Below are 72089 nucleotides of genomic sequence, written 5' to 3' on the forward strand. Positions count from 1 at the left end.
CGACTCCCAAGTAATGCAAGCATCCTGATGACTTGACTTATTTCTCAAAAATATTTCGCAATGACTTATACTCGAATTCAACTATGAAATACCATAAGCAATTAGAGGTGGGCTTGCAGTGGATTCGGAATTCGCATTTGACATTTGACAAGTGCACTTGGAGCATTGAAAAATATGGCACTATTTTTGTGTGTATACAAGGGGGCCCCCTCAAAAATTATATTGCCATAGAGAAACAAACAAATTTGACCCTATGCTAATCTTCACAAGTGATCCCCCTAGGTGAGAGACTCTTGTCTATCAACACTCAAGCCGTGAGGACATTGAAGCATTTCTTGTCAGTCACTCATTGGCTTTAGATGTGAATAGCCAATTCATATCTATTGTCTAGGATGTTTTCAGGGATGAGTACATGTCAGCAAACTTAACATTAATAAGAAAGCTTTTAGCACTTGCAAGCTTAACATTAATAAGGAAGCTTTAGCACTTGAACTAGAATTGTAAGCCCCGCATCAATACTCATTCTGATTCCATTTCCCATTGAATAGAATTTCCTCCTCCACAATACTAGTGATCTGCATTGAAGAAGCACCCACGCAATTCTCATTGTGTATCATAATGCGGTCCCTGAAAAATGGAACTCTTTGTAGATACCCTATGGATGAAACCATGAGGTGGGGACAAAGAATACACAAATTGTCAACCATCTATTGGCTGTTAGGCATGGACAGCCACTTTACATCAAACTTATTGAATGTGCCAATTGGCATCAAACTTCTTGGAGAAGTATTAGGAATCAACATGTCAGCAAACTCCACAATATCACCACTCTACTCAGTTGAGACATGCACAAGATCCATGCAATTGAGCAAGATATCAAAGACAAAGATTTCCTCCTGCAGCAAACCACTTGCTCAAAGGAGGCCAACTATAGAGCTGATTTTGTCAAATAACATTGTTCCAACAAACCACTACCCACTTCTCTCAAATGATGCATAACAAAGAGAGTCATCACTTTGACCTGATCCAGTCCTGAACGGTACCGAGTGCTAAACATCCTGCCTAGCACGTGCTGGCCTCTATATATCAACCCTTCTAGTATTGAAAACAGCTATTAAGAAGCATATGATATTTGTAAACCGAGACAAAAAGTTCAGCCGCGAGCAATGCAAAGTAAACCGGTCGGAAGATGCAGACCAGCCCATGACGTAGCTTCTTGGCTGCGAATGGTATTTGGGCTTCGACATGCACTGCCTCTATTACATGATGATAGCAAAAAGGATGTGTGCAGATTTTTGGGGCACACCACTCAACCAAATGTATTGCCGGCTTTTTGCTGTTTGAGCTTTAACGCCCGTTCTCGCCAAGATCCCTGTTGAAATGCTGAGATCTGCTCCAAACATATAAAATACCACGATTATAAAAGAAATTAAAACCTGCTCTCCAAGTATCTTTCTACTAACACAGGACAAGAAACTTCTAGTACAGCTTGCTCCCAAGACTTGTACATGTGTGCAGTTAATGTCCTAACACGACTGGGCATACAGGCTTACGGCTACATCTTTCAAAATGCATATTCCTGACAGCTCACTTGTGCAGATGATTCATGGATTTACTAGATTTCTACTAGTGTTTTCCTTAGAATCCCAGCCTTATAACACATGGCAATCCAAATTCGTCTGAGAAGTATCTCCTAACAGTGTAGCCATAGTCACCAATTGTTGAAGTACAGGAAGACACGAGACATGTGGGATAGGAATTAGTGCAAAATGTAGAAAGTACTAATTATGTCCACAAACAGTGATGGAAGCATGTTTTGGAGGTCATCTCCTGGGTTTTCCCACTAAAATCCTATAATTTGAGGGCTTTATTGTGGCTGTGCCCGGTCTTGTGAGGCTTTTAAGAGTCTAGGAATCATGTATTCCCAGATTTTGTCCACTGTGCCACTTGTGGCCTTTTCCTATTTTTCTCTTTTTGACCCTTCATATTCCGGTTATTGAGATGTGGGTTGGGCATTATTGTTACTTCCCTTTGTATTGGTGTCACAAAGTGATGACGTGGCATGACCTAAAGGACAGACTCCCATAAGAGAGAGGTCGGAGCCCCATTGAAAGATGCAAACGAAGTTGTGACAACTTGCAGAACCAATCCCACAGGCCAAAAATAGAAGGACGCCCAAATTTTTTAAGTTGTACCAACTTATGTTGGCTTATGTTGGTTTTGGATGCGTAGTCGAGGGCAATTACATTTCTTTCAAGAAGGGGGTTATGTCACAAATGATGACGTGGCATGACCTAAAGGACAGACTCCAAACAGAGAGAGGTCACAGCCCCACTGAAAGATGCAGAAGAAGTTGTGACAACTTGCAAAACCAATCCGAGAGGCCAAAAATGAAAGGACACCCAATTTTATAAGTTGTACCCCATAAGTTGGTACCCAATGGGGCACAAATGAACAAAAGATGCGTAAAAGGTTGATGACATGGCAGTTGTACGACCTCCCACAAATTGCACTACTGACGTGGCTGCCATACGGACCTCCGCAAATTGCGCTACTGATGTGGCACTTGTAAGGATTTACGACAAATCACATTGGCTGCCCAGCGCTAGCTTTTTGGGACCCAGATGCTTTTAGACTTGAAGCTTTTCCTATGAACTGCTTTTGGAAGGCCTAGAACCTATAAATAAACTGTCAGGGCCTCAGTCTCAGGCAGATAAGCTTGAGATGAGGACCCTCGGACATTGTACTTTGTGAAGCATTAATAACAAAGAAATAACCAAAAAGGGCACCAGTCTTTGAGGCCAATCTCTTTTGGGCGCGGAACTTCACCGTGCCGTGTCGTCTCTCTCAATTTTGTTCAGTTCTTTCAGTTTTCTCACGTGTGTTGTGATAGATTCTCGACTTGGAGTGTCCAAGTCTGTTACAATTGGTGTTCTTTTTTTGGGGGCGGCATTGTGACCCTTGTTCTCTCTTTTGTGAAGTAAATTTTGCCCTTGCGGGACTCTCTCTCTCTCTCTCTCTCTCTCTCTCTCTCTCTCTCTCTCTCTCATCACCACACCTTCCGCTACACAACATTGACATGGTATCAACGTGTCATGAGGACGTGGCAACTGCTAACCTTAGTTATTGGTTTCTTTCTGACACAAACTGCTGACCTTGGCCATAAATGATGAGGTGGCAGAATTTACAGAAATGTTGACATGGTTGGCTGCCGGCAGGAATGACACGTGGCAGCAGTACGGACGTCCACGATTTAGGGCGCGTTTTGCGGGCTGTCAGCGGCAGTTTTTGATTTCAGCTTTTGGACTTGCTTTTCCTACGCAAGTTGAGAAAGAGAGAGAAGCTTTTTGCTTTATTTTACTAGGCAAGAATGAAAGAGAAAGAGTCGCTTGCTTTAATTTTCAAGAAGCTTTTACTTGAAGCTTTTGAAGCTTTTGATTGAAGCTTTTGGGGCTCTGCTTTTAGCAAGCTATCCTGATCTGATGATATCCACTCTTCAAGTCAATCCTGCTAAAGCACGAGGATCCCTGTAACCTGTCGAGTATATCATCGATCCTAGGAATCGGAAATCTGACCTTGATGGTGATTTCGTTGAGAGTGCTATAGTCGATGCACATTCTCCAAGATCCGTCTTTCTTCAAAACCAACAACACTGGAGAGCAATACGATGAAGTACGAGGCTGGACAAGACCCTTTTCCAAGTCGTCTTTCACTTGGTTCATAATCTCTTCATTCTGTGCTCGGCTCACACGGTAGGGTGGCCGGTTCGGTGATGTGCTTCCAGGTATCAGATCAATGGTATGACCTTCAGGCCCTCTGAAAAGCAATCGGCATGAGTGTGGAGAAAAATCTTGGCGTTCTTTAGATCATTTCAAAACATATTCAACCTTTATCCACTTCCTGGGTTGTTTGGGTCGTCAGTCTACATTTGAAAAGGCAAAGAAACAAAAGAACCGTGTTCGATTTGAAGAGTATCCAGTTCTTCTTCTTCTTCTTCTGACAGTTCTTGTAGCTCATCTGACTCGAGCAAAGGAGACAGAAAATTTAAAAAGCGAAGCAAAAAGCAACGCTTTGAAAAGGGCAAGAAAAAGGCAAAGAAGTCTAAATCTCGCCCCGTGACTGACAGTTCTACTGAGGACTCGTCTACAGACAGTTCAGACTCTGATGACGATAACTTTTATGCAAAGAAGAAGAATTAATAAAGCCAACCAGTATGACTTTTTGGAAGATAAAAGCAAGAAAGTTCAAGAGTTTAAGGAAGGTGGACAGTCAATTAAATTTGACACTTTTTCGGGATATAAAGATGCTTCGAAGGCTTTGTCTTTTGTACATTAGTTTGACATCGCTTTCACGGGAGGACGTTACTAAGAGCACTCTAAAATTCGGAGAGCTGCCTCTTATTTTAAGGGGAATGCTCGAACTTGGTGGTCCACGCTTCTATTAAGTAAGACTGCGCCAATGAAATGGCTGAAATTCAAGAGGCTTTTTATTTCTTCTTGGCTGACTCGAGAGTATGAACATGATATACGAACTGCTTGGAACCATCTTCGGATGACCAAGAAGGATACAGTGGACGCTTATTGCAAGAGATTCTTGAGCTCTTTTCTACCCACCTCTTCATTTAAGAAGATCTCGTTCAAAGAGCAGATTGAGCGGTTTACCTTGGGTCTTCCTACAGAGATCCGAGATCACTGCTTGGAACAAAAGTCAGCTTCCATTCAGGAGTTGATGAGTCATGCGAAGCGGGGTTTTGCCATTCACTCTGACAGTCTGACCTACCCCACAAATGAGATCATGACGCAAAGAGCCGAACAGACTTCGAAAAATGAAAGTAGAAAGAGAAAGAGCAACCCAAAACAGAAAGAAAAGGATGCACGATCCAAGTTTACTCCTCAAGAGAGGGCTCTCTACATAAAGGAAGGGAAGTGCTTTGAATGCGAGGAAATTGGGCATATCTCCGTGAAGTGCCCTAACAAGGCACCGAATGAACAGGATGAAGAAAGGCTAGAAAGTTCCAAAGCAACTAAGGGACGTGGCAGAAAAGGCAAATAAAAAGCAGAACTGGTACCACATTGCGTGGGACTCAAACCGAATTAAATAAAGCAAAGTACAAACTTTGCCGTTTTTAGGCAAAGCGACAGATCAGGATGCTCTTTTGAAGGAGCCAAGGCCAACTTCTTTTGAATTGGCGGGTCGAATTGAAATTATGCCCGATATGCTGAGGCCACAGGCGGAGGTAGTTCGAGTGGCACCCCAGACAGGATGTTGCCATTACACCGAGCATTGGCAAACTTCGTTTGCAATGACAGGGGTGTTTAGGGAACAAGGAGTTCTACGTAATTCCTTGGAAGGTTGTGACGTTCTACTCGAAATCCCTTAGTACCACAAGAACAACGCCGTGGTTGACTACCGGGCCGAGAAAGCGACTTGGACAAATGAAGGGCTCAGAGATTATACTTGATGAACTTCAGTTTCTTTACTCACTTTTTTGGGAGAGAACTGAACGATGGATGAAGGTCGAATATGTTTTGACATGAACAAAAGAACGCCAAGATTTTCTCCACACTCATGCCGATTGCTTTTCTAAGGGCCTGCCAAGCGAGTTGCCACTAGTTCCACCTTAGGATCATTCCATTGATCTGATTCCTGGAAGCACACCATCGAACCGGCCACCTTACCGTGTGAGCCGAGCACAGAACGAAGAGATTATGAACCACGTGAAAGAACTCTTGGAAAAGGGTCTTGTCCAGCCTAGTACTTCACCGTATTGCTCTTCAATGTCGAAGAAAGACGGATCTTGGAGAATGTGCATCAATTATAGAGCTCTCAACAAAATCACCATCAAGAACAGATTTCCGATTCTTGGGATCGATGATATACTCGACAGATTACAGGGATCCTCGTGTTTTAGCAGGATTGATTTGAAGAGTGGATATCATCAGATCTGAATCGTGCCGGGAAACGTCTACAAGACAGCCTTTTGGACGACTTTTGGGTTATTTAAGTTTTTGGTGATGCCTTTCGGCTTAACCAATGCTCTTGTGACATTTAACCGGATGATGGACAGGATTTTTCGAAAGTACAAGCTACTTGTTGGCACTTTCTTTGACGATATCATTGTTTTCTCCAAGAATGAGGCAGAACATAGAGATCATCTGCTTCGGGTCTTTCAGGCATTACGAGATCACAAGTCAGTGATTAATGCGAAGAAAAGTGAATTTTTCCTACCAGAGATACACTTTTTGAGACACATTGTGTCAGCAGAAGGAGTGCAGATGGATCCAGCCAAGATAGAGACTATCCGTGATTGGCCCGATTTGAAGAATGTCCATGTAGTTAGAAGCTTCTTGGGATTGTGTTTGTACTACAGGCGGTTCATTCGAAAGTTTGCAGAGGTTGCTTCCCCTTTGCATATCTTGACACAGAAAGGAGTCCCTTTCTCATGGGGACCCACAGAGGTGACTGCCTTCGACTTTGAAAGAGGAATTGACTACGGGACCAGTTTTGACTTTGTCGAACTTGCAGACACAAGTATATTGTGATACTTGTGGTCGTAGTCTGGATGCGGCAAATGCCACTGTCCGCCTTTTACGGGTCACCGCGACATTGCTACCACCTTGAAAGGGGTAGAGAGAGACTTCTTTTGGCCGAGACTCAAGAAGGATGTGGACGAGTTTGTGCGCAATTGCTTGGTATGCCAAAAGGTCAAGTTTGACAAGCATAAAGCACAGGGATTGTTACAGCTTTTACCCATACCCACCCTTGGGAAAGTATTGCAATGGATTTCATCTTCCGAGAACACGGCATCGGCACGACTGTTTATTGCCCCAGTGTCAAATTACATGGCATGCCTGAGACGATTGTCCCCAACAGGGACCCAAGGTTCACGAGTTTGTTTCAGATGGCTATTTGGGAGAACATAGGCACGCGGTTGCAGTTCTCATCATCGTTCCACCTGTCACAAAGTGATGACGTGGCTGCCAAAGAAACTCTAATTCTGAAAACCCTAATTTCTGCCAAAAACCCTAATTCTGGAAACCCTAATTCTGCTGAAACCCTAAATCTGCCAGAAAACCCTAACCCTGGTCCGACACGTGGCAGCAATACGGACAGCCAGATTTTGCGGCGGAATTTGCGCTGGCTGTACGGCAGCTTTTGGACAGTGCTTTTTCCACGCAAATTTGAAAGAGAGAGAAGAGAACTCTTTTGCTTTAATTCTTAGGGCAAGAAAGAGAAAGAGAAGCTTTTCTGCTTTATTAAAGCTTGAGAGAGAGAAAGAAGCCTTGCTTTATTTTTATCAAGGCTTTTGATTTTTAGCTTTTGGGGCTCTGCTTTTGGCATCCCTTGTAACTCTTTATAAGTGAAGTTGGTCTCTCACTTCTCAGAGCATCTGGACGCAAAGTCTGAGAGTGAGACCCAACCACTGTTGTACTTAGAACTCAGATTAATACTAAAAGAAATACCGAAAGGGGCGCCAGTCTTTGGGGCAAATATCTAGGCACGGAACTCCGCTGGGCCAATGCAAATCTATTGTGAACTGTGAACTGTTTTGAAGTGGTTATTTGGTGTTGTCGCGGTCGATTCTTGACTTGGAGTGTCCAAGTTTGTTACAGTGGTATCAGAGCACGGCCGATTTCTCTTCTACGGGAGAACCGATCCCAAATTTTTTTCCCGCGGCACCTATGGCTTCAGGCAAGGATCAGCCGACTCTCTCTACATCCGGAGATGCGGGAAGTGATCACAACGAAGATTCCGGCAAGGAGTATGGCCCGCCTCGGCCTACTCAGGCGGAGCGTCGAAAGATGGAGCGTCGTCAATTGATCGACGATGCAACAAAGTGATGCTCAATTTTGCGAAGGACCCAAAATTTGCAAAACATACGAGGGGAGACTTTTTTCAAGAAGTGCACGAGCATGGCAGAAAACCACAGAACCACCCCCGAAACCCGCTCTCAAGAAACCTTCTACTCACAAGAAATATTCATAGAAGGAATTAGAAGAGGTGGTTGATGCATGGATTGCTCAGCTTTTTGACGCACAAAACAAAGCTAAAAAGCACGGCAAAAAGCAGAAGAAAGGCACTGACTTACCGGGTTATTTGGGTCGTCAGTCGACATTTGGAAAGGCAAAGAAACAGAAGAAGCGTGTTCGACTTGAAGGAGTACCCAGTTCTTTTTCTTCTTCTTCTTCTTCTTCTTCTTCTTCTTCTTCTTATGACAGTTCTTCTAGCTCATCTGACTCAAGCGAAGAAGACCGCAAAGGCAAAAAGCGAAGCAAGAAACAACCCTTCGGAAAGGGCAAGAAAAAGGCAAAGAAGTCTACATCTCGCCCAGTAAGTGACAGTTCTACAGAGGACTCGTCTACTACAGATAGTTCAGACTTTGACGACAGCAAGTTTTATGCAAAGAAGAAGAAGAATTTTTACAAAGCCAACCAGTATGACTTTCTGGAAGACAAAAACAAGAAAGTTCGAGAGTTTAAGGAAGGTGGACAGTCAATTAAATTTGACACGTTATCTGGTTATAGAGATGCTTCGAAGGCCTCGTCTTTTGTACAGCAGTTTGACATTGCTTTCGCGGGAGGGCATTACTCAGAGCACTCTAAGATTCGGAGAGCTGCCTCTTACTTTAAGGGCAATACTCGAACTTGGTGGTCCACGCTTCTATTAAACAAGACTGCGCCAGTTACATGGCTGAAATTCAAGAGGCTTTTTATTTCTTCTTGGCTGACTCGAGAGTATGAACGTGATATACGAACTGCTTGGAACCATCTTCAGATGACCAAGAAGGATAGAGTGGACGCTTATTGCGAGAGATTCTGGAGCTCTTTTCTACTCAACTCTTCATTTAAGAAGATCTCGTTCAAGGAACGGATTGAGCGGTTTACTTTGGGTCTACCTACAGAGATCCGAGATCACTGCTTGGAACAAAAGTCAGCTTCCATTCAGGAGTTGATGAGTCAAGCGAAACGGGGTTTTTCCATTCACTCTGGCAGTTTGACCTACCCCACAGATGAGCTCATCATGCAGAGAGCTGAACAGACTTCGACAAAGGAAAGTAGAAAGAGAAAGAGCAACCCAGAACAAAAAGAGAAAGATGCACGACCTAAGCTTACTCCTCAAGAGAGAGCTCGCTTCATCAGGGAGGGGAAGTGTTTTGGATGCGGGGAACCTGGACATATCTCCGCAATGTACCCTAACAAGGCACCGAATGAACAAGATGAAGAAAAGCCAGAAAGTTCTAAAGCAGCTGAGAGACGTGGCAAAAAAGGCAGATGAAAAAGCAGCACTGGTACCACATGGTGTGAGGCCTGAACCGAATCAAATGAATGAAAGTACAAACTTTGCCGCTCCTAGGGCAAAGTGAAAGATCAGGAAGCTCTTTTGAAGGAGCCAAGGCCAACTTCTTTTCACTTGGAATTGGCAGCTCGATTTGGAATTATGCCCGACAGGCTGAGGCCACACGGGCAGAGGTAGTTCGAGTGGCACCTGGACGGGATGTTGCCATTACACCGAGCATTGGCAAACTTCGTTTGCAATGACATGGGTGTTCAGGGCAGGCGAGTGAAGTTCTACTCGAAATCCCTTGGTACCACAAGAACTACTCCGTGGTTGACTACCGAGCCGAGAAAGCAACTTTGACAAATGAAGGTCTCAGAGATTGTACTTGATGAACTTCAGTTTCTTTACTCATTTTATTTTATTTTTTGGAAGAGAACTGAACGATTCATAAAGGTCGAATATGTTTTGACCTCAACAAAAGAACGCCAACTTTTTCTCCACACTCATGCCGATTGTTTTTTAGAGGGCTTGAGGATCATACCATTGATCGGATACCTGGAAGCACACCACCGAACCGGCCACCTTACCGTGTGAGCCGAGCACAGAATGAAGAGATTATGAGCCAAGTGAAAGACCTCTTGGAAAAGGGTCTTGTCCAGCCTAGTACTTCACCATATTGCTCTCCAGTGTTGTTGGTTTTGAAGAAAGACGGATCTTGGAGAATGTGCATCGATTATAGAGCTCTCAACAAAATCACCATCAAGAATAGATTTCCGATTCCTAGGATCGATGATATACTCGACAGATTACAGGGATCCTCGTGCTTTAGCCGGATTGATCTGAAGAGTGGATATCATCAGATCCGAATCGCGTCAGGAGACGTCTATGAGACAGCCTTTCGAACTACTTTTGGGTTATTTGAGTTTTTGGTGATGCCTTAACCAATGCTCCTGCGACATTTAACCGCATGATGGACAGGATTTTTCAAGAGTACAGACTATTTGTTGGCACTTTCTTTGACGATATCATTGTTTTCTCCAAGAATGAGGCAGAATATAGAAATCACCTGCTTCAGATCTTTCAGGCATTACAAGATCACAAGTTAGTGATTAATGCTAAGAAAAGTGAATTTTTCCTACCAGAGATACACTTTTTGGGACACATTGTGTCAACAACAGGAGTGCAAATATCCGGCCAAGATAGAGACTATCCGTGATTGGCCCGATTTGAAAAATGTCCATGAAGTTAGAAGCTTTTTGGGACTGTGTTCGTACTACAGGCGGTTCATTCGAAAGTTTGCAGAGGTTGCTTCCCCTTTGCATATCTTGACACAAAAAAGGAGTCCCTTTCAAGTGGCGACCCACAGAGGTGACTGCCTTTCAGACATTGAAAGAGAAATTGACTACGGGACCAGTCTTGACTTTGCCGGACTTGCAAAAGTCATTGGAGGTATATTGTGATGCTTGTGGTCGTAGTCTGGGTGCGGTCTTAAGGCAAGAAGGCCAAGTCATTGCTTACGAGAGCCGATTGTTCTCAAGGCCAGAAATGACAGCACAGATTTATGAGAAAGAGCTTTTGGCGGTTATCCATGCTCTTACTCAGTGGCGGCATTACCTACTCGGAGCGGATTTTATTGTCTTTTCAGACCATCAGAGTTTGCGCTACTTCTTGTCATCGGAAAAGCAGATGCGGTGGGCGATAATCTTGTCACAGTTTCACTTAGACAATGGACAGAAGAATGTGGTGGCAGATGCTTTGTCTCGAAAGCCGTTGGTTCTGGCTATTTCCGCGGTACATCATAGGAGCTTCGAGGATATGGTCGATCACTATGCCACAGATTCGGATTTTGCAGATGTTTTCACACGGATACGGGATGTGGAGACAGTAGCGGGATATTCCATTCGGCATGGCTACTTGATGAGAAAAACCATATTGTGCGTTACACAGCCGTTGAGGGAAAAGGTTATGACTGAATGCCACTGTCTATGGGTCACCGCGGCATCGCTACCACCATGAAAGGGGTAGAGCGATCCTTCTTTTGGCCGAGACTCAAGAAGGATGTGAAAGAGTTTGTGCGCAGTTGCTTGGTATGCCAGAAGGTCAAGTTTGACAGCATAAAGCACAGGGATTGTTACAGCCTTTGCCCATACCCACCCGCCCCTAGGAAAGTATTGCAATGGATTTCATTTTTGATCTCCCGAGAACACAAAGTGGTCACGATGGTATCTCGACTGTTATTGACGGATTTAGCAAGCAGGCTCATTTCATTCCAGTGAAGAAAACAGTCAAGCCGGATAACTTAGCGAGACTGTTTGTGGCCTTGATCTTCAGATTACATGGCATGCCTGAGACGATTGTCTCCGACAGGGACCCAAGATTTACGAGTTTGTTTTGGAAGGCAATTTGGGAGAACATTGGCACGCAGCTGCAGTTCTCGTCATCGTTCCACCTGCAGACTGATGGGCCATCTGAGATTTCCAATTCAGTGGCTTTAGATTTATTGAAGTCTTATATCTCGGATCAGAAGACTCAATGGAAAAAGTACTTACCTTTGGTGAAATTTGCCTACAATAACACGATACACTCTTCGACGGGGAAGGCGCCATTTGAGATTGTTGAAGGTGCTGCGAAGGTTCCACCCTTCCTAAGCATGAAAGATAAGATTTTTGAAGCGGATTAATATACGCGCGACTTAGACACGGCTTTTGCCAAGGTCCGCGAGGCTTTGCAAAAACCTCAAGAACGACAGAAAAAGGCAGCGGATCGCCATCGTCGCACTTGAAATTGAAGGAGGATGATCGGATGCTTTTGAGAAGGCACGCCTGAGAAAGAAAAAGGGAAAGGAGAGGCTTTTTCCAGATTGCTAGCTAGATTGCTGATAAATCATGGTCTAAGATCCGAATGAATGTTGAATGTCATGTGATGTCCTGTGATGTCGTGTGATATGACAGTCGATTGGTACTTGTGCTAGATGTGTGTTCCTAGTACGTAGGTACTAACAATCAGTGTCTCCTAAGACGGTTTATGGCCTCTGTCTGTTTTGCAAGCGTAATCGAGAGCGATTACAATCGTTCAAGAGGGGGGTATGTCACAAAGTGATGACGTGGCTGCCAAAGAAACCCTAATTCTGAAAACCCTAATTTCTGCCAAAGTCCTAATCTACAGAAACCCTAATTCTGTTGAAACCCTAAATCTGCCAGAAAACCCTAACCTTGGTATGACACGTGGCAGTAGCACGGACGGCCTGATTTTGCGGCGGAATTTGCGCTACCTGTACGGCAACTTTTGGACGGTGCTTTTTCCACGCAAATTTGAAAGAGAGAGAAGGGAACTCTTTTGCTTTAATTCTTAGGGCAAGAAAGAGAGACAGAAGCTTTTCTGCTTTATTAAAGCTTGAGAGAGAAAGAAAGAATCCTTGCTTTATTTTTATCAAGGCTTTTGATTTTTAGCTTTTGGGGCTCTGCTATTGGCATCCCTTGTAACTCTTTATAAGTGAAGTTGATCTCTCACTTCTCAAAGCATCTGGACGCAAGCTTGAGAGTGAGACCCAACCACTCTTGTACTTTGAACTCAAATTAATACTAAAAGAAATACCGAAAGGGGCGCCAGTCTTTGGGGCCAATATCTCTACGCATGGAACTCCGCCAGGCCAGTGCAAATCTATTGTGAATTGTGAACTGTTTTGAAGTGGTTATTTGGTCCTGTCGCGGTCGATTCTTGGCTTGGTGTCAAGTTCATGACACCACTCGCAGACTGACGGGCAATTAGAGATTGCTAATTCAGTGGTATTGGATTTGTTGAAGTTTTCTTTGTTGGATCAGAAGACTACTTCGGAAAGGTTTTTACCTTTGGTGGAATATGCCTACAGAAATACGATTAACTCTTTGATGGGGAAGGTGCCATTTGTGAGGATTCTAGATACTAATCCTTTACTAAGTACTTAAACTCATGATTAAGACTTAAGAAACGTGAATTGTACTCGAGACAAGACTTAGAAGACTCTGTGTTTGATTGATTGAAAGTGTGATACAAGGGCTCCTTATATAGGAGACGAAGAGACATAAATGAAAAGACACGTCTCTTAGTGAAGAGACACGACTTTAGACGTAAAGACACATCCTTTCGGCGAAGAGCTGCAACCATTGGGCGAAGAGTCGCACCCGTAGAGCGAAGGGGTGTGACCAGTCGTCGAAGGAGTGTGACTTTTGGCAAAGAGACACGTCCTTTGGGCGAAGGGGTGTGACCATCCAAGCGCAGGGGTCCTCCTTGGCATGGCACTTCGCGTATCTGCAACTAGGAGTAGATGTATTGTTGTTAACATAGTCACAATCGTGACATTCCCTCCCATTTAAAATGAGAGCCCGTGTCAAAGAAATGACTTCTGATGTTGATAGAACTCTGAAAAAGCATTGAATCTTCGAAAATCTTCAATCTTTGAGTTATCGGAAACCTTTGCTTCTTGCGAAACCTTTTTGCTTTGACTGCTAAGTCCCATATCATTGCATTATTCAAAGACTTTTTAGAGGAATCTGGTTTAATCAAGTTGACTGCAACAAGAGGTTGATCTTCAAAATCCTTCGTGTGATGTAAGATTTCTGGTTCAAAATCTTTCAGTAACTGCGAAATATTTGGGGAAGAGAAAATCTTCTCAAGGTACTCTTCAAATGGGGTAACTTCAACTTTAGTAATCACTGGAGAGGATTTTGACATGTGACTGTAATCATCTTCCAATAACGAATCCCAAAATCCTTCAGAATCATCTTCTGACACTGTAACTTCATGACTTGTAATTGGCATATCATCATCCAGTAAAGAATCAAAGAAAGCATAGTCGTCTTCAGGCTCGGAATCTGCAACTATATCTTTATCTTTGTCTTCATCAATTGATTCAGGAGAAGTTAATGAATTCAAAAATTCATCAATAATAATATCTGCATCTGTATCAAAAATCATATTCTCTTCATAATCCACTGTATCATATCGCTTGACTAGTACAGGTGAGGCTTGAATCACTCTTTCCGCATAAGAAAGCCCATGTAAAGTCAATTCACGTCCATCTTTGAACAAATTGATAGTATGTCCTCGAAACCTAATTGCTGGATCATATTGAAATAACCAATGTTAACCAAGAATCATGTCGTAATAAGATAAAGGTATGACTTCGAAATCCAATTGATCTGCATAAGTTTGAATCTCAAACTGCAACTGTCGAACTGTCTGATCACAAGTCAAAATTGATCCATCTGCTAATTCCACATCATATAAGTGAGATGTCTTCTGAGTTGGTAAGCCAAGCTGTTGAACTATCTGAGTGCTGACGAAATTATTCGAGCATCCGCTGTCCACCAAAATATTGATGTAGCGACCATTGAGTAGTCCAAGAAGGCTCAAAACTTGCTTTGAGAGAGGCTCCAAAACTGAAGAATTGCACTGAGCATGCTTCATAAGAATACTCGTATCCTCAAAGACACGAATCGTATTGACCACAGATTTTCCTTTATCCTTAGCAGAATCTGGTTGTTCAAAATTCGATGATGTTTTCGTGTTGGAATTTCTTTTCAAATTAGACGGATTTGGTCTCTTTGGACATTGATACCATCTATGGTCACCACTGCAAATTGTACATAATCCTTCCTTCTCTGAAGTCGAAGATGCATTTGACGAAGAGCCTTACTGAGTATTGGAATGCCGATCTTGAGAAAAATCACGTTCTTTACCACGATCAAGTGGAGGAACATGTGAAGAAGATCTGCTTTGAGATTGTCCATCTTGAGAATAGAACCTTGAAGTTGAATAAGGTTGCGTTGCTTGGTGTCTGAACTGAGACTGATGTTGCTGACTTTGGCTATAGTTGTTTTTGCAATTGCGCTCTGAAAAGAGAGCACTATTTGAAGATCTGTTACCAGGGAGAAAATTTCGTGTAGGGCGTCGATTATCGCCAAGACGCTCCACATAGGCAATTGCAGCATCCAAAGTGGTAGGGTTGTATTTGAGCACATCGTCCTTCAGGTTGGGTTCGAGTCCGTCGATAAAGCTGTGAAGTTTATCAGAGGGACTAAGGGTCTCTATCTCCAGAGTTAGTCTTTGGAACTCTGTGATGTACGCGGCCAAGGAACCTGTCTGGCTCAGGCGGCGAAGAGAGGACCGGGCATGAAAATCCGTATTGGCAGGTTCGAACGCCTTGCGAATAGCACGCCGGAATTTATCCCAAGAAGGTGTGTGTTTACCATCAACAACCCGTCGTTGCCACCAAAGAAATGTTGTGTCTTTGAGTAGAGAACTAGCAAGTGCAACTTTTTTACTCTCGACCAAGTCTGTGTTCGATAAGTAAATCTCCATTTTGAACAGCCATTGGTCCAGCACGCGCTTGTCGCGGCGACCATTATATGGTTCCGACAGTTTAACATCAAGCTTCTTCTTCTGTGCAGCATTAAAAATTTTATAAAGTAATTGAAGTTCGCGATTGTCTACCTCTTCAGTTGGATCTGGTTCGTTTGGTTCGTCCACTGAAGCTTCGGAAGAAGGTGTCGAAGATGCTGCATTTGTAGTTCGAGAAACAAAAGGTCGACTTCGAGAAGTGTTTTCCGTGTGTATCTCATCCAAGCGAGTGTGAAGTGATGCGAGGCTTGCGGAAAGTGTTGCCATCTGCTCCTTAATAAGAGTAAGGGCATCGTCAGATTAACCACCTCTGTCTTGAGAATTTGGCATGGTTACACCTTAAAGGGAACTCGAACAGGTGCTAGAGCAAGTTTTTGAAACGGTTACAGCTTTTGGGACGGGAGCGCCACATGCAGGAGAAGCACACCATGCCAGCGCTGGAGGATGGGGTAGGAGCAGCTTGCAAAAACTTAGATCGATGGTCTTTTACTCACGCAATATGAAGTTGTTTTTTTTTATAAAGTTAAGTGACTTCACACCTTTTTATTAAATTGGTCTTGGTCAACTTAAGGTGTCCGGTCAATTTAATAATGTGTAAAAGTATAGCCAGTAGCGTGAAAGTCCAGAATCGATGGCTGCGTAAGTAATTCCGTACACTACGTGAAGGGTTGGGCCAGTGAATAAGTAGCGCAAACATGAAGAGTTGCTACGCAATGAGTGCGCCAATAAAGGGGTAGCACCAAGGGGTGCCTACACCAGAACACTCAGTCTGCAAGGGGTGTGACCTTTCATAGGGGCACACATAGAGCAGCACCTATTCACGAAGGGGTGTTCACGATCGAAATTAATTGCTGAAGAGGTGCAGCCAGCAGCAAAAGACACTCTTCTGCTGAATTTCATCTCTGGTGCGGAAGGGTGCCTGCTAGCGAAGGGTTGCTACCTTTTTGGCACGAAGGGACAGCTTTTGGGTTGGGTGTAGCATGCGGAGGGTCACCAACGAAGAGGCACCGGAGAAGGGGTGCAAAGAAGCCCGCATAAAATTCAGCCCATCTGCAAGTCTCTTGGCGCCAAGGGCTACCGCCAAGGTGAAGATGTGTTGCTGGGCTGATTTGAGAACCGTTCGCGTGAAGAGGTGCGATCCTTGGGAAGGGGTGCGAACTCTTCAAACTGAAGGGGCTCTTCTGCTCCAACCTCCTCATTAAGGGTCATTATCACCGGTATGCCCGCACACACACACATTTGTACTACTGTCCGTTATGTATAGAATTGGAACAGAATAAGTTTAAGTTACCTCATGCTCGTATGCACATGTGTACCACCTTTCTTCTGCTTCCATGCAACTCTGGGAAGGGGGGGAGAGGGTAGCGGCGAGGGTGAGAGGCTCACAACCTTCGGGTCCCGGGAAAAAATTTGCTCCGATACCACTGTGAAGATTCTAGATACTAATCCTTTACTAAGTACTTAAACTCATGATTAAGACTTAAGAAACTTGAACTGTACTCGAGACAAGACTTAGAAGACTCTATGTTTGATTGATTGAAAGTGTGATACAAGGGCTCCTTATATAGGAGACGAAGAGACATAAATGAAAAGACACGTCTCTTAGTGAAGAGACACGACTTTAGACGTAAAGACACATCCTTTCGGCGAAGAGCTGCAACCATTGGGCGAAGAGTCGCACCCGTAGAGCGAAGGGGTGTGACCAGTCGTCGAAGGAGTGTGACTTTTGGCAAAGAGACACGTCCTTTGGGCGAAGGGGTGTGACCATCCAAGCGCAGGGGTGGTCCTTGGCATGGCACTTCGCGTATCTGCAACTAGGAGTAGATGTATTGTTGTTAACATAGTCACAATCGTGACATCATTGAAGATTCTTGAATTTGCTACGAAGGGTCCACCCTTCCTTAGCACGAAAGATAAGATTTTTCTTTGAAGCCGACTAGTTCACGAGGGACTTGGTCCAGAAGGCTTTGCAGAAATTTCAAGGAACACACAAAAAGGCAGCAGATCGCCATTGTCGCGATTTGAAATTGAAGGAGAATGATTGGGTGCTCTTACATTATGGGAAGGCACTCTCGAGAAAGAAAAAAAGGGAAAGGAGCGCCCTCTTTGAAAGCTTAGCATCAGATAGTGTGGACCTTTCCAGATTTAATGAAAAGATAAACGATATCTCCTTTGGACTGAAGCTGCCAGAATACTTGGAGGATTCACAATGTTTTTCATGTGAGTCTCTTAAAGCCTTTTGAAGGCGATGTGCCTGATGATGAACAACCCGAAATGGACGAAAACGAGCAAATACTCATTCCAAAACAGAAATTGGCACAGAAAGAAAGAAAGAAGGTAAAGCGACTGACGGTTCTTGGTTAAATTCAAGACCTACTTCGCAATGGATGCGAAGCGAATGGAGGAGGAAGACCTAGCAGATATTCCTCGGAATGTGAATCTTTACCTTGAAGCTTTTGGTTTAGCATAGTCTATTCCAAATGGAACCCAGAATTCAACTTGGCCGGAGATCTGGTGCAATGGGTTTGCACAAGAGGAAAGTTACTCCGCTCCTTTGTCAACAGATGCCTCGATTTTTGAATACTAGAGTCACCGATGTCTCTTTGAGCTTCAGGGATACTGAGAGCTGACAGTATTCTGCTGAATGACTTTATAAAATGGAACTCCTGAATATGAAACTGATTTGTTCTTGACTTGTTTTTAAGTGCAAGAACTCATAGACGAAATGACTGCAGCATTTTGGTCTAATTGATCTCGAATAGACATGGTTGCAATAGGGGTTAGTCAATCGGGCATCGATGAGCTCCTGAGTGGATCTAGATGCGATTGCTAGCTACATTGCCGACACATCATGGTCTAAGATCCGAATGAATGTTGAATGTCATGTGATGTCCTCTGATATCTAGTGATGTCCTGTGATGTCGTGTGATGTGACTGTCGGTTGGTACATGTGCTAGATGTGTGTTCCTAGTGCGTAGGTACTAACAGTCGGTGTATGCTAAGACAGTTTATGGCTTAAGTCTGTTTTGCAGGCGTAATCGAGGGCGATTACAATGCTTTCAAGAGGGGGGTATGTCACAAACTGGTGACGTGGCTGTCCAGTGCACACTCATATGCACCCACCCTTGGCCATAAATAATGAGGTGGCAGAATTTACAGAAATGCTAACATGGCTGGCTGCCGGCAGGAATGACACGTGGCAGCAGTACGGACGTCCGCGATTTACGGCGCGTTTTGCGGGCTGTCAGCGGCAGTTTTTGATTTCAGCTTTTGGACTTGCTTTTCCTACGCAAGTTGAGAAAGAGAGAGAGAAGCTTTTTGCTTTATTTTACTAGGCAAGAATGAGAGAGAAAGAGTCTCTTCCTTTAATTTTCAAGAAGCTTTTACTTGAAGCTTTTGAAGTTTTTGATTTCAGCTTTTGGGGCTCTGCTTTTAGCAACCCTTGTACTCTTTAAATAAGTGGGTAGGCCACTCACAACTCAGAGCATCTGGACGCAAAGTCTGAGTGTGAGCGCCTGCCCACGCTCTTGTACTTTGAACTCAGATTAATATAAAAAGAAATACCAAAAGGGGCACCAGTCTTTGGGGCCAATATCTCTACGCACGAAACTCCGTCGGGCCAGTATCGAATAAATTGTGAACTGTGAACTGTTTTGAAGTGGTTATTTGGTGCTGTCGCGGTAGATTCTCGACTTGGAGTGTCCAAATCTGTTACACTTTCCAATGATTTTTGTTTAATTTTTGAGACCCTCTTTTTCAAGTTGCAAATGGCCGGACATTGTATGGCCAGTGTGAAACAGGAGTTTCACCCGCATACAGGAAGTTGGTCGGCACTGGAATTCCAATAGTAAAAGGGTGTCTAGTCTCAGTTCAAAGTCATCCAGGTCCCCTCGCCGCACTTAATAAGTTGGTGAATACTAGGAAACTAACTCAATGGAGGCACAGTGCTAAGATGGGGTCACCAAGAGAAAATCGCCCGAGAACTGGGCTACATTGCATTTTTGGACTTGGTCCTAGTGATAAAAGATGGTCAGATGACCAGTGAGAGTCCAATGGAAGCATCTCCTAAAATTTAGGGAGCTGCTATTTTGGGCCACGAAATATGTTCGCGTCATTAGGGGAACATTTTATTACTCTGCTGCAAAGTCAACTGAGCAACCGGTTGAGATATTTTTAGCCCGAAAGGTACAAAACGGGAAAACCATGCATGAGTGCCACTTGGCACATTTTTGGGCATTTTCCACCTTGAGAGAGAGAGAAGCGTCGTAATAAATGTGGGGGACTGCATTTTTCAGCTGTATGATGGATTGTTGCAGGTACCAAAGCTATTGTGTGCAAGCTTTGCGTGCAAGCTTTCCCTCTCATGTACAGTTTAGTGCAAGAAGTGATGCCTTGCACACTCTACATTGCTCTCTCTCTCCCCTACGTGCAGTAACGTGATGCCCCACAAGAGGGTTCTTCATTTGACTTATGTACAGTTGTGTGGTCTTATGCTTCTGTGCCGAGGCAAGAGCCTCTTTGAGCAGGAAAAGGAGTAGCTAGGGTGATAACCTCACCTTACAGGTACATTTTCAACGTTGGTTATGCGTTGGTTTTGGATTGTTTTGCAGCCGTATGGATTCAAGAAGCATTGGGAACAATGCCCCACTGTTAGAGGACAGTTTCGGGATTGTTAAGGGCTGAAAAAAGGGTAAAAAACAGTAAATACAGCGAGCTGTAATTGTTGGGCTTTGGAAGCGAGTTCCAACAGGGGGGTTTGTTCCAAGCGAGTTTTGGGGCCATTGTACTACCAAAATTTTGCGAGAACGTGTGTAATCTAGTTGGATACAGGTGAAGATCCCCACGACTCTAGTTTTGTAACTTTACTATCTAAAGAAATAAAGAAATACCGAAAGGGGCGCCAGTTTTTGGGGCCTACAGGTTGTCGGCGTCTGCTCAGAGCATTCTAGCTTTCAAGCCGTGTGTGCTTTGAAGTGTTAATTCATGTTACACGTTCCTTCTGCAAGGTTTCTCTGTGTGTTAAAGCTTAAAGTAAAGTTCGGGTGAAAGCCAAAGTCTACCGCCCTAAGGGCCGGTTTCACAAAGCCTAGGCTTGGCAATGCCTAGTGGATCCAGAGCACGAAGAGGGGCTGATTGTAGCTGTGTTTTTCAGCCGGTAGGAGGTGTCACCAAATTGGCCCATAGCCATGGACAATGATGCTTATCTACAATAATTACATGTCTGTTATGTGGGCTGAATTTTTGCAGGAGGGCCTAGCCTCAGGTGCTTGAGGCGCTTGAAGTGCTATAGGGCACCTAGGGGAGAGGAGCTTGAAGTGCTTACCGGCTCAATATAGCAGCAGATGGACACACTACAGCTACATGCATGGCAAGAGAGACACTTGGTAGCTAGGGAACCCTCAAACTGGCAAAGCATGCAAGGAAAGTGGACTCTTGGCCACACATGCAAGGTAGGTGGACACTTGGACAACACGTGCATGGCACATACAGGGACAGTTAGACCACATGCATGGCAGGTGGCCACACCACCCTTAATGCACCAAGCGACCCATAAACTGCAAGGGCAATCCCACAAACAAGCAGCAGCAGCAGGGCAAGTGGCCACTTGTCAAAACAGCCCACTACACACTCAGTTCTAGAGGGAAGGTGCTGACACATATGCCATATCTAAACCACACACACACCTATTTAAAGAGCTGAATAGCCAGTTGTATGGAATCTTTTACACTCTTCTCAATGTGTGTACACTCTCTTGGAGGGGCTCCATCTCCCAAGAGAAGCTTTGTAACTGTTTTAATTATTAATTTAATAAAGAAATACCTTCACGGGCACCTCTTCAAGGGCCAATGCTATGTAGGAGAGAAACTTCGTCTCTCCACGTCCCTCTCTTATCTCCCAGTCTCTCTCATTATCCAGATCGGACAGCTTCTTTCAGCAGCAATGAAGAATCCGGGAGAGATTAATCACAATGAGCAGTAGATGGAGTATGATACTATGAGGAAATAGAGGTCGAGGTTGCAGTCACGGACGATGAGGACACGAATGGTCATGACAAGTCCTTGAACAACGACAAGGAGAGAGAGGCCGAAGTTGACAAACCCTTTTCTATTCATTTAGCAAGAATCCCCATTATGTCAAGCACATGAAAGAGAAGGCCATGAGGACAAGCAATGGAAGAATTTGACTAGCCCTTTGAATCCCCAAATCAAAGAAACACTGCCCAGGCGCAGCTATTTTTTTAACACATGGGAAGGAACTGTCACAAAGCGGGCACCACGTGCCAATAGAGAAGAGCAGACGGAACAGACTTTTAGCACTTCAATAACAACTGAACTGAAAGAGAGAGAGAGAGACGACACGCGACACGGAGTGGCGGAATTCCACCCCAAAGAGTATTGGCCCCAAACCTTGGCGCCCCTTTCGATATTTCTTTATATTGCATCATCAAAGTACAAGCCGGTACTCCAGACTCTGCACCTTCTCCAGGAAGCATGCTAGAGAATGAGCCCTAGCCTCATATTTAAAGGCCCTTGGCCTGAAAAGCAGTTTATATGAAATGCTTTCAAACTCAAAAGCTTCTCGTCCAAAAAACATAAAAAGTTTTCAAAAACTTCTGGTCCAAAAAGCAATGCCAAAAGCTGCCAGCGTAATTTACGGAAATCCGTACAGCATGCCACGTCATCAACCAGTGCAAAACGCGGAAATCCGTACAGCCTGCCATGTCAGCGCAATTTTCGGAATTTTTCTGTTGCCTTAGGGTTGGGGTTTCCAGAATTAGGGTTTCTGGCAGAAATTAGGGTTTGCAGGTTTTAGGGTTAGGGTTTCCAGAATTAGGGTTTCAGCAATTAGGGTTTTCAGAATTAGGGTTTCTGCAATTAGGGTTTAGGCCCCTCGGCCGGCATCTGTAAGTTGGCTCCATTCTTTAGGCTTCGACACGTCAGCAGTTTGTTACAGGAACACTTATTGTCCTAGTTTCATGGGGGGATTCCTACTTTCTCGGGAATGGCTGGTCAAGGGAACCCATGGATGCACAATGGGATTGGATCCAACATGCCAGAAAACAATAGTAGTATGCGGCATGCAAGGTCCTTATTTTCAGAGGACAGTGTGGGGTTTATGGAGGAGGCACACCACCTACTTTTGGTTCAACCTTTGGAGGAATACTATGCTACAACCTACCCCCCACAATCATCTCACACCATGGGGTGTCCAGAAAGACCACAAAGAAGAACGCCAAAGTGTCTTTGGAACTTTTCCTAGTCCTCAAGATGAGAAAGAGGCCTTAGCTTTTATACAATAATTTGAAGTAGCCTTCTCTAGAGAAAATTTCATAGCAGCATCAAAAAGTCCGAAAAGCTTCCTCTTTCTTGAAAGGAAATGCTCAGCTACGGTAGTCTACTCTTTTACTACAAGGCCAAGCACCTAGAACATGGCTTGGATTTAAACAACTTGTATGTACCATCATCCATGGCCGCGGCATCGCACATCCCAATCAAGTCATAATAAGGTTGAATGGTCTTCGAATCATGTTTTTTGTGGGTATTAGAGTCAGAGAACTCTAGTACTATTTGTATTCAAACACATAACGCTAAAAATAGCATTATTTGGGTGTTTTTTAGCCTCCCGTTCTACGTCGTTCCTGTTCCGAACCCCTTCCCGTTCCCCCGTTCCACAGGGAGGCCCGTCGCCGTTCTCGTTCCGCGTTCCGCGTAACTATGATTGAGGCTCGCAGTCCTCCGCTAGCTCCTCCAAAAGTGTCTCGGCCATAGATGGATTCTCTTGTGTCATCTCCCACTCAATGAAGGGATCTGCCTTGTGTGTGACGCTCTTGGCAAGCATGCGCAAGTTAGCGCTCACAAACACCAAATCATTGGCCCTCTGGACCCCAAGGCGATTCCTCTTCTTAGAGGCAATGTGGTTGTACACACTCCATAGTTGCTCCAAGCAACTAGTGGTACATGCTTGGCTAAGGACACAAACAGCCAAGCGCTGCAAATGTGGGCCATCTCCTCCATAGTCCTCCCACCACAAAACCGAGCCAATCTTGTTGCGATCAACTTGTGCATCTACACATCCATAGGAGCCCTTCTTTTGCCTGTAGTTGAGTAGCTCATATCTAATCTTGCACCTAATGTCACTACTAGGCTCAAGGCGCTCCAATGCAAGCCGCCATCCTTTGCTCACCTCCTTGTCGGTCTCTTAACGCCTTCCCTGAAACTCGGAGTCAAGCACATAAGCTGCTGTATAAAGTGGAGAGTAGTATCCATTCCACCTCGACTCACACAAGCCACGAATCTCCGCATACTAAATAGGGTCAGGCACAAGCTTCTCAAGTGTCTCTATCATTCAATTCATGGCTTCGTAGACTTTGTCGATGCATGGCTACAAGCTATCCACAACTCGAAGTAGGTGTAGAATAGGCTTGACCATGGCATCAAGAGTCTTCACCTCCTCCAACCAAGCGACGTCATCGGCCCATTCTCGGCATTTCAATCATGTTGCTGATGTAGACTCCGGCATTGCCTGGAACTCATCAAGAGAAAGAGGCCCCTTAAGGCTCCGCCACATGTAAACAAGCGGCCTAGCATAAGCCAATTGAATGCAAATCTTGTCTCTAATATTTGAGCAAGGACAAGTGGCTCCTCTTTGAGAACTCATGGTGCACTTTTTGATGGTTGAGCACAAAGGAGACAATTTGAGAGGTGTCACTAATGGTGGGTAAAATCCATGACAAGCTCCCTATGTCCTTGAGGAGGTGTTGAGGCAATGCGCCATGCAAAATGTGACATGGATGCTAGGATACATGCCCTCAATGATAGCCCCGACTGCCCTATTTGACGCCTCTTCATCTACAACCATACAAAGACATTCTCCGGGCCGACAATCTCCATGCTGCTTGTCCACTCCGCGGCAAGCATCTTGGCGGCCTTGCCACTGTCGGATGCATCATGTGACTCCACAAAGTACATCTACCCCCGAGAGTAGGCCACCACTCCGTGGATGGACCGCTTGCGGGTGTCGCTCCATCCATCTACAAGGAGAGAGACGCCATTGGTCTCCCACAAATCCTTTGTTGCTTGGGCCGCTTGCTCCACGACAAGCTTCTCTTTGTCAAGGAGGGTGGTGCGAAGCCTCTCTGATGAAGGTGGCACATAAGAGGGGCCATATTCCCCTATTTTCATAATCATGGTTCGAAAGTAAGGACACAAAATAGAGCATGTTGTGTTAGTATGGAGAATCGAGACCCCATAATGAAATACAAAGTGGGAGATTTATGCCATAAGTCACAATGGAAACTCACCGCGAGCATGGAAGGCAATGTGGTTTTGGAAGAAGAATCAGGCATCCACCTCTCCCATCAATTTAGGATTCCAATTTTCGTTGAGGGTGCTTTGGCGATGCGCAATGGAAGCCCCCGATGTAGATGCATTTGTCTTGAACGCTTGAGAGGTGAAGCCAAGGTTGGCTTGCCTTCGCTCTCGCGGTGTCGCCGTGGCGGAGGGATCAACGGCAACAAAACGGCCCCTCTTGGCCGCTTCCGCAACCTCATACACCGCGAGCTTCTCAAGAAGCTCCAACCTCTTCTCAGGAGTAATGCGTGGGCAAAACTTCACCTCGTGACCGGGTTCATGAAGAAGATGGGCTCGCACTTTGTTTGCACCACCCGTTCACTTGTACGGGCATAGCTTGCATGTCCATGGTCTTGCACCGCCACCTTGACCATGCGCGATAGAGTCCACTTCATCCCACCACGACCATGTTTGCACAGTGGGCCTCCTTCGAGAAGAGCCGGCTTGAGAAGTGAAGTTAGCTTGAGATGACATGAGGGTGGAGAGAGAGTAGAGGAGGGAGAGAGTGGGTAGAGAGACTCAAGGGTAGAGCTTGCCGAGGGTAGACCGTAGAGAGGAGAGGCCTGAGCCTTGAGCAATTGCCAATGAGAGCTTGAACCTTGAGAGACCCAAAGGGTGCTTTTATAACCTCCCCCCAAAAAACAGACGTTGGGCTGCCTTGCTAACCCTTTCAAACGGCTAAAATTTTGAATTTTTTTAAAAATCCGTTCCTTGCCGGGCGTTTTCCATCCGTCCCATCCGTTCTCGTCCCCTTCCTCAAGCGTCCCATCCATTCCCCGTCCATCCCCAGGACGGCAGCCTGCATTCCCGCCTGGCATGCGCCCAACCGGCCGTTCCCAACCGTCCAGCCCCGTCCCCGACCCAAATACCCCCGACAACGCAACCGAAGTTTGCCAATGACAGGTGTAATGACTACGTCCCTGCCGAGGGCCGCTAGAACTGCCTCTGCAAGTGGCCCCATCCGATCGGGAGTGATCTTGAGCCGCGCCGCCAATTCCGGTTAAATGAAGTTGGCCTTGGCTCCTCCATCAAAGAAGATCCGGGCTTCTTGGTCTTTCACTTTGCCCCAAGCTCGGCAAAGTTATGTATCGTCCATCGTGCTGGGATTGCTACCCACGCAATCTGGAACCAATCTTGTTTTCATCTTGCCCTCAAGCCTTTCGTCGTCCTTGTCATTTTGTTCTTTCTGTGCCTTTTTAGGGCACTTTGCGGAGATATGCTACTTTCCCCGCATCCAAAGCACTTTCCTTCCTTAATGTAGCAAGCTCTCTCCTGAGGAGTGAGTTTGGGTCGTGCATCTTTCTTTTCTGGGTTGCTCTTTCTCTTTCTACTTTCTACTTTCATTTGTTGAAGTCTGTTCGGCTCTTTGCGTCATGATCTCATCAGTGAGGTAGGTCAGACTGTCAGAGTGAATGGCAAAACCCCGCTTCGCATGACTCATCAACTCCTGAATGGAAGCTGACTTTTGTTCCAAGCAGTGATCTCGGATCTCTGTAGGAAGACCCAAGGTAAACCGCTCAATCTGCTCTTTGAACGAGATCTTCTTAAATGAAGAGGCAGGTAGAAAAGAGCTCCAGAATCTCTCACAATAAGCGTTCACTGTATCCTTCTTGGTCATCCGAAGATGGTTCCAAGCAGTTCGTATATCACGTTCATACTCTCAAGTCAGCCAAGAAGAAATAAAAAGCCTCTTGAATTTCAGCCATTTCACTGGCGCAGTCTTGCTTAATAGAAGCGTGGACCACCAAGTTCGAGCATTCCCCTTAAAGTAAGAGGCAGCTCTCTGAATCTGTGCTCTGAGTAACGCCCTCCTGAGAAAGCTATGTCAAACTACTGTACAAAAGACAAAGCCTTCAAAGCATCTCTATAACCAGAAAACGTGTCAAATTTTATTGACTGTTGACCTTCCTTAAACTCTCGGACTTTCTTGCTTTTGTCTTCCAAAAAGTCATAATGGTTGGCTTTATAGAAATTCATCTTCTTTGCGTAAAAGCTGATGTCATCAGCGTTAGGTGCAGCGGAATGAATGTTTGAACTTTGCTCAAGACGAATTGTGCTCAAGGTTCCTTTTTGTTCTTATGGAAGGGAGAGCCTTCCGTTCTTAATGAGAGAGTGCAATGATCGTAACAAAGTGAATGGACACAATGCGTGCGAGTATATGAGACTGAGAGATAGAGAGAGAGGAGACATATGACACCAGAGACATTGTAAAACCCTCCTCCGAAGGCCCCACTCTCGTCGGCGAGAGTGGTCTACTATTGATTGCACAAATCTCTACAATCTGAATGCATGTGATTGATGCAAGTCTAGGCTAGATCAATGACGACGACGGGGATGGCGAGACCGATCTAAGGGCTGAAATCTGCTACTCTTTGTACTGCTGTCAAAGACGCTAATGGGCTGAAATGTGCTGCGGCTGAAAACGCTAGGAAAAACGCTGGTATCTGCTGATCTTTGTCGCTGAAAATCTGCTGCTATGAGGGCTGAAACTGCAGGTCTTTAGGGCTGAAAACTAACGGGCTTTTGGCTGAAAACTGCAGGTCTTCATCTGCTGAAAATAGCCATGGCTGTGGGTGATTCTGATATGCTGGAAACGCCAGCAAGGGGAGTGGTCTTTGGCAATAGCTCCTTGGAGGAAAAACGCTAGGGGTTGGGACTTGTATGGCGATGAGGCTAGGATGAGAAACGCTAGGGCTGAGTTTGCCTTGCGAGGGTGATTGATGAAAAACGCTAGGGGTCTGAGTCCTACTTGGAGGCAAAACCACCAAGGGGTTCTTGTTGAGAAGTTGCCTGTTGAGCTTGGGCTCCTGCTACCTCTTCTGCCAATTAGTGCTAATCTAGGTTTGCTTATATACAAACTTACTCAATTTGCCCTACCTACTTTCCAACAAAAGTCACTTGAAAATAATAAGTGAAAAATGTCAAAAATAGGTAAATTAGGCTAAATGCACTGGAAAATTCCCCTGAAGGATTCTAATGGGAATGCTTATGATCATGCTGTGTGCAACCAGAGGATATGCATCTACTCTAAGTATCTGGGCATACACGGTCTGCGAACATACTCACAAAAGTGCCAGAACACTTCTAATCTAGACTGACAGGACTGACTAAACCCTTGTCATGCTGTAGCTTGTCCACGGACACATAGGGTTGGATGTGTCATGTGACATCCCCTCCTTTTCAAAGTGAGATACTGGTACCGAACTGTATGGCGTCGAGGGAGATCGGCAATAGCATCTCGAATCCTAGAAGGGACTCTTCGCCGGCCCACTCTGATGTGTTGGTCATGCGGTACTTGAACTTCATAAAGGTCTGCAAAGCTTGCTTCTTTGGGCCACGCCGAAAGCGACACAAGGTCTTTCGTGGCTCCTTCGATGCTTCAACTTCATCGAGAGTCATGCTTCTTTCTTCTTCAAGAATCTCCATGGCTGAAAATTCCTAAAACCATTTCCAACACAAAACCATGAACATACCCATTCCATGTAAAGTGAGTGGAAAAAATCTTGTCTCCTCAAAGGCTGTGCATGCAATGTAGATGAACAAATAGACGGAGTGCCAAACCCTTCACCACACACACGCAAACGATGAGATCGAATTTTTCTCTTTTGATCTAATTCAATCAACTGTGGCAATTCACCACGGAAACGCCCATGCTTGGTGCTCATACTTTCATGTGCTCTTTCTATGAATGTGTCATGCCAAGGAAGAGACATGGAATGTGACTTCCTTACATACATAATTTTCAATTGTTCATGAACAATCCGCATACATTCGTGCTCATTCATGAGCGAAACGTGCTCAACGTACAATATGTCATGCCTAGGAAAAGGGATCACATAAAGACGCTGACTAAAATACAGGAAACGATCACGAATGAAACACTCGTACAATGCATGCATACTAATCATGCGAACACATAATACTTCCTATAAGGATTCTTTGGACCTAGGCTCGAGAGCCAACATCGGTTCTTCCTGAAGGGGTTCTTCGGACCTAGGCTGGAGAGCCAAGACCGATCTTTAGTGATTTGATCGAATCTGCAACGAGGTTAGCTTCGCTAGAAAAAGCATCCACTAACACATCATCCTTATGAACGATCACGTCATCTTCATGTAAATCATCATACTTGTGAGAAATCACATCTTGATCATGCAAGTCATCATGCTTGTCAGTGTCATCCAATTCATCATGCTAATCATTGTCATTCAAATCATCATCATGCAAATCATGTGTGTCATGCTTTGGAGAAAAAGAGACTGAGAGAGTCTCCTTCTCCTGAATCCATTCAATCTTTGCTTGCACATTAGCAATGAGAGAGGGAGAGTGAACAACTTCCTCTCCACGAATGACAATGGGAGAGTCACTTTTGGCATTGAGAGTGAAAGTATTAGCCTCCCAATCAATGAGAGGGTTAAGCTCACGAAACCATCGAATGCCCAAAATCATATCACATCATGAGAGAGGAGAGACAAAAAATCTTCTACGAAAAGCAGTTTGTTGAATTGTCAACAACACACCCAGACACTCTTTCGTGATGAGAGAGTCCATACCGGGAGCAAAGCCACAGACCTCAAGAGGAGATTTCTGACTAACCTCTAGGCGGGCTTTCTCAACAAGAGAGGTACTGATCACATCATGCATACTACCTGGGTCAAACAATATGACAAAACGTTGCCCGTCATATGAACATAACATTTAATGAGAGACTCATCAATGGGAGGGTCAGGAGAAACTTGGGGCACACTCGTGTTATCATTAATTGCATTGACAGAGGAAGTGGGTTCTATGGATTCATTCGATTCAAGCTTAGGGCATGTTCTTTTTATGTGACCCTTAATGTGACAATGAAAACAACGACCTTCCTTAGAATAAGTGCTTTGCTCTTCCGACGTGATGTATCCTCCTAAAATTCCATGTGCTACCTTTTCATTTGGAGTGAGCTTAGGTTTAGCAATTGTGTTAGCCTTACCCTTAGGTTCATTGGAAGAATTCTTTTATGAGATACTGTTGGAAGATTGGTTAGAAGAGTTACCGTTCTTACCATTCTGAGGGTTCTAAGAAGTCTGAGAGGTACTTGTGGAAGTCTTGTTCTCCTTAGGCTTTCCCTTGTTGTGCTTCATCTCCAGTGCGAGAGCAATCGCTACCGCCTTGTTGAGATCGATTGGATCGAGCACCTCGACATCGTACTTGATATACTCGTCCAATCCATAAAGGAATGCCTCTTTGCGTTCATCATCCGACTTGCGTGCTTGGGTACCTAGCTGCAAAACACGTTTAGAGAAAGACATAAACGACATACCATTTTGCTTGAGAGCGCGCCAATCGTCCTTCAATCGTGCGAGGTACTGAGGTGGCATAAACCACACCTTGAGCTTGTCTTGGAAATCATCTCAATTGAAGGAAAGGGGCGTGAATTCGTCGGCTTCCTCTAGGTGCGCGGCTAACTATGCCTCTTGCCATGCGTGGTACCAATTGATGGCATCATCGGCAAGGTACATAGCTGCCGTCAAAACCTTGCTATTCCTTGTCTTCTTAGTTGTCGCAAAATAAGCATTAAATTGATGCAACCAAGAATGAATAACCGTAGCATCCATCTTACCAACATACTTACTGAAAGTCAACTTCTCTGTGACTGAGTTGTTGGAATCCGCATCGTGGCTTGCACCACTTGAGGAACTCCCACGATCTTTGGCTGGTTCGGACTTCGAGGCAAGTACTTGTCGAACCAATTCTTGAGTGCGGAGTACTCTTTGAGCATCACGATTTGCCTCCAAGGCCGCTCGTCTTGCTTCAGCTTCCTCCTTTCTTTGTGCTTTTCTTTCTTTTCGTTCGTCGCGCTTGCGTTCCAAGGCAATGCGAGTCGCTTCTTGTTTGGCCATCATGTCCATCATTAGCTTGACCATTGCCTCCATAGGATTTGGTACAATTCATGGCGTAGATGGCGAAGGAGAAGGGTCGGAAAAATCTCTTGCTGGGGAAAATTCTTCGTCGCCTCTCTCATACTCATCACCTGTATGCGAAGTATCCATTCCGCTTCGGGTGATGACCATGCACTATGATCTTTGGCTCTTAAGTTCACGAGGAACTTGGGTTCTTGAGGGTCTTGGGTTCTTGGGTTCTTGTGGGTCTTGGGTTCTTGGGTTCTTCAAGTTTTCTTTCGCTTGCAATCTGTGTTTGAGAAGGATCTTCTCCTCACCCGAGTTCTACTCTTTTCTGCGGGCGCACCCCTTGGCGGCCTTGTGCTCACACAAAGGTTTCTTTTTCCCACCTCACGTCGATTGGCCAGTCGCTAAGTGCACAGTCTGCTCTCAATGAGTGAAAAGAGGTACAAGGGGCGGCTGGACAAGCCCTTCTTTCCTTGGATTCCTGTCACTCTTCAAAAGCACGATTAGGAATCCACACGCCCAAGCGAACTTGGGTTCGTGCGACCGCAACAAGCAAAAAAAATTATTGTGATTCTTGTGGTTCTTTCCTTGAGTGATACAGAACACTGCCAAAGCTCTAATACCAATGTTAGGTGCAACGGAATGAATGTTTGAACTTTGCTCAAGATGAGTGCTCCGAATTGTGCTCAAGGTTCCTTTTTGTTCTTATGGAAGGGAGAGCCTTCCGTTCTTAATGAGAGAGTACAATGATCGTAACAAAGTGAATGGACATTGTGCGTGCAAGTGTATGAGACTGAGAGAGAGAGAGAGAGAAGAGAAATACGACACCAGAGACATTGTAAAACCCTCCTCCGAAGGCCCCCCCTCGTCAGCGAGAGTGGTCTACTATTGATTGCACAAATCTCTACAATCTGAATGCATATATAACCGGCCTGTACAACGTAGAGGGCGGTACTATTTCAATTACCTTTTAACTTTACACAGAGCACTGAGAAGGGAAGAGAACACAGTTGCGTCCAGCGACTAGAATGTCACTGCGCACACGAGACCGACACCCTGTAAGCCCCAAAGACTGGCGCCCCTTTCGGCATTTCTTTATCAAATTAAGGTAGACGATCCGACCACTTCGCACACGCTTTCACAAAGTTGTCCAAACCTGGCGAGGGCTGAAATCGGCTGAAAACGCAGGTTTTCGACCTGATTTTGGCAACATAACAGCGCAAAAACCCCTGTAGGTCAAAAGCACCTGTCCAGGACGGATTCCATCGCTATCTGGAAGCTTTCTGGTGAGCTGTCACAGAATTTCAGCAGGTTGTAATTCCCTGTTTCGGATCGTTTTTAGCGGAGCTAACACGCCTACGCGTGTCCCAAGGGCTCCCGCACGCAATGGGACAGTTCCCCTGTGAATTGGACGAGTTTTCACGCGAGAAAACTCTCCAAACTCGCAATCTTTCGCGATGGAACTGTGCGTACCTGTGGGGGATTAGCAATTAGCTAATCCGGTTCTTGTTCAGAAGGCTCTTGCCTTGGCAAACACGCATAAACCCCCAGAACTATACATGTTCAACTGAGTAGCCCAACTAGTGGGGCATTACCATATGTGCCAAAGGGGAGAGAGAGATGCACGAGAGCAAATCATCGCACTACATGAGACAGAGGAGAAGGCAAGCTTTCCATTAAAGCTGTAGACCTGCACCCACTACTCACACACACACGGTAGGTCACTTATGTGTGAAAAATCAGCCCCCTCTCTCTCTTGGGCGCCTCCTCCAGCGGAGGTGTCCTGCGGACTGACCTCCTCCTGCCAAGTGTCCAGTTTGTCCTTTGAGTTAATTCTCTAGTTCCCACTCACTTATAAAGTTGTAAGTGACTTTCCGAGTGGCCCAGATTTCGTTTCGCGGGCACAGGCTTCCATACTCATCAGAATTCAGTGCTAACTGGCCCGACCAGTCCCAGACTGACCGACCCAAACTCCCGCTGTGAGAAACCTATTCGACCACAGCCGTTTCACACTGGCCATGCAATGTCCACTTGCACCTTTTCAAGGGTTCCGAGGAAAACAAGTAAAAATAAAATAAATAAAAATATCTAGTACTTATTTACGAAAGGCAACAGGAAAAATACACCTCCTGGTGACAGCATATGACTGATGCAAGTCTAGGCTAGATCGATGACAACGACGGGGATGGCGAGACCGATCTAAGGGCTGAAATCTGCTACTCTTTGTACTGCTGTCAAAGACGCTAATGGGCTGAAATCTGCTGCGGCTGAAAACGCTAGGAAAAACGCTGATATCTGCTGATCTTTGTCGCTGAAAATCTGCTGCTATGAGGGCTGAAACTGCAGGTCTTTAGGGCTGAAAATTGATGGGCTTTTGGCTGAAAACTGCAGGTCTTCATCTGCTGAAAATCGCCATGGCTGTGGGTGATTCTGATATGCTGAAAACGCCAGCAAGGGGAGTGGTCTTTTGTCACAAAGTGATGACGTGGCTACGGACAGCAGAAACCCTAATTTCAATTACAATGGTATCAGAGCACGGCCGATTTCTCTTCTACAGGAAATCCGATCCTTGAAATTTTTTTTTTTCCGCGGCACCTATGGCTTCAGGCAATGATCAGTCGACTCGAGATGCGGGCAGGGATCACAACGAAGATTCTGGCGCGGAGTATGGCCCGCCTAGGCCTACTCAGACGGAGCAGCAAGAGATGGAGCGTCGTCAATTGATTGGCGATGCAACAAAGATGATGCTAAATTTTGCCAAGGACCCGAAGATGGCAAAATATATGAACCAGACCTCTTTGGAAGAGGTGCAGATGAAGTGGCAAAGAACCACAACGCCACTCCCGAAACCAGCTCTCAAGAAAACTTCTGCCTCCAAGAAATATACGGAGAAGGAACTGGAGAACGTGGTTGATGCACGGATTGCTCAGCTTTTCGACGTGCAAAAGAAAGGCAAAAAGCACGGCAAAAAGCAAAAGAAAGGCATTGACTTCCCGGGATATTTGGGTCGTCGGTCGACATTCGACAAGGCAAAGAAACAGAAGAAGCGTGTTCGATTTGAAGGAGTACCCAGTTCTTCTTCTTCTTCTTCTTTTGTTAGTTCTTCAAGCTCCTCGGATTCGAGCGAAGAAGACAGAAAAGGTAAAAAGCGAAGCAAGAAACAAAGCTTCGGAAAGGGCAAGAAGAAGGCTACATCTCGCCCAGAGACTGACAGTTTTACTGAGGACTTGTCTACAGACATCTCAGATTCTGATCATGGAAACTTTTAAGCGAACAAGAAGAATTTTTTTACAAAGCCAACCAGTATGACTTTCTCGAAGATGAAAGCAAGAAAGTCCGAGAGTTTAAGGAAGGTGGCCACTCGATCAAGTTTGATACTTTTCAGGATACTCAGATGCTTCGAAGGCTGTCTTTTATACAGCAGTTTGACATCGCTTTCGCGGGAGGACGCTATTCAGAGCACTCCAAGATTCAGAGAGCTACCTCTTACCTTAAGGGGAATGCTCGTACTTGGTGGTCCATGCTTCTTTTAACAAGAGTGCGCCAGTTAAATGACTGAAATTTAAGAAGCTTTTTATTTCTTCTAGGTTGACGCAAGAATATGAACGAGATGTACGAGCTGCTTGGAACCATCTTCAGATGACCAAGAAAGATACAATCAATGCTTATTGTGAAAGATTCTGGAGCTCTTTTCTACCCGCCTCTTCATTCAAGAAGATCTCGTTCAGAGAACAGATTGAGCGGTTTACCTTGGGTCTACCTACAGAGATCCGAGATCACTGCTTGGAACAGAAGTCAGCTTCTATTCAAGAGTTGATGAGTCATGCGAAGCGGGGCTTTGTCATTCACTCTGGTAGTCTGACCTACCCCACATATGAGACCATGACACAACAAGCCGAACAGACTTATGGGAATGAAAGTAGAAAGAAAAAGAGCAACCCAGAGAAAAAGGATGCACGACCCAAGCTTACTCCCGAGGAGAGAGCTCGCTTCATCAGAGAGGGGAAGTGCTTTGGATGCGGGGAACATGGACATATCTCCGCGAAGTGTCCTAAAAAGGCACAGAAAGAACAGAATGATAAAGACGACGACAGGTCTGAGAGTTCGAGAGCAACTGAGAAATGTGGCAGAAAAGGCAGATAGAAAAGCAGAACTGGTACCACATGGCGTGGGACCTGCACCGAATCTAATGAATGAAAGTACAAACTTTGCCGCTTTTGGGGCAAAGTGAAGGATCAAGAAGCTCTTTTGAAGGAGCCAAGGCCAACTTCTTTTCACTTGGAATTGGCGGCTCGATTTCGAAGTACGCCCGACAGACTGACGCCACAAGCGGAGGCAGTTCGACTAGCACCCGGATGGGATGTTGCCATTACACCGAGCATTGGCAAACTTCGTTTGCAATGACAGGGGTGTTCACGGCACACGAGTGACGTTCTACTTAGGATCCCTTGGTTTCACAAGAACTACGCCGTGGTTGACTACCTGGCCGAGAAAGCGACTTTGATAAATGAAGGGCTTAGAGATTGTACTTGATGAACTTCAGTTTCTTACTCATTCTTTTGGGAGAGAACTGAACGTTGGATAAAGGTTGAATAGGTTTTGACCTAATCAAAAGAACACCAAGATTTTTCTCCACACTCATGCCGATTGCTTGCTCTCCAGTGTTGTTGGTTTTGAAGAAAGACGGATCTTGGAGAATGTGCATCGATTATAGAGCTCTCAACAAAATCACCATCAAGAATAGATTTCCGATTCCTAGGATCGATGATATACTCGACAGGTTACAGGGATCCTCGTGCTTTAGCAGGATTGACTTGAAGAGTGGATATCATTAGATCAGGATCGCGCAAGGAGATGTCTACAAGACAGCTTTTCGGACGACTTTTGGGTTATTTGAGTTTTTGGTGATGCCTTTTGGCTTAACCAATGCTCCTGCGACATTTAACCGGATGATGGACAAGATTTTTCGAGAATACAGGCTATTTGTTGGCACTTTCTTTGACGACATCATTGTTTTCTCCAAGAATGAGGCAGAACACAGAGATCATCTGCTTCAAGTCTTTCAGGCATTACGAGATCACACGTTAGTGATTAATGCAAAGAAAAGTGAATTTTTCCTACCAAAGATACACTTTTTGGGACACATTGTGTCAGCAGCAGGAGTGCAAATGGACCCGGCCAAGATAGAGACTATCCGTGATTGGCCCGATTTGAGGAATATCCATGAAGTTAGAAGCTTCTTGGGACTGTGTTCGTACTACAGGTGATTCATACGAAAGTTTGCAGAGGTTGCTTCCCCTTTGCATACCTTGACACAGAAAGGAGTACCTTTTTCGTGGGGACCCACAGAGGTGACTGCCTTTCGGACATTGAAAGAGAAATTGACTACGGGACCTATTTTGACTTTGCCGAACTTGCAGAAGTCATTTGAAGTATATTGTGATGCTTGTGGTCGTAGTCTGGGTGCGGTCTTGATGCAAGAAGGCCATGTCATAGCTTACGAGAGCCGTTTGTTCTCTAGGCCGGAGATGACAGCACAAATCTATGAGAAAGAGCTTTTGGCAGTTATCCATGCTCTTACTCAGTGGCGGTATTACCTACTCGGAGCGGATTTTACTGTCTTTACAGACCATCAGAGTTTGCGCTACTTCTTGTCACAGAAGCAGCTTTCGGAAAAGCAGATTCGGTGGGCGAACATCTTGTCACAGTTCCACTTCCAGATTGTCCATGTGCAGGGATAGAAGAATGTGGTGGCAGATGCTTTGTCTCGGAAACCGTTGGTTCTGGCTGTTTCCGCGATACATCATAGGAGCTTCGAGGATATGGTCGATCAGTACGCCACAGATATAGATTTTGCAGATATTTTCACACGGATACGGGATGGGGAGACAGTAGCTGGATACTCCCTTCGGGAAGGCTACTTGATGAAAAAGACTATGTTGTGCGTTACACAGCCGTTGAGGAATAAGGTTATGACTGAATGCCACTGTCCACCTTTTACGGGTCACCGCGGCATTGCTACCACCATGAAGGGGGTAGAGAGATACTTCTTTGGGCCAAGACTCAAAACAGATATGGAAAAGTTTGTGCGCAGTTGCTTGGTATGCCAGAAGGTCAAGTTTGACAGGCATAAGGCACAGGGATTGTTACAGCCTTTACCCATACCCACCCACCCCTGGGAAAGTATTGCAATGGATTTCATTTTTGATCTCCCAAGAACACTGAAAGATCACGATGATTTTCCGATTACATGGCACGTCTGAGACGATTGTCTCAGACAGAGACCCCAGATTTATGAGTTTGTTTTGGAAGGCAATATGGGAGAACATTGGCACGCAGTTGCAGTTCTCGTCATCGTTCCACTTGCAGGCTGACGAGCAATTTGAGATTGCCAATTCAGTGATTTTAGATTTATTGAAGTCTTGTATCTCACATCAGAAGACTCGATGGGAAAAGAACTTACCTTTGGTGGAATTTGCCTACAATAACACGATACACTCTTCGACGGGGAAGACGCCGTGTGAGATTGTTGAAAGTGCTGCGAAGGTTCCATCCCTCCAGAGCACGAAAGATTAGATATTTGAAGCGGATGAATATTCGCGAGATTTGGATATGGCTTTTGCCAAGGTTCGCGAAACTTTGCAGGAGTCTCAAGAACGACAGAAAAAGGCAGCGAATCGCCATCGTCGCGACTTGAAATTGAAGGATGATGATTGGATGCTCTTACTTTTGAGAAGGCACGCCTACGAAAGAAAAAGGGAAAGGAGAGGCTTTTTCCAAAGCTTAGTATGCGATACTACGGACATTTCCAGATTACTGAAAAGATAAATGATGTCTCCTTCCGATTGAAACTGCCAGATACTTGGAGGATTCACAATGCATTGCATGTGAGTCTCTTGAAACCTGTTAAGGGTGATGTGCCTGATGATGGGGAGCCTGATGAGCAACCCGAAGTGGAAGAAAACGAGGAGATCCTGTTCCTGACCAGATTTTGGCACATAACGATACGAAGAAAGGTAAAGTCCGAAGGCGGTTCTTGGTTTAGTTCAAGAACTTTCATGCATTTGATGCGAAGTGGATGGAGGAGGAGGACCTAGCAGATACTCCTCAGATTGTGAAACTTTACCTCGATGTTTTGGTTTAGCATAGTCTACTCCAAACGGAACCCAGAATTCAGCTTGGCCGGAGATCTGGTGCAGTGGGATGCACAAGAGGGGAGTCACTCCGCTCCCTTGTCAACAGATGCCTTGATTTTGATACTAAAGTCACTGATGTCTCTTTGAGCTTCAGGGATACTGAGAGCTGACAGTATTCTGCTGGATGACTTTATGAAATGTAATTCCTGATAATGATACTGATTTGTTCTTGACTTCTTGTGAGTGCAGGAACTGACAGACGAAATGACTACAGCATTTTGGTCTGATTGATCTCGAATAGACATGGTTGCAATAGGGGTTAGTCAATCGGACATCGATGAGGTCCCGATTGGACCTAGATGTGATTGCTAGCTACATTGCCGATAAATCATGCTCTAAGATCCGAATGAATGTTGAATGTCATGTGATGTCTGGTGATGTCCTGTGATGTCGTGTGATGTGACTGTCGATTTCGTACATGTGCTAGATGTGTGTTCCTAGTACGTAGGTACTAACAGTCAGTGTCTACTAAGACGGTTTATGGCTTTTGTCGGTTTTGCAGGCGTAGTCGCCGTCGATTACAATGCTTTCAAGAGGGGGGTATGTCACAAAGTGATGACGTGGCTACGGACAGGAGAAACCCTAATTTCTGCCAAAAACCGTAAAATTCTTGCAAACCCTAATTTCTGCCACAAACCCTAATTTCCGGAAATCGCGGAGGCTGAAATAAAAAATTTGGGAAAATGATGAGCGACGCAAATTTCGCTTTTTCTCTACTTAATGAGAAAGAGAGAGAGAATGCTTTTGCTTTCAAGTTTTGACTCTCTGTGAGAGAGAGAGAGAGAGAGAGAGAGAGCAATTGCTTTTGATTTGAAGCTTTTGGGGCTCTGCTTTTGGGCATCCCTTGTAACCTTTAAATTAGTGGTGAGGGCCTCACTTCTTAGAGCATTTGGACGCAGAGTTTGAGAGTGAAACCCTAACCGCTCTCTTGTACATTGATGATTGATTAATACAAAAAGAAATACCGAAAGGGGCGCCGGTCTTTGGGGCCAATATCTCTAGGCACGGAACTCCGCCGGGCCAGTGCAAATCTATTGTGATCTGTGAATTGTTTTGAAGTGGTTATTTGGTGCTGTCGCGGTTGATTCTTGACTTGGAGTGTCCAAGTCTGTTACATCTTTGGCGATAGCTCCTTGGAGGAAAAACGCTAGGGGTGGTTGCTGAGAAGTTGCCTGTCGAGCTTGAGCTCCTGCTGCCTCTTCTGTCAATTAGTGCTAGTCTAGGTTTGCTTATATATAAACTTACTCAATTTGCCCTACCTACTTTCCAACAAAAGTCACTTAAAAATAATAAGTGAAAAATGTCAAAAATAGGTAAAATATGCTAAAAGCACTGGAAAATTCCCCTGAAGGATTCTGATGGGCATGCTTATGATCATGTTGTGTGCAACCAGAGGATATGAATCTACACTAAGTATCAGGGCATGTACAGTCTGCGAACAAACTCACAAAAGTGTCAGAACACTTCTAATCTAGACTGACCGGACTGACTGAACCCTTGTCGTGCTGTAGCTTGTCCACGGACACATAGGGTTGATGTATCACGTGACAATCAGAGTCTAAACTATCTGAAGACGAGACCTCCATAGAACTGTCAACCACGAGGCGAGAATTAGACTTCTTTGCCTTTTTCTTGCCTTTTTCTTGCCCTTTTCGAAGCTTTGCTTTTTGCTTCGCTTTTTGCCTTTTGTCTTCTTCGCTCGACTCAGATGAGCTAGAAGAACTGTCAGAAGAAGAAGAAGAAGAACTGGGTACTCCTTCGGCTTTCTTGCCGATTCAAATGTAGACTGACGACCCAAATAACCCGGGAAGTCACTATCTTTCTTTTGCTTTTTGTCGTGCTTTTTAGGTTTGTTCTGAGCATCAAAAAGCTGAGCAATTCGTGCATCAACCACCTCTTCTAATTCTTGCTTTGTATACTTCCAGGGAGTAGGAGGTTTCTTGAGAGCGGATTTGCGGGGTGGTGTTGTGGTCTTCCGCCACTGAGTGCGCACCTCATCGAAAGAAGTCTGACTCATATATTTTGCAAATTTTGGATCCTTCGCAAAATTAAGCATCTCTTTGTTTGCATCGCCGATCAATTGTCCACGCTCCATCTCTTGAAGCTCCGCCAGAGTAGGCCGAGGCGGGCCATACTCCTCGCGTGAATCTTTGTTGTGATCTCTTCCCGCATCTCCAGATAGATGCAGAGGAAGTCGACTGATCTTTGCCTGAAGCCATAGGGATTTCCCGTAGGAGAGAAATCGGCCGCGCTCTGATACCACTGTAACAGACTTGGACACTCCAAGTCAAGAGTCTACCACGAGACCACATATAAACACTTCAAAACAGATCACAATTCACAATTGATTCGACACTGGACCGGCAGAGTTTCGTGCCTAGAGATATTGGCCCCAAAGAGTGGCGCCCCTTTCGTTATTTCTTTTTATATTAATCTGCAACTCAAAGTACAAGTAAGTCGTCGGGACTCACTCTCAGACTCTGCGTCCAGATGCTCTCAAAAGTGAGAGCCCAGAGACCATCATAAAGGTTTACAAGGGATGCCAAAAGCAGAGCCCAAAAGCTGAAATCAAAGCTTGTGTAAAAAGCCTTCAAAAATAAAGCATGCTCAATAATTTCTCTCACAAGGCCTCTTGAGGTAAAGAAAAGCAAAAAGGCTCTCTCTCTCTCATCTCTTGTGTAGAAAAGCACTGTCCAAAAGCTGCACCAGCTATCGCAAATTGCGCCGCTTTTTGCGGGCGTCCGTACAACTGCCACGTGGCAAGGTTTCCGCAAACTCCGGAGCTGCCGTACAACCAGCCACATCAGCTTTTCAGGTCATTTCCATTTCCCCGGGCTTGTCCATGCAGGTGTGTACACATGGGCAGCCAGCCATGTCACCAGTTTGTGACACAAGATCCACGAAATTCATGCCCCCATTCCATTCAAGTGCTTGCAAACTGTCGTCCTCATCAGATTTAACCTTATGCACATACAAGTTGGTTACCTCCACTTAGCATTGCACCGAATAACCTAAGCAAAATTACCATTGCTATGGAAAAAGTAATTGCAATCAACAACTACGATTTTCTTCAAAGAAGAGCGTTCCATTGGTAGTTGCTCATCACCCAATGGCTTTCCTAGTTTTTAATATCTCAATAGACAACCGTCTCAGTGCTTGACTCACTGGTAACAGAGTGAGTTCAAAAGAAAACATTTTAACACATGATAGACGCAGTATCTAACTATCGAGCCTCAAAGATAGCACGGCAAACCTATTTCTTTCAAAAGCCACTTTACCTGATCACTCAAAAGATTATTTATGGGTGAGACTCCTTCCGGTTGTATAGCTGTATTGTTGTCCACACTTGCCTCTTTTAATGGAGAACCATTAAACTCAGAAATGCACGCCATCTTCTCAGAGGACATGCCCGTAGATGGACCAAAAATGGCAGCATCATGAGCAGCTTGTAGTTGTGCCTCTCTCTTTGCCTACATCACTCAAAATGACAGAATAATAGATTGCATCCATTTTGACAACTCACAGACAATTCCATGATCAGCATTCACTCACTTGACTAGTATTTGTGGACAAAAAAGTGCTACCAGTATTTTGAAGGAAGCCAGTATCATCTCGAGCTCCGGTGCCGTCTAATAAAATGTCAAATGCAAATATATGAGAAGATGGAAGTCAACTCAGAACTTTTGGACAATACTAAGACAAAAGAAGTTGAACTAAGGATAAGAATTGAGAGGAGAAACCTCCAAAATAGTCAAGCTTGGCATCATCATCTAATGGGGCATTCTTATTGAAAACAAACCGCTCCCAATCAGCGTCAATGCCCTTAGCTGTGTCTTTGGAAACTGCAAAAGGCAAGGTCTTGTTTTCAAATGCCTGCCCCAAGATCTTCAACCATAGCCTCACCTGGTAAGAATACTTCCAAAAACAGTCCTTGGCTTACTTGCGCAAAAAGCTAGAATTGATGTAGCCAACAACTCTTTCTATAGGCTATCCACAAGTAACATGGATCTTCATCCATAGGTAATATGTGTATGACGCAAATGTAGAAAGAATGTAAGAACGCTACCAGTATCTGAAAGCTGAACCTTCATTTTCTGTCTAACCTTCTCTGCCGGAGTCTGCGGACAAAGTTGCTAGGTTAGCCTTGAAGCTTAGAGACTTCATTCACGGTGACCATCAGCAAAAGAAATTACAAATGAAATGCATGGCAATTACCATTTCATTAAAGCCTGGAATAAGTTTAGCATAATCTACAGCATTTGGCTTCCTCACATCCTCCTTCCTGGACTCACTTTTCCGACTATCACCAAGAGATGATGGACTTCTGTGACTACGACTACCCCGTTGACGTGAGTGCCGATGATGATCTGTTGGAGACACACTTCTCGATCTCCTTGAAGAGTGTCTGGGCGACCTACTTCTCCTTCCACCTCTAGGTGATAGCTCCTGTCTCTTCCTTTCACTTCTGTAGGATCTTCTCTCCTGTGATGGTGACCCAGAAGGTGACCTGCTATTTGATGTGCGACGACGATGTCTGCAATCTGCCTCACGGCTGGAACTATTCCCCGACCTACGCTCTCTTCTGTGACTTCTCCCACTTCTTAATAAATGCTCTCTATCTCGACTTTGAGAGCGAGAGCTCCCTCTTGCCACATATTTGCTCTCTCTGTTACGAGTAGGAGAAGGGGAGCTGTGTTTCCTGTTGCGTCTAGCATCATCCTCAGAGCTGTCATGCTTCGTAGGGCACCTCTTCAACTTGTCGCGGACAGTAGCAAGCCTGCTCTCCTTTTCGAACTTGGCAAGGCTTGCTTCATGACTATCTCCCCTCACAAAGCTAGGGAATGTAGCTTGGGATGATGGTGGTGAAGAGGACGCGCCGTAGCCAAGACCTTGCTTGTGCTTGGCAGCCCCTCCGCCCTTCTGGCGCATCTCGTCATAGTACTCTGCGGCTTTCGATTCGTCCATGGCGGCGACGGATCTTGCAGGTTCTAGGAATATAAGGACTTTCACTGTGTGCTCGTGTCGGTAACGTCGGGACACCTCGAGCCTCCAGTCACAGGTTAGAGGCTGGTCGCATGGAGCGTCAGCGACAAGGTCACTTAGAGATGCTGAATACACACCTGATGTGTGCCATGGGCGGGTAACCACAAGGTCACTTATAGATGCTGAATACACACCTGATGTGTGCCTACCGGATGGGCAGGTATGTCTTACACAACAAAGGATTAATAAATTTAGAAAAGAGATATGATGTATTGGGAGCAGTTGTCAGCAAGTCGATCCCCTCTCAAACTAGGACGGGGGATGGTGATTGCCGACGTGAATGTATGCTACCCTTTTCACGCTGCAAATAATTTTGTGACACTTGGTTTCCACTTCTGCATCATCTTGTTGAGTAAAATCACCTCAAAAGGTGAGCCGCATGGTTCTTTTACCTCATAAACAGCAAAATTTGCAATTATCACCTCGAAGGTAGATGAGGCTTGCATAAAAACATTGCAACCCCCTTACTCATATAACCCCCTCTCTTCCTCATTTCTTCCTTTGAGAAGTTGACCAAACATTTTAAAATAATGATCCGTTTGGACCTTAACCACGTGATTGGGTTGGGATTGCAGCTGAGTGACATGATGCGACCAGGCTTTTGGCCTTGAAAAGGCTTGAAAGGTTGACCACATCATTTGAAAGTTATATACAAGTATCTGCAACAAGGCAATCTCATCAATTATGGGTTAGCTTATTGGGCAACCTGGTAAAGTGAGGTACACCTGATTCCATTCTAATCGTGACATGTGAGAAGCATTTTCCATCGTGTGTATGTTGAGATTCATGGTTACAACTAGCACCTACAAATTTGCCTTCACATGCAAATCTAGGATCAAAAAGAAGCAATGCAATAGAAATGTTACCATAAATATGTGGTAGTGATGTGTCTGAACACTCTTAGGACCGTCGAAGCATTTATTTCCTCACTGAGAGGTTTACGCCCATCACTCTAGGGCTATCTTATCTTTCATTGTGCACTAAGTAGTACATACTCTATATTGCATACCTTCAGCTTCTTCATCTTCTCAAAGCCATGTGTGTTTCCCTGCGACCCTATTTCCAAAAATTGGTATAAGTGCAGGTTGCGTCCTCTTGGGCTCAGTCGCAAGTATCGCCAACACACGCCTGCTCATTTTCTCAGATTGCGATGAGCTTTGGTGAGCGCCAGCAAGTCGTTTTGAGCCACTTGGGCCACAATTACTCCGAAAATAAAGCTCATAAAGCTTGGTCTGCTCAAAATTTTGATTTGGGCTCATTTTGGCCTCCATTTTCACTACAGGCAGTATTGCGCAAGAAATTTTGTCCTTTTGTGCAAAAGTTTGTTAGTGCCATTTTTTGCATAACAAGTCTCTTACAGTCTCCTACGGGTTGTGCTACATAGCACATGTTGGTCTCGCTTCGTTTCTCGTCTTTTCGGGCAGTTTTAACATCAGGTGCAAACACTCGCCACATGGCTGACAACAACACATATGTGTTCAAGATATTTGATACTGAGGATAAATCGGATGGCAATAATAACCCAATGTGGGCTTACATGATGTAACATGTTCTTGTGTCAAAGGGCGTTTGGAATGTTGTGCAAGGCATTGATGTACGCCGTGGTTCTGTGGATACAGGCAATGTTGAGGACATTGCGGGTTTTAAAGTAGTAGGGTTGTTGCTGCCATAGCTATTTTGCATACGGCTGAACAATCTCATTGGGATGTTAAAGATACGCATAATCATGCATTGATTGCATTATCTATGAAGCGCACTATTATTCCTCACATTCTTTCAGCTAAATCTGCAAAATAGGCTTGGGATATTCTTGTTTGTCTTTATGCAAGTCACAATGAGGCTAAAATTGCATTGCTGCGTAAAGAGCTAGAGTCGAAGATTATGCATGAGGATTATGACATGGACACTTTGCTTGTTGGTATCAAGGATATCAATGAGAAACTTATTTTTGCAGGCAAAGTCATTTCTGACAGTTCCCTCGTGCAGACTGTTCTTGATGCTTTGCCAGATTCTTACTAGACTTTTGCTAGTACGTGGAGACTTATGACCCAAGGAAATCCTGAAGTTGTCAATTTTGATGCATTATGCACATTGTTGTTGCAAGAGTCACTTTCAAGAAAAAAATAGGGATGAAAAGTGTGCAGTTGAATATGCCTTTATCGATGCTCACTTCTCATGGTTCTTCGGCGAATGGCAAATCAGTTGTTTCCAATGCTTTTGTTGGCAACACCTCATCTAGGAATTCTAGTGAAAAGGGGGAAAAGAAGATCTATTGCCATTATTGTAAAGCTAATGATCACTTGATCAAGCAGTGTCCAAAATTGAAGGCAAAAGAGGCCAAGAAGAAAGAGGTTGGTTCCGCTACAAGTGCAGCTATTGTAGAGTCTTCAATGAAAGGAAATTGTGATGTTGATGCAAATACAGAATGGGCTTTTATGTTGGAGTCAGCCCAACTTGGGCGACCAACCCTCATGTGAACACATTGTAATTGATTTTGTAAAGGCCTAAATCCAATGGAAAAACTCCTCTTTCCATGGTGTGAATCGTGCAATCTTATCCATTAACTCTCTCTTCTCTGCACACGCTCCTTTCCACTATCATGTCTATCCGCGATGCTATTGGCTTCCGTGCGTGCTCAACATTTTAGTGTAGAGTGCACTTATGATCCTTCTGTCCATGATGTTAGTTGCTGCAGGTTCACATATGTGGTACTTTGATAGTGGTGCTACAAAGCACATTACCTCTCATCGTGACTTTTTTTACCTCTCTAAAGGATGCCCCTCATGGGAATATAGTCACTTGTGCCAACAATGCCTCTTATCCTGTCAAGGAAGTTGAAAAGATTGTGTCGAATCCTGCGAAAGGCAGTTTTTTTCACACTTGTTGATGCCTTTATGTACCTGGGATCAAGAAGAACCTTTTGTCTATACTTGCACTTGCTAGACTTGGTCTTGTTGTCAAATTTGTGGATGACAGATGTACAGTTCATGATCTCAATTTTGGTGATGAAATTGTTGCATGTAGCATTTTATGTTGTGGGCTCTATAAGCTCACTTTCTATGACGTGTGGGTAGTTGTAAGTCAACCATTGCCCAAGAGAAACCCTAGGTATAAAGCTTAATTTTTGCAAGTTTGCGAGGGCATCATTATCATTATCAACGTTTTGGAGTTTTGAAGCGTATGACTGAGAGCGGCTATTCTATCGTGCATTGTAATCCATCTTTCTTGAGTGCTGGTAACCCAAATTCTATTCCGGTTATTGCATTGTTTTCCTTGTCTACTGCTCTTTAATTTAAGTGTAATCATTATCAATTTTGTCGTGGTTTGCGATGGCCTATCTGTTAGCTATATCTGATGTTTTGAGTGTGTTAATGGTTGTTTTTTGACGTTTTTTGAGTGTGTTAATTGGTAGGATAGTGCCCCTAGGTGTCTTAGACCTCCTCCTAATTTTTGTTGCATTTGGACTTTGTTTGAGTGCGGAAATGGCATGACAAATGAGAGCGGTGAGATAGATCATAGGCATATTGCCTGAGTAAAGATTAATAGATTGCTAGTGCTAGAGATAACTTCATTATGTAGGTTCACTTCTTGAGGTTGACACCCTTAAAGAGTCTTTGTGCCCCATCTGAGTCGCTTCCCTGAGTACTGAAATTATGTTAGTGCCAGATAGCTATGCTGCAGACGTTGTCGTGCCACTTGTGGACATGGGGTGAAAGAGAGAATATGCATGCATTTTCAAGTTTATGAACAATGTTAGCAACTGCAATGACATCAGGATGACTGAAATGTATGCCAAACTTATGAACAATTTTAGCAACTGCTATGACATCAGGATGACTGAAATGTATGCCAAATGTAAATGTAATGTATTTATTGAATCAAATATTGTGGTCGATACTATCTTGCTCGAGATACATACCCAATGTGGTGATTTGATAATGCTTTGATTGAATATATATGCCAATTAATGGATATTGGAGAAATATTTTGTGCCAGGTGATGCTTGGTCGTATTTCGGATGTTTTTTTGCCCAAGGATCCTAAGGATAAGGGACATCAAGGTTTTGCTTTTGTTACATTCATGGATGAAGGCCCTACTGATTGAATATGCTTTGGCTGATGTGTAAGCCTAATGTGATGAGATTAACAATGTTTTGGCCATGTAAGCCTAATGTGTGATAAACAATGCTTTGGCCGATGTGTAAACCTAATGTGATGATAAACAATGCTTTGGCCGATGTGACCCTAATGTGATGCTAAACAATGCTTTGGCTGATGTGAGCCTAATGTGATGATAAACAATGCTTTGGCCGATGTGAGCCTAATGTGATGATAAACAATGCTTTGGCTGGTGTTTATGCTCAAGGTGACGCACTTTGGAAAGCATTGGTTGCACGGAATGCTTAACATAATGGTGGCAAGGGTTTGGGTTTATTCACCAATGGTCGTCGACGCCGAATGTCAAGTTTGGGACTATGTATATACCCAATGTGGTGTGCTTTGATGCAAGGCCTCCCACCAAATGGCCGCCCAAAATCAAAGGCATTAGAGGATTTTGGGGGGGGGGGGGGGGGGGTGTGACTTGCAGGACTGCTTCATTGCTCGAATGATGGTGACCACGAAGCGACAAAAGACAAGCAGGCCATGGCACCCCTATTTGGCACTAGCGGCACCAAAAACGTTGAAGGTCCATGTTGACATGCCACATCATCAAGGGTTTATTCTCGCAGTCCCTAGCAACGACAACGCCATCATTGCTTAGGGAGCGGCTATTTTTAGAATTTTTTTTTGGCATGCAAAAGAAGGGAGGAAAAAACAAAAAGGGTGGGGAGAAAAAGGAAGCGTGGCTTGGGGGAAACTAGGTAATTGTTAAGTGTGGAAGAGAATAGGAAGAAGGAGAAAACAACGAGCACATAGGGATCAAGAGAGGGAAGGAGGGTTGCATCGAAAACAAGGCTTTCTTGCTCTCGACCTCGAAAGAGGAGAAGGCAAGGCTTCAATCTCTTTCTCTCTTGACCTTGGAGAGAGGATGCACAAGGAGGGAAGAGGAAGTGGGGATATAAGTAAGCAAAGCAAGGGAAGGAGATCGAAGGGAATTAGGGATCAAGGTCATAAGAAGTGTGGAAGGATTACAGGCAAGAGCTTTCAGATTACAAGAAGGGAGTAAGGAAGCTTGTGTGTGAAATTTTTACGGTGTTTTTTAATCAACATGCAAGGATTCAAGAGCTAGTTAGTTGTACAGGGCAAGATTTACGTAGAGCGATTATAGGTTTCTCTCATCTTGGTTGGGGGAATTTTTGATTAGGGGTTTTCAACTCGAGGTGCATATCAACATTGGCGTATGAGGTCGAGTCGTAACAAGGTTATCAGGAATCAAAAATTGGAAGTATCCATTGATTGCCAGCATCAATTAAGTGTCATTATCTTATTTCAATCTATTTTTAGCCTTTATTTGTGTTTCGAGTCGTGAATTTATCATGTGATTGCTCTCTAGACTCACTAAATCTTCTTACTAACACGAAATCACTCATAGTTGCACTCGTTTCACTTTGGTTTATGCCTCGTGGTTTATGCCTCGGCTGATTATCCGTCTACAACCAAAAGCCCGGTACTTTCTCGATCGACCTTGGAGAACCGCACACTCTGACAACGTCCGTTGCGGCGACCCACTTACATTGGCGCCGTTGGCGGGGATAGTGGTCTTTAGGTGGTGACCTAGTCATAGCTCTTTACTTTCGAGACCTTTCTTGGCAGTCAGACTGCTAGACTCGAGGTTTAGTACTTGGTAGAAGCTAGAAGTTGGGGACTTGCTAGATCTATTCTAGAGAGGCATACGGAGTTATGAGTGAGATACGAAAGCATTTTATTTTGCATTTTTTCCGATGCCTTGAAAGTATTGTACCATCATCCGTTTTACTTTCAATTTTATAATGTTTGTTTTTTTCTTCCTAGAATTCAATTAAGCACTTAGGAGAAGATTGGGTAACAACCAAAAACATCAATTTGGGTTGAAAAGTTCAGGGTAAAAAACTGTCAAAACCATATTTTAATAAGAATTTTTGGAACTTTGATGGTCAAACCTTAAAAGCTGATCTAAATCCAAATACAAGCGCAAAAAGGGGATAACCAAGCCATACAAAATCAATATGGAAATTTCCAAGCAATCTAGTGCAAGAACATGGATCGCAATCCATGTCCCCCTGTGACTTTTTGAGCAAAATTTGATATCATTGGGTCCGGTGTGGTTCTAGATCACTGATTATATACTTTTGGTTCACTCAAATCAAGGAATTGGGCAAAAGACACAAAAACCTTGAAAATTGACCAAGATTTGGGGCTTTTAAACTTTTTGAGATCTACATCCAAAAATAATTGAAAATCTGATATCTACGGGGTGGAAGCATACAACTGACCATATTTCATGTTCAGATGTGGTCAAACATGGATCGCAATCCATCTACCTTTTGATCACCTGGGGGTGAGATTTGAGCATTAGATAGCCGGCAAAATTTGGGACAACTTTTGCAAAGGGAACCATAGCAAAAAGCTACAAAAGGTTGATCAAATCATTAAAAGACCAGTTGCTAGTCAAAAACCGCAGGGCATACATTAAAAATTACCTTTGATCAGCAAAAGTTTTTTAAAATCTAAAGATAAGTGGTAGAGTATACTACTCATACTACAGGTAATCATCAAGCCAAATTTGAAGTCCAGATCTGATGGAACATGGATCGTGATCTATGTAACTTTTTCTATTTTTTGGAAGAGACCATACAGACTTGTAGCAAAGACCAATACAAACAAAATATCCAAAAGGAAGATAGGCAAAAAACTTCAAGAAGTGGGTCAAAAGAGGGCAAAAGTACTCCAAGTCCAAAAACCATCAAACAAACTAGGGGTTTGACTTTTGGGTGACCCAAAGTGATCCAAATTGCATAAAGATAATATAGCAAGGATCAGTGGGCTGAGAGAAAGTTGTTTATCGGGTTTCGGTGCATTCTTATATAAGGGTACATGAATTGCAATACATGTCCCCCTGTCATAGATTGAACTCAGATTCATACCATAGCTAGCTATAGTCCCTAGAAGCATAGAGGTCTTTTCAAAATTCAATTTGGATTTGAATTGTGCAAATTATAAGCAAAATAAGATTTTGCTGAAAGTGCGATAAAATTCTGCTTGGTTCAGATTTTGACTAACAGAGCGGCTGTAAAATCATATCCACCAAGTGATTTTTGTATAGGTTGTGGAAATCACACTTTGCAATTCAAGTTGCCTTCCATCAAAAGATTGGATGCATCATAAAAGGTAACAGGTCAGGGTTTGGCAAGCATAATTTTCTTGATGTATTTGCAATCGAGTAGATTGTACCAGAATAGAAACCCTACTACTAGAGACCAAATTAGTCGTCTTTCCACTAAAGAAAGTGTCAATCAAGGAATCTTGCCAACCTTAGAGCCAATTTTGGAGGAAAGTCTTTCTGATACTTCATCATAGAGATCTTATACCTTTATGGCTAAGGGATTATCGAGTGTGAGTTTCAAGGAGGAAATCAAAATGAGAGTGGGACCATCCCAGCCAACACCAATGGCTAAACTTTTGCACATGCAACACCAATTTGAAAATGAACAGGATGCTCAAATCTACAAGAGATGGTATGGATCATTACTGTGTGAAAATAGAAGAGAGGCCGAGTGAGCTCAAGCTCATAGTACCTGTAGATTATAGTGGCGATCGATACTTTCAATGAGGAAGAAAACATGTATTTAGTTGTGCACAATCCCTTTATTGTGGACAAGTGGGGATTGATAGGTACCAAAGATAAAGTTGATGACGAGCCTGAGGAAAAGGTGCCAAAGCTGGACATTCCTAATGCAAAGCTTATGCGAGTGGCTACTCGTGTCAACATGGACAACACGCATATGGGTTTGAACAAGTACAAAATATGGTACTTTAAGTCTATCTTTAGCACCAAACTATTGTAGCGTACCAATTAGGTAGTACTGAGTACCAAACTTTGATAACGGGGAGCAAATGCTTTATTATAGATGTGATGAACACTATGAAAATCAGCAAGTGTTTACCGCACTGTTTTATTGCATTTTGTAGAGAGAAGGTACAAACTCAGGTAGAGAAAGAAGAGAGAGGAGGGCGGTTTTTTTTTTTGTGTTTAAAATATTGCTGCTACAGTTTTCGCGTTTATTACCGCTATTATTACCACGTATATTATCGCGTTTATTTTCGACTGCAAAATTTAGCGCCTAAACTTTCAAATTCTCGCTTAAAATAAACATCCCCCCCCCCCCCCCCCCCCTTAAAATTTTGTTGTTTCCCTCCTCTCAATAAAAATTAAAGAATGTTGTATAAAATTTTCAAATTTAAAAAAGAAGAGAGAGAGAGAGAGAGAGAGAGAGAGAGAGAGAGAGAGAGAGAGAGAGGATAATAAGATTACACTTGGTTACAACTAAAATAATCATTGTCAATTGATTAACATAATTGAGCATGTTCCCAAATCTAGAAAGAGGAAGAGGGGGGAGAGAGAGATGAATGGATTACATGACCAAAAAACTTCATAACTGCAAAATGTTTATGAATCATCTTCCAAAAGATCTCTACATGAGGCATCATCCAATTCTAAGCCCATGGCTCCTAAATCAATAAAGAGAGAAACGGAATTGTAGTCTGTGGATGCATTGGCTTCATCATCTTTGAGTTCGTCATCCTCCATCTCATCATCTTCATCATCATGACAATCATCCTCGCTAAGACTAGCTGCTGCTGAACTTGATTCATCAACCTCCCTCTCCTGTGCTTCCACCTCATCCAAAGTTGGAGGCGGAAGAGGGTCGCAGATGGTCTCCACTTCATTAGTGGAAAAAATGGTTCTGCCCCGAGGTGTTATGGGAATTACGAACCAAAGTTTTGGTTGGTGGATTGCTGGGATATAGATGACCTATAAAAGAGAAGCTCAAAGTGACTAACATTGGTATAATTAATTCTACAAGAAAATAAGAATAAAAAAGGTACATGTCATCAGTCACCTTCTCACAATTGCGCGGTAAAACTAAATTGCCATACCTCCCTATGTGATGCACACTAGAGTCCACCATGTAGAGGCCATTCTTATGTCGTCTAAACACATTTGCAAAACACTTGCACTCGAAGATGAAGGTATGAAAGGTTCTAAAATTAACCTTTAATATCCTTTCAATAGTTCCACAGTACCTGGCTTCATCACCGTCTGTGTCAAAGTTGCCCATGATGGCACAATCCATGGTGGTTCTACGCTCGTCAATGTGGCGCGTATGAAAGTAACGACCCTTTGACCACATAGAGTTAAAGGAAAGGCACTACAAAATAGAAAAATATCTTTTATCAAATACATATTAAAGATAATTAAAAAAAAAACAATATGGTTTAGGTATATGAGTACTCTACCTTTGGTACGCAGCCTCGTGCATACTCCCATTCTTTGCTAGTGATATCTTCTCCGCGTGCTTTTGCCTCGGTCATTCTCTCATGAATCCACTTTGCACTAATGAGATCTGGGAAACATGCAAGGTGTCTAAGCACTGGGGGTGCTTGTTTCCATGCTTCTCTCTCTTGCAAACGCCTTGCCTTTGCCACTGTCCACAAGTCCAACCACTTGGTCATAATCTTTGCATTGAGAATACAAAAGTTATTGACCACTCGGGATAGATTCATATCCATGTTAAGTAATTTCCCCTTTCCACTTGGCAAGTGTGAATTCATCCTTGCATCTTCCTCGCCTAACCACATGCGAGGCATTGAAGGAGTCAAATCGTGCCAAATACTCAATAAACAAATGCCTCTTGAACGATCCACCCTTCGGCCATACATGCCTCTGGTTGAGACCGTAGCCGCACAAAATCTTTGAGAGTCTTTAAAAACATCTCTAAGAAGAACATCTATCGTGCGTGCACTACTCCACATATAGCCATCTCCTCCACCACGTGAACCAAGAGGTGAATTTGACTAAGAAGGACCGATCGAGGAAATGCATCTTCAATGGCACACACAGTTTATGTTGCAAGTGTTTGAGCAACAGGAATAGCATCTATTTCGATTTCCTTGGAGCTCACAAATCTGCAAGAAAACACACAAGGATACACTAAGTGCTAGTTGAAATTATTGTGTACATAAAAAAGGTGTAGTTGAGGGGAGTCTAGTGTACCTTACTAGCTCTCCTAGTTTGAAAATAGCGTCCCTGACTTTCTTGTCCCGACATATACACATACTCACCGGAAAAATGAACTACAATGTAAATCAGGGGAATGAAGATTACCTGAAGCATCTTGTGCCAATCATGGGACTTCAACCCATACAATTGATGTTGAATGTCGAGCTCTACATCTTGAGTTGGCATCCACTACGGGTCTTGGCCGCTTACGACATTTACTCACTGGCGCGTTAGGTGACCGACACGGAGGATCTCTGCCAGTGATTCTACAGTTGGACTACACTTATAGTGCCAGCTTAGTACGCTTCTAGCAAGTTCACACTTAGTGACCGCATGTACATATGTGCTACTTTTCAGTTTTAGCACTTAGTCATTTTGTACTCTCTTTTCTGTGTGAAGAAGAAGAAGCTTTCCATCTCTGTGTGGTGTGTGCTTGTCTTGTGTAGCTCTCTTGCATCCTCTTTCTTTACATGGTATCAGAGCCTGGTGCAGGCAAGAGAGGCTAAGAGAGCAAGAGCATCACAATCCCTTCGTTCGCAATCCACGACAAGTTTCTGAACAGGTCTCCAAAGTGCAGTACACAGAGATTTACTGTACAAGTACAGTGGTTGTATATACGCTTGATTGTGGACACTCGTTGAGTGTAGAAAGCGTTATAGGTACCACGATAGCAGGTTCAACAGATTTGCAGGTTTTTGTAGATTGCAGCTATTTTGTCTTAGTGCTTCAAGATGTCTGACGGTTTCAGTCAGATTGTTACTGAGAAGCTTGAGAAAAATAACTACCCTGCATGGAAGTTCAGAATAACAAATTTCCTAAAAGGAAAAGGTTATTGGGACTATGTAGAAGGAGACAATGAAAAGGAACCAGAGATTCCCGAGGCAAATGCTACAGCAGAACAAAGAAAAGCTTGGAGGGACTGGCAACAAGGCCAGAGCAAAGTGATGTATTGGCTTTCTATGAGCATCATAGATGGCATGATGGGCTATCTACAGGATGCTGAAACCCCCGCCATTGCATGGAAAAACTTAGGCAGAGTGTTCGAGGTGAACACCAAGGCTAGGAAGCTTCAACTAAAGTCGGAGCTAAATCAGGTTAAGAGGAACAACCTCTCCATTAATGATTATGCTTTGAAGATCAAGAGTATCATTGAAGCTCTTGGATGTATTAAAGTCTCAGTGGAAGACGATGACATTGTCCGTGCATGCTTGGATGGTCTAGGAGATGAGTATGTACATTTCAGGTCTTCCATGAATACAAGAGACGACATCCCCGTGTTCCAAGATTTGATTTCTATGCTTATTCTTGAGGAGAAGAACCTTGGTCTTGACACATCTTCTTCTCGTGGCAGAAATAGGTCTGAATAGGCCTTCTATTCTAACTCCAGCAGAGGTAGGGATAGAGGTCGTGGTCGAGGCCCAAGTGGTTGCAAGGGCCAATTTGAAGAAGATCAATCAAATCAAAACAATACAGGTGGTAGGGGAAACCAGTCTCAAGGCAGGGGGAGTCAAAGAGGTCGTGGTGCAGGATCAAGCAGGCAGCAACATACTGCAGATAGCAGAGAATGTTGGACCTGTGGTGAAAGAGGTCACATGTCACGTGACTGTCCAAAGGGAAAAGCAAGTGGAAAGAGAGAACAAGGCAACTATGCATCTACTAGCAGAGATGCAGATGACAACAAAAACGAGCGCATGTTTGTTATGCAGCATGTAATGAATACAATGATTGCAGAGAATTCCACCCAAGATGATGTTTGGTATGTGGATTCAGGTGCCTCTAATCACATGACGTCTCGTGGAGAGTGGTTTAGAGATATGCGCAAACCAGATGTGTCAGGCTATGTGCAGACAGGAGATGACACAGCTCACCCCATTGCTCATGTAGGGGACATACCTCTAAATACGAAGAGTGGGAAATCAAAGTACTTAGCAGATGTACTTCATGTCCTAAACATTACAAAGAATCTTGTTTCCGTTGGACAAATGGTTGAGCAGGGTTTGCAGGTTCGTTTCAACCCGAATGGCTGTTATATAGAAGATTTCCAGAATGGCTGTAAGCTGATCACAGAGGGCAAATGTGTGGGCAGAATGTTTACACTGAATGTAGACATGCCTGAGGTAAAAGCTGCATTATTTGCACAGGGCACAGGTGTTGTGGCTGATGTTGACATTTGGCACAAACGCATTGGCCATGTCAATGAGCAGAGATTGCGCAGCATGCAATCAAAACAGATTGTAAAAGGTTTGCCCAAATTCAAGGTCAATGGTATGCATAAAGTGTGTGCAGCATGCTAGTTTGGAAAACAGTCAAAGGGCTCATTTCGACATGAGCGCAATGTATGTAAAAAGCCACTTGAGGTGGTGCACACAGATGTTTGGGGTCCAACCGATACTGCAAGTATACATGGTTGCAGGTATTATGTCTCTTTCATTGATGACCATACAAGGAAAGTATGGGTCTACTTCATGCGTAACAAAAGTGAAGTGTTTGGTCACTTTCAGGACTTCAAAGTCATGATTGAGAAGGAGACAGATATGCAAATCAAGACATTGAGGTCAAATGGAGGGGGAGAGTACTTCTCCAACGATTTTTCAGATTTTCTGCGAATGCATGGTATACGCAGGCAGTTTACATGCAAATATACTCCACAGCAGAATGGGGTCGCAGAAAGGAAAAACAGGCACATTGCAGAGGTTGCAGTGCATTGATGAATGAGAAGAACATGCCTCATCATTTCTGGGCTGAAGCTGTAAATACAGCTGTGTACATTATGAACAGGACACCTACAGCTGCGGTGCATGATGTAACACCTGAGGAAAAGTTTACAGGTACAAAGCCTGATTTGGCACACTTGAAAGTGTTTGGCTGCATAGCTTACGTGCATGTACTAGATGAGTTGCGTAGGAAATTGGATCCTAAAGCAGAGAAATGTATTCTTGTGGGATATTCCCTTGAACAAAAGGGGTACAGGTGCTACAATCCTACTACACGAGAATTACGAGTGAGCAGAGATGTAGTCTCTGATGAGATGAGCAGCTGGTACAATAATGCACATGGCACTATTGGGGCTGATGTAAAAGATGATGTGGTTGTACAAAATGTGAGGCCACAGTCACAGGTTTTGAGTGGACCACAAGAGTCCTCTTCTCGTGGCTCTGTTGAGAAGACATGGAATGGTAGACTACGTACGCAGGTTACTCCACCAACAGGTACAGGGAACATATCACAAAAAGGAAAGGAAAAGGTTGATGAACCTCCCCTTATGGCTGATGTATCATCAGGTTTTTCACATGTAGACATGGATTTAGATGGTTTTGAACAAAGTCTTGATGAGGAATTTGGAATTCCGGCTGTCAGGACACCTGGTGTAAGGAAAGTACAAGAAGATGCTAGAGGGCAAAGGAGTGACCCAGGACCACGCAGATCTAATAGAGTCAGAAATCCAGTTCAGAAATTGACTTATGATGGGTATCTAGCGCATCACCAAGCCTACATGGCTAAGGTGATACAGGATATGGAGCCCACATGTTTTGAGGATGCAGTTGGAAATGTGCATTGGGATGACGCAATGAATGAAGAGATGGCTGCATTGGAAGCAAACGACACATGGGAGTTGGTGCCATTGCCAAGTGGCAAGAAAGCTATTGGCTGTAAATGGGTGTATAAAACCAAGCATAAGGCTGATGGTAACATTGAGCGTCACAAGGCAAGGCTGGTCGCAAAGGGTTATGCACAGACGTATGGTATAGACTATGAGGAGACCTTTGCTCCAGTGGCAAAGATGACGATTGTGAGAGCTGTCATAGCAGTGGCTGCATCTAGAGGATGGATTATGCATCAAATGGATGTAAAGAATGCCTTCTTGAATGGTGAGTTGCAAGAGGAAGTGTATATGGATTAGCCACCTGGTTATGTCAATCCAGGTTACCCAGATTATGTATGCAGACTTCTCAAAGCTTTGTATGGTTTGAAGCAGGGCTCTAGAGCATGGTATGACATGATTGCCAAGTATCTTGTCAGTATTGGGTTTAGGAGAGCTCATGCTGATCATTCACTCTATGTACATGAGAGTGACGTGGGGATTGTGGTCATTACCATATATGTAGATGACCTTATTATTGTGGGTGACAATGCTATGGAGATTGACCATGTGAAGGGTCTTCTCAAACAGGAGTTTGAAATGAAAGATTTGGGCGAGTTGCGCTACTTTCTTGGCATTGAGGTGATCAGGACTCCAGAGGGTGTATGGCTGTCATAGAGACAGTATGCTTTAGACATGTTGTCAAAGTATAGTATGGCTAATTGTAAGCCAATTTCTATTCCTTTGGATGTGAATGCAAAGCTGAGTGCAGAGAAGGGTGATGTTGTTGAGGATGTCAAGATGTACAGGAAGATTGTGGATAGTCTAATCTACTTGACTATCACGAGGCCAGACTTGAGCTACACAGTAGGCTTGGAGAGTCAGTTCATGCAACTTCCGAGGAAGCCACATTTGGATGGAGTACGACGCACACTTTGGTATGTGCAAGGGACTCTTGACTACGCATTGTTCTATGCAGCAGATGCGCCATTAGCATTGTATGGGTATACATATGCAAATTGGACAGGTAGCATTGTTGATAGGAGATCTACGAGTGGCTTCATTTCTCTTTTGGGAGTTTTGTTGTTACTTGGAGCAGCAAAAAGCAGCCTACGGTTGCTTTATCGAGCACAGAGACCGAGTACAGAGGTGCAGCAGTTGCTGCGTGCGAGGTAGCTTTGCTACGCACATTACTTGAGGACTTGGGAGTGCAGGTGGACCAGCAGATTGCCATCCATTGTGACAACCTCAGCAGCATGCAGTTGGCTAGGAACCCAGTGTTCCATGCCAGGACCAAGCACATAGAGATCCATTACCAATACGTTCGAGAGCGAGTGTTGGCGGGCGACATCGACTTGGTTTACGTCAGCACAGAGGAGCAGATAGCGGATATCTTTACCAAGGCCCTCGGAGCTGAGAAGCTTCGACGTTTCCGGACTATACTTGGACTCTGCGACATGCAGAGCTTGAGGGGGAGTGTTGAGATGTCGAGCTCTACATCTTGAGCTGGTATCCACTACGGGTCTTGGCCGCTTACGACATTTACTCACTGGCGCGTTAGGTGACCGACATGGAGGATCTCTGCCAGTGATTCTACAGCTGGACTACACTTATAGTGCCAACCTAGTACGCTTCTAGCGAGTTCACACTTAGTGACCGCATGTACATATGTGCTACTTTTCAGTTTTAGCACTTAGTCATTTTGTACTCTCTTTTCTGTGTGAAGAAGAAGAAGCTTTCCATCTCTGTGTGGTGTGTGCTTGTCTTGTGTAGCTCTCTTGCATCCTCTTTCTTTACAATTGAACGCTTCCACCCTTCTTCGCTTTTGTGAAAGCTCCCTTTAGCGACCTCATGTATCATGTTGGTGTGCGAATAGAGGCAATGGTACCCTTCACCTTGTCTAATTCTTCTTTGGCTAGCATCCATGGTGCTTTAGGAAGCACAATCTTTTCATTTGGGACACGACATGGAGTAGCAGAGGCGGGGAGACGTTTTAAAAGCCTCAAATTCTCCCTCGCACCGAAAGAATCCTTCTTGCCAATAATGTGGTCCTATAGTGTTTGGGCTACATTCTTGAATATGTGCATGGGATCCAAGAGGTGTTGTATTTTTAAGTCCTTCCAACATGGAAGCCTTAAAAATATTGAATACCTTGACATACCTTTTGGTGGAGGACACGGAGCCAGATTGTTTTTGTGGTGTTCTTCCCAAATGGTTGCCCAATCTGCCATCGTGAGCTTTAGAGGGGTCTTCCCATTTGTTGGAGCCTTGTGCTTGTTATGCCCTTGGGGTAAGAAACGATGGTTGTTTGGATAGATTACCTTGCGCAAGGAATCAGGCCTCTCCGTCACCAACGATGGCCCGCAAGTAGGACATGCATTCTACCTCGATGTGGACAACCCTGCATACATATCATATTGTTAGAGAGATGAGTGAACTAAAGGGAGAGAGGGAAAGATAGAGAGAGAGATAGAGGATGTAAGAACTAGGGAAACTAGACCAGAGATCCTCCCCCCAACCTCCCATTATATAGGGCCTCTTGCCCTAGACGGATCCTTTGTCCACATTGTCTAGTACGGCCCTTGGCCGTAGTCCATGACCATCCTAGTCCTTAGGTTACAGGACCCTTGTCCTGACATTACTCCCCCTTTAAGAAGAGTTTTCGTCCTCGAAAACAAAAGTGGGAAACTTCTTCTTAAGAACACTAATGTTTTCCCAAGTGGCACCTTCTTCGGGTTGGTCTTCCCACTTGATTAAGGCTTGTTGTCGTACGTGATGTCGTGTACGCAACTCATGATAATTTAGAACACATTCAGGTTCATGCGGTAAGGTAGGAGGTTCAATGTAATCAACCAAAACCTGTTGGTCAATGACATTGTTGTCCCCATGTAACTGCTTTCGTAGACGGCTTACATGAAACACCGGATGAATGCGAGAATGTGAAGGTAGTAATAGTTTGTAGGCACGATCACCAACCCGCTTGAGTATTTTGAAAGGCCCACAATATCGGGGAGATAATTTAGGTGTCGGTCCAGTTTTCAGATTTTCTAAATGTTGTAGCACATGTAAAAATACTTCCTCCCCTTCTTCGAAGGTAACTTGCCGATGTTTCTCATCCGAATATTTCTTATACCGATCTTGTGCTTGTCGGACATTCCGACGAGCAAGTTTCAGGATATCCATGTGGTCTTGGAGAAAATCCTTAACCTGTTGAAGTTTTTCGGTTGCCAACCCCACCGTAACGGGTGACCTAGGTTGAAACCCGTACATGAGCATGAAAGGACTAAAAACTGTTGTGACATGCTTAGCACTGTTGTAGGCAAACTCGAGAATAGGTAAGTATTCTTCCCAGTCTAACTGTTTTTTGTTGACGTATGCTCTTGGCATATCCTCTAGTACTTGGTTAACCCGTTTCGTTTGACCATCCGTTTTTGGATGATCAGTTGTACCGAGGTTTAGTTGTGTACCCAATCGTTTAAATACAACTCTCCAAAAGTGGTTGTTAAACTTGGGATCACGGTCACTAACAATGTTACTTGGCAAACCATACAATTTGTATAGATTTTCCACAAATAACTTGGCTAGTTCCGGTGTCTTAATTGTTGATTTGGTCAACCTGTCTACGACCACCCATACTAAGTCATGACCTCGTATAGTGGTTGATAAACCTACAATAAAATCCATAGAGATACTTTCCCATTTTCCATTGGGAATCTCCAAAGGATGTAAGAGTCCTCCTGCTTTCAGGCGCTCTGCCTTGTTAACTTAACATTTTTGGCAATGCAAGACATAAGCTTGAACAAAGCCATGTAGACCTGGCCAGTAAAACTGTTGTCGTACGAGAGAATAAGTTTTTCTAATCCCTGGGTGCCCTGCACTTGGACTATCATGACATTCATAAAGAATTTGACACCAAATGTCTTTGTCCGTCGGTACACAAACTCTCCCCTTGTGGAGTAGGTACCCATTGTCGATGGTAAAATGCTTCCATCGTTGTAGTTCATCACTTGAGAAAGGAGAACTAGGTGTGGAGGTTAACTGTACACTACCTGCATTGGAGTGAGAAGGATCCCTCTTTTGAACATGGCTCCACACTTTGGAATATGTTTCATCTTGCTCATATTTGCCCTTGAGAGAATTTAAAAATTCACTACGAAGTTCCGTGAACAAGAGCGAACTGATCTCTGGCACTCTACTTAGAGCATCTGCCACTACATTGTATCGGCCTTTGCGATACCTTAATTTGGCGTCATATTCTTGAAGGATCTCGGCCCACCTGGTTTTTGGACCCTTTAAATCTGTTTGTTGTGTAAACCATTTAATGCTTTCATGGTCAAACACAATCTCGAACTGAGCACCATACAGATAATGCCGCCATGTCTTTAAGGAAGATACTATTGCATAGAGTTCGCGTTCGTAAGCAGAATAGTTCTGCTGAGTTGCATCCACCTTCTTACTTTAAAATGCAATCGACCGTCCGTCTTGTAACAGGACTGCTCCAATTGCACGATCACTGGCATCCGTTTCCAAAACGAATGGTTTCAAAGGATCTACAATAGCCAGTATAGGAGCTATAGCTAATGCATCCTTGAGCGTATCAAAATTGTGATGTTGAGCGGATCCCCACTGAAAAGCTTTACCTTTACCTTTTAGTTGATCCGTCATAGGAACAACAATGTGAGCATAGTTTTTAACGAACCTTCGGTAAAAACCTACAAATCCTAAAAAGATCTGTAATTCTTCTAGATTTTTAAGAGGTGGCCATTTCATGATGGTATCCACTTTGGATTGATCCATGTATAGGCCATTAGTTGAAATAACATGTCCTAAATAATGAATTTCACCTTTGAGAAAATCACATTTAGATTCCTTGGCATATAACTTGTTTGTGCGTAACAACTCAAATACCTGCCTGAGATGTTGTAAGTGTTCTTCTTCAGAAGCACTATAAACTAGAATGTCATCGAGGAAAACAATGACAAATTTGCCCAAATATGGCTTCAAGGCACTATCCACAAGTGTCATGAATGTTGCGGGCGCATTCGTTAACCCAAAGGGCATCACCAAAAGCTCGTAGTGTCCAAACCGTGTTCGAAATGCAGTCTTAGGTATATCGGCAAGCCGAATACGGACTTGGTGATATCCTGACCGCAAGTAGATTTTCGTAAAAATGTGAGCATGAGTTAGCTTATCAAATAACTCATCTACTCTTGGCAATGGGTATTTGTTCTTAAATGTAACCGCATTTAAGCCCCGGTAGTCTACTCACATGCGCATACTGCCGTCCTTTTTCTTCACTAAAAGGATAGGCAAAGCCCATGGTGAAGAACTGGGTTGTATAAACCCTCTGCTAAGGTAGTCAGCAAGCTGACGTTCCACCTCAGCAGCCTCTGAGTAACTCATACAGTAAGGTGGTTTACTAACAGGTTTACAGCCTACAGCCACGTCAATGCCATGTTGTACTGAGCGTGTCGGCGGTAATCCTGATGGAAAATCATTAAGAAATACATCTTGAAATTCCTTTAATAATTTTTGTAACTGATTAGCAACATTTGCTTGTGTAGAATTAGCAAATGGTGGAATAGAGGAGAGAAAAGCATGTGGCATTGAGGAATGTTCAACAGACTCAATGTTAGAAAGAAAATGAGACAATGAGTAACACAAGAAAACATGTTCTATTTCATTATCAGAAACGAGCTGGATAAGCTCAGCAGTACAAATCAGTGGTGATGAAGGTATATCCTTTTCTCCTAACAACAACACATGTGCGCCATGGGAATCAAACATCAAGCTGTTGTGCTCATAGCTACACTTCAGTGATGGTCCTAGGCTATGCAACCACTCCCTACCAAGAACCACATCAACCCTTTCCATGTTCATAACGTGAAAATCCAAACAAGTAGAGTACCCTTGTACTTCCAATGGAACAGCTCGGCATTGAGTATCCCATATTTCAGTATCATGTCCATTCATCATTGCTACCTTGTAGCGGTGGGTACTCGGAGTTTGAGGCAGTTTGACATTTTTCACCAATCCATAATTGATGAAATTGTGAGTAGCACCATCGTCTACCAAGATGTGCACCTTGTGCCCTTGCATATATCCGTGCATACGTACTAACTCATGTGGTCCAAAGGTTTGTTGCCACATGGAAGCTGTGAGACAACATTCATGCACCACCTCGGTGTGTGTTACTTCCACTGTGGATATTTTTTAGGAAGACTCAAGAGGCAGTAGTTGCACCGTGTGCACTGCTTTCTCCTTTCCCTGAGCAGCATATTTTCCCTTGGGACAATCCTTTTTGCCATGGCCTCTTCCTAAACATTGAAAACATAGCTTCTCTTTCTTTGCTTTATCAAAATCCTCAGGAGAGAGAGGACCCCCGGACCCCTTGGGTTTTTTAGATGCATCTGAATTAGCAACTAGAAATTTTCTTTTATTGTGCCCATACTGAGTACGTGTATTACCATGTATACTAGCAGGCACGTTACTATTATGTGTTTTCTTATCATCAGGGTCATCATGAATAAGTGCTTTCACTATGGCTTCCTCAAGTGTTTTAGGGTCTTGGGTCTTGACATACTTCTTAAGCTCCGGTGTCAGGCCTCATATAAACCCTTGTACTTGTTGAAAGGTATCCAAGCCTTCCAACTTGAGGATAACGTCCCGATAGTGAGATATATTCAAGGAGTGATGGGTATTGTCGCATGGAACATGTGTCCCAAGCCGTCCAATTCCGATCGGCCTCATTTGTAGGCAAAAATTCCTTGCTAAACATTGCTTCAAAGGCTACCCAACTCTGTGGTATGATGTTCTTCTCCTTGAGAGACATCCACCATTTGCAAGCCTTGCCTTCCAGAGTTAAGATCGTTTGCAGAGCTCTGACTGCATCCGGAGTACGCCGTAAGGCGTGAATTCCATCCCATTTACTGAGAAAGATGTTCCTGCATCCTTATTGCGGTCTTGGTCTTCGCCCTTGAAAACTGGTGGTTTAAAGTTCTTTAACAAGTCATCCACCTCTTTGGAAGTGAGAGTATGCAACGTTTCATTAATTGGGCCTTGCCCTTGTGTTCCAACGTGCTCATGCATGTGGGTGTTAGGTAGCAGGACTCTTAGACTGCTGATGCATTAATTGAATTACTAACGTGGAAAGTTTAGTAACATTTTCATTTAAAGCTTTAAAATTTTAATCCATGACTGCCATGCGTGTCTGAAGTGCACAAAATTCTTGAATATCGAGCAATTTGTAAGTATCTTCTCCTGCCGTAGCGTCGCGGGTACTCTCCTTGAGAGGATCCGGCCGCGAGCGTCATTGGTAGGATCAGGAGTACTTTGCTCAAAATCGAATGTCATATTGATATCCGAATCCATGGCTACACAGTGCAGTGAAAGAAGTACTCCGAAAAAAAAAATACCTGATGTTGAGAGCACTCGCCAAGTATAGGAGCTTTGCTAACTCCACTTGTGCGTCGTAGCACTTGACCGTCAAAAAAGAAAGAACTTGCACAATCGGCGTAGAAAACGAACTCCGAAAAATCGCCCGTGGCTCACAAGACAACTGAAATCTTGTAGTGGAGATGGTTGAATTGTCACCGTTTTGAAGAAGCTTGATAGTGGAAAGCTTCCGTAATCGGCGAACGATTATGTTGCATGAACTCCAATCGAAACTGTCACAATTGTAACCATATGCAGAAATCTGGAAATTTTGCAAGGACTGAGTGGAACGTCGAGCTCCGGTAAAAGCCGACATGGCTTGATGCTTGCACCGAGCACGGAGGTTGATGCTCGTGACTTGCCTTGCCTGTGGGAAAGACCACCAAGGAGAAGAAAGCTCAAAAAATCGAAATTTTTGACCTTGCTATGTGAAAACAAAACCCAAATTTGATGGGTTCTGTCGAAGTCAGCGTGAGCAAAAGTCGTGAGAAGAAGGGAAAGTGTGTGCGGCTTGCACAGCCACAATTAGGCCAAGTGCTCCTGGAAGCTCCCCATTGAAGCCATGGCGCCCTTGTCAAGCCAGAGCTCACGCAATTTCATGCACCACACAGTCGCGTCCAAAACGGGAAACGGTACCCGATTTAGGAAAAAAACTGTTATTTTTTGAAAAATCCCTAAAAAGACCACGGTTCACACCTTAAAGCCCTCTTTTTAGGAGCCAAAAGTGAGAACGCCTAGAGAGAGAGTGGAAGAGAGACCTCCTAGGTCACCTAAGCTCTGATACCAGTGTAAGAACTAGCGAACCTAGACCAGAGATCCTCCTCCCAACCTCCCATTATATAGGGCCTCTTGCCCTAGACGGATCCCTTGTCCACACTGTCTAACCCGGCCCTTGGTTGTAGTTCATGACCATCCTAGTCCTTAGGTTACAGGACCCTTGACCTGACAGGTAGACGGCCCTATATAATGGGAGGTTGGGAGGAGGATCTCTGGTCTAGTTTCCCTAGTTCTTAGGTTACAGGATCCTTGTCCTGACAGAGGAAAGGGGATTACCAGAAATCTCTCCAAGCCCAAGATAGTCGTGCATAGTCCACATTAGGATTCCCCTCACAATGGCCTCTCCCCCCCCCTTTGCAAGTGAGACATCGACAACAGGAATGCCTCTCCATAACTCCTCCAACTCCTCGATGAGAGGCTCGAGGTAGACGTCAATATTTGACACTTGGTACTTCCCTTGCACAAGCAAGGAAAGAAGTATATCGCCCTTCTGGGTTGTCTCCCACGGTGGAATATTGTAGTTGATGATCACCACAGGCCAAGTGATCCATGAAGTAGACTTAGTGCCGAAGGGGTTGACACCATCACTTGCTAACCCAAGCCTCAAGTGTCGAGGGTCCAACCCAAACTCTGGCCATTGAGTTTCGATGTGCCTCCATGCAGGTGAATCGACAAGGACACGCATCATTCCATCATTTGAGCGGTGGTTGGCATGCCACGCAAGAAGCTCCACGTTAGGCCTGCTTTTAAACATGTGTTGGATGCGAGGAATTAACGAAAAATGTCTCAATACCTTGTGGGGTAGGTGCACCCCGCTCACTCTGGTCTTGTATTGTGTCTCCCCGCACACGGGACATGAGGTAGCATGTGCGTGCTCATTGCGGTATAGCATGCAATCGTTGACGCACGCATGGATGTACTCATACTTCATTCCAAGTGCAGTGACATACGATCTAGCTCGTCGATGATTTGGAGGCATGTGGTGATCTTCTGGCAACATTTTGCCTATCAAACTACAAGAAACAAGCGTATTAGTATAATTGCTAGAAGACGGCACCATGAAGCAAGTGGAGAGTATATAAAAGTCATATTCCATACTTACAGAAGTAGTGCATCGCCACTTGTATTACTCCAACTGAATTTCGCTTGCAAGTTAAGGACTTCCAACAATGCTCGGAGCGCTGAGTACCGTGCACCGTCGTAAAGAGGTGTTCAGACACTCATCATCAATCTATCCTCCGTTTCGACAGCCCGTTTAGTGCAGGGCTGACAATCCTCCTCGCACACGTCACGCTCATGAGCTAGTAACTCATCACACATGTTGAACATATGCTCATCCACTGCCTCAAAGTGTGACGGAGACGCCATAGGAGCTTCCAAAGTAGGGCCAATGGGAGGATCACCATGGGATGCACCCAAGTTGCCCAGTCGCTCTTGCCTCTGCCGTTCGGCCTTGCGTGTCGGTGCACCACCACCGAACACATACTAATGGGGCACCTCCTCAAGTGACGGGTGAGTCGCGCTCTCATCTCTCCGAGCGCTTTTTCGAGGATGCCAAAGCCCTTCGTTCTTCACGTGCTCCAAGGCAATGCACCTCAAGCGAGGGATTGCCTTTTTGCACTTGGTGCAAAGACAAGGGAGTTTTTCCTTGAGCCAACGATCGTGCTCAAGGCCTACAAGGGGACCACGATCATCCTAGACGATGTTTTGCACACGCAAAATGTTGTTTATTTAGTCATGTGTCCTAAAAAATAAATAATTAAAAAAGTCCTAAATTCCATTAAAAAAATTACATGAAGTTAAGTTCAAACAGAATAAATGACAATGAGTGCTAAATTTGTTTTTAACTAAAAGAGAACTTTAAAAATGCAATTAATAAACATTTAAAAGTACTATAAAATAAGTATCCATAAAAAATTAGAAATCTTCATTAAAAAACTCAAAAGGATAGAAAATGGAATAATGGATAGCTAAGGGTAGAGGGGGTGGTTTGTACCTCTCTCCCCCCCCCCCCCCCAAACCTCGGATTCGCATGTATACGTTTGAAATGACCAGTTGCGGTAATCGGAGCGATTATCGACGCGATAATGCCTGACGCCTAAAATAAGCAAGGAGGCAGAGTATGCCGCATTTTTGCTGCATACTCTGCTCTCCTTCCTCTGCGCCATCACCCCCCCCCCCCCCGGTACCTTCTCTCCCTACTCCATCTTAAGCACAACATCAACACACACAAATACACACGCACGTTCGGGTCAAGGAGGAGTTCGTCGAAGGCGGTTTTTTGTGTTCGTCATTGGAAGCTCAACCTAGCCGACAACCGCGCTACGACAAAAGGTAAACACAACACAACGCTCCTCCCTCCTCTTTCCCTATTGTTTTCTACTACTACTACTACTACTACTACTACTACTACACACACACACACACACACACACACACACATACATAAACCCTAAAAAAAAAAAAAAAAGTAGAGATATCAAGACATACCTTGTTCATTTCCCAAATGGTTGCTTTGTTGAAGTGTCTCTTCGTGCGTGGTAGAGAAGAGACGCTTGTTTGGAAATGGCTATGTTGCTCGGCTTGTTAGATTTGCAAATGTTAAAAATGATAGGTTTGTTAGAGATAGTGAATGTTAGATAGAGATAGAGATAGTGAATGTTAGATAGAAATGTTAAGTTTGTTAGATAGAAATGTTACGTAGAAAGAGAGAGAGAGAGAGAGAGAGAGAGAGAGAGAAGGAAAGAGAGGGAGATAAATAGAAAGAGAGGAATAGAGAGAGAGAGGGGGAGAGAGAAAGAGAGAGAGAGGGGGGGAGAGAGAGACAGGGAGAAAGAGAGAGAGAGAGAGAGAGAGAGAGAGAGAGAGAGAGGGAGAAGGAAAGAGAGAGATAGATAGAGAGGGAGAGAAATAGAAAGAGAGGAATAGAGAGAGAGAGGGGGAGAGGGAAAGAGAGAGGGAAAGAGAGAGAGAGAGAGAGAGAGAGAGAGAGAGAGAGGGGGAGAGAGACAGGGAGAAGTAGAGAGGGAAAGAGAGAGAGAGAGAGAGAGAGAGAGAGAGAGAGAGAGAGAGAGATAGATAGAGAGGGAGAGAAAAAGATAGTATTAGTGGGAAGTTGCTCTTAGTATTTAGACATGCAAAGATAGGTGGTAGTCCCAACGGTCATACGTAATTTTTGACAAAATTGCGAGCTGTGCTGCTGCATCACGATTCACAAGACTGGACAGAATGACGACTCTCCCTCCCTCAAGGCTCGATCTCGTCTCCGCGAGCGACGAACAAGCCATAATCATGAGATCAGTCGCCTGCGCCTCAAGATTGGTGTATCTCAAACTGATTGCGATAGACCTCATTGAGGCCCTAACGCCACGCAACTAGATAGCCGATCATAGAAGATTCATAATCTCACACTTCTTTTGGGTGCTCTCTGATCTCTCCCTCTCTCTCTCTCTCTCCACACACACACACACACACAAGTCCACAAGGGGTGAAAGACTTCCAGCCTTAGCTTCTTGACCTGCACAGTGCCATGGGATGCATAAACTCGAAGCTAAGAGCAAAGGACGTGGTGGGCAAATGCAGGGCCAGAAAGAGGTTGATAAAGCAAGCAGTAGAGCAGAGGCATGCTTTTGCGGCAGTACATGTTGCCTACTCAATGGCATTGAGGAGCACAGGGGCAGCTTTGTGGTAGTTTGAGAAAGAGGAAGAGCAAGAATCATAGTAAAGAATCTCTTCTTCATTGCACTCTACAGAAGCACGAGCACTCTTACACTGCGCACAACACAAAAAGATGGCTGCATTTACAACCATAACTATTTATCTATAATCAAAAGATGGCTATATTTACAGCCATAACTATTTATCTATACTCAAAATGATGGCCACAATATGTAATTGTATATATATTTGTTTATGTATGTATGTATGTATGTACTAAGTATGGGAGCATAACACCCGAAGGTTAGATGCTTCCTCTTGGGTATAGTCCCTTTTTAATCGTGGCGTTGCGGTCATTGGTCCACTCGTGCATGGATTACCGCAACGTACCTTTGGTTTTACCACGGTTGAAACTGTGATGATGCCACTTGACCTTTGGCACTACTAGCCCCTACTTAGGTCTACTAGTATGTATATGTATCTACGTGTTTGTGTGCTAAATACTTGTGTACGTATTTATAGATGATTGAGTAGGGGAGAAAGCTTAATCTTATATTTCTCTTTGTAATGTACATGTCAGATGAGAGGCCACTTGGTGGGGAGCAGCCAACTGGCTCTTCGTTTGGTTGGTTCAATCCTACGTGGGCTCCCACCCGGGGTGGGACATCGCCTCCAGTGGACCCAAGTCTTGAGTCGGTGAGAACAAGCAAAGAAATAAAGAATGTTTCTGGCTAGTTAACCCTAAACCATGAGTGTCATAGGTTTATTTTTGTTATTTGCAGGCATGGCCATCCTACAGCTACCCTTCTCAGGTTCCTCCACCGGTCATAGATCCAAACCTACAGTGGGTTCTCTCTTTACGAGGCCAGTACCTCTGAGAGACAGAGAATTTGTTTGGTCGCTACACTTCGCAGTAGCTTGCGAGCTATGGTCTTTCTCCACAGACTACACCATGGGGGAGTCAAGGAGGGACTCCTTACCTACAGAGCCTCGCATCGACGACACCTCAGTCTATAGCCCCTTCTTATCGTCCTACTTCCCTTCCATCGCAGGGTCCTACTCCCCTTCCATCACAGGGTCCCACTCCCATCGCATCACAGGGTCCTACACCACTCCATTCCGCTCCTGCTTTGCCAAAACACTGTCGATAAACTTCCTCTAGTAGCGCACATCGACGCTCATCTCAGGGCAGCGAGCGCTGTGAGAGACGAAGCGGCGGCGGATCTTGTGGTTTTGCCTGTTTTGGTAGTGGTAGGGGAACGGAGTCCTCACTTTCAGAGCGTGCTGCCCCTAGCGGAGGACGAGGATACTGATGCACCCGTGCTAGACACGCATGGACGCTACTACAAGGTTAAATATGGCGGGGAGGTGGACTTCGACACAACACCGGGTAGGGCATTTCGATGCCATCTACAAATTCTCATACATTCAACGTATAAGAATTGTTTTATAAAGTTTAGAGACCAACTGCCCGATCATGCACGGTACATTGAAGACATGCTGTTAGCTAGATTTCCAAATGCCCCCGATCAACATTTTTCACAACAATGGTTGGAGGGCTACATAAAGATATTTTTGAAAAACAAGCAGTCCAGTGTGCGGCGCACAGCAGCCAACCAGGTCAGAGATCCAGACAAGAGCTACCATGGTGGCAACATGGCAGATGCAGAGTGACAGTGGGCAATTCAAGAAAAGAGTAATCAAGCCGCAAGGGGCTCATCATACAGACAACAATGCGAGGCTCGTGCCAGACAAACTCCCACGCACTATGGCTCAAGAGGCAAGGGAGTTTGGAAGGACAAATATGTAAGATTGATTAAATTCTTACATCGATCGGTGATTATAAAGATTGTAGTTGATGATTTGGTATTGTTATTGCTAACTTAGGAAAATATCACTCTTACTCGACCAACCAGAGAGATGGTCAAGTATCGAGAGTGACATTTAGAATTTGATACTTGGCTATGGTTGTTCGAAAACAACCACATCTCTCGTGAGCAATTCGATGCGGCAGTTGGATCACTACAAGCGGTAAGTTTAAACAAGTAATTTTGTATCGATTGTTTTGAGCTGTTGATAATTGTTTAATTTGGTTTGGGTTTATGTAGAGTCAAAGTGATCAAACATACGTACCTCTGGACAACGACGAGATAGAGGAGGATTAGATACAAAAATATTTTGTCCAAACTTTCGTAAAGTCCCAATGTGGCACAATGTATATACAACTATTTACCTTTTATTGTAACTTTTTTAAAGACTTGATCTTCTGCATATTAAATTGTCAAGGTAAAGTAAATTCAATTTCAATTCTTTGGTATTTTTATACTCTTTCAAAAAAAAATTGATGTTTCATTGTTTGATGCAGGTCAAAAATAAAGGTGCTCATTTGGGCCACCCAATTTTGGGTGGCCCAAATGAGAACCTTTATTTTTAAATGGGCGTGTAGCGGCAATAAGTGCGATAATAGAAGCGACAATTGTCGCGGTACTAGCAGCGGGTATATTGCTGCAATTATTATCGCGCTTATTGCTGAGAAACCACTACTACGTCCATAGCCGCGGTTATTGCCGCTCCCGTAATTTTTTCTCTCTCCATTTTCCTTTGTTTTTCCGCGGCAATGCTAGCGGTTATAGACAACTCCTCTTATAGTGGAACCCAATGTGAGGGAGTTAACAGAGCAAAAATGCTTATATGTATTCACATACAAAGTGGAGAGAGATACGCACCGGGGCAGTGAGACCCCAGACACGATTTTCAGTACAAGGGTTCTAGACAAAAGAATCGAGGGTAGAGGCTGAACTCCCTCTCAAGAACCAAGGGTAGCGACTAAACTCCCCTAGAGTACCCAATAGTGGGTATGAGACAAGAGATGTTGTTCTTGGAATTAGGATTGTAGGAAAACACACATAGCTTGGAGAAGACGAAGGAAGCTCAAGGCACACAACAAAGAGTGTATTACTTAGTTTGCAATGGAAAGATAAGATAACCCTAGAGTGATGGGTGTATATACAATGCATGAGGGGAAGAACCTCCTAGTGAGGGAAAAAATACCTCGGAAATCCTAAGTGTGTTCACACACATCACTACCACATGTATATGGTAACAAATCCCCCTGGCAGTGATGCAATGAACGAGAGCGTCACATAGAGTATAGGGAAGTGCCATGCCCTGAGGACATGATCAGTCCACAAAAGGGGTGTAAGCCCAAAGCTTTGCGGAAAACCAAGACCCAAATTAGCCATAAGGCGTATGAGCCATACACACTCAACCGTAATCGTGAAGACTGCCCTATACTTAGCCTCACAACTGG

General features: G+C 44.2%; 1 protein-coding gene across 4 annotated transcripts; it reads right to left on the reverse strand.

Annotated features, from left to right (window-relative positions):
* Positions 1–688: 688 nt before the first annotated feature.
* LOC147450148 (serine/arginine-rich splicing factor) lies at positions 689–43163 on the reverse strand. Of its 4 annotated transcripts, XM_086519459.1 has the most exons (6): positions 42304–43161; positions 42155–42206; positions 41829–41930; positions 41641–41717; positions 41367–41558; positions 689–1390 (listed from the first exon to the last, which is right to left on the reverse strand). In XM_086519459.1, exons 1-6 carry the CDS (start codon positions 43051–43053, stop codon positions 1310–1312), a joined length of 1254 nt encoding a protein of 417 aa, XP_086375585.1. In that variant the 5' UTR covers positions 43054–43161; the 3' UTR covers positions 689–1309. The 4 variants fall into 4 exon arrangements, with proteins under 4 accessions (XP_086375585.1, XP_086375588.1, XP_086375586.1 ...); XM_086519462.1 differs by lacking the exon at positions 41367–41558 and having other exon boundaries at positions 41673–41717; positions 42304–43162; XM_086519460.1 differs by lacking the exon at positions 689–1390 and having other exon boundaries at positions 41307–41558; positions 42304–43163.
* Positions 43164–72089: the final 28926 nt, after the last annotated feature.

Source organism: Adiantum capillus-veneris, chromosome 9 (genome assembly GCF_014529385.1).
Source record: "Adiantum capillus-veneris isolate H3 chromosome 9, ASM1452938v2, whole genome shotgun sequence".
NCBI lineage: Eukaryota > Viridiplantae > Streptophyta > Polypodiopsida > Polypodiales > Pteridaceae > Adiantum > Adiantum capillus-veneris.

What these genes read in the sequence shown, in the direction of transcription:
- LOC147450148 (XM_086519459.1), bottom strand. Translation starts at nt 43,053, where the DNA reads ATGGACGAATCGAAAGCCGCAGAGTACTATGACGAGATGCGCCAGAAG. An exon ending in TTCCAGGCTTTAATGAAATG is followed by an intron (nt 42,207 to 42,303) that starts GTAATTGCCATG and finishes CTTTGTCCGCAG; the next exon opens with ACTCCGGCAGAGAAGGTTAG. An exon ending in CAAGCTTGACTATTTTGGAG is followed by an intron (nt 41,718 to 41,828) that starts GTTTCTCCTCTC and finishes ACATTTTATTAG; the next exon opens with ACGGCACCGGAGCTCGAGAT.